At 43.8% G+C, this 72,089-nt stretch overlaps 3 protein-coding genes across 3 annotated transcripts in view; 2 read left to right on the forward strand and 1 right to left on the reverse strand.

Moving 5' to 3' along the window:
* The first annotated feature begins 15,525 nt into the window (after positions 1-15,525).
* On the forward strand, positions 15,526-49,728 carry sh3rf1 (SH3 domain containing ring finger 1). The gene is made up of 12 exons (XM_034531455.1): positions 15,526-15,819; positions 17,411-17,925; positions 36,025-36,300; positions 37,395-37,490; positions 38,705-39,010; positions 41,495-41,605; positions 43,241-43,368; positions 44,097-44,267; positions 44,911-45,170; positions 45,321-45,583; positions 46,005-46,330; positions 46,630-49,728. The coding sequence occupies exons 2-12, from the start codon at positions 17,539-17,541 to the stop codon at positions 46,796-46,798; spliced, it is 2,493 nt and encodes an 830-aa protein (XP_034387346.1). The 5' UTR covers positions 15,526-15,819; positions 17,411-17,538; the 3' UTR covers positions 46,799-49,728.
* A 3,529-nt stretch (positions 49,729-53,257) lies between these two features.
* cbr4 (carbonyl reductase 4) lies at positions 53,258-56,456 on the forward strand. Its single transcript, XM_034531101.1, is given in 8 exon segments — positions 53,258-53,293; positions 53,295-53,333; positions 53,335-53,370; positions 53,372-53,405; positions 54,587-54,707; positions 55,011-55,147; positions 55,784-55,918; positions 56,016-56,456. Coding segments are annotated over 8 exon segments (717 nt in total). The 3' UTR covers positions 56,195-56,456.
* Positions 56,457-60,439: 3,983 nt separating this feature from the next.
* LOC117729269 (palladin-like) overlaps positions 60,440-72,089 on the reverse strand; it is a 12,777-nt gene continuing 1,127 nt past the window's right edge. The window contains 11 exon segments of the mRNA XM_034530187.1: positions 60,440-61,149; positions 61,238-61,371; positions 61,611-61,776; positions 61,872-62,079; positions 64,881-65,013; positions 65,776-65,864; positions 66,133-66,282; positions 67,244-67,356; positions 67,359-67,470; positions 71,553-71,654; positions 71,785-71,929. Coding sequence (XP_034386078.1) covers positions 60,989-61,149; positions 61,238-61,371; positions 61,611-61,776; positions 61,872-62,079; positions 64,881-65,013; positions 65,776-65,864; positions 66,133-66,282; positions 67,244-67,356; positions 67,359-67,470; positions 71,553-71,654; positions 71,785-71,929 — 1,513 coding nt within the window. The 3' untranslated portion in view covers positions 60,440-60,988.

A 72,089-nucleotide genomic window follows, 5' to 3' on the forward strand; every position in this document is an offset into this window, starting at 1 on the left:
GAAGCACTTACTGCATTGAAAAACAAAGTTAGTGTTTTTTGTAAGGGTAGTTATAATGACCAAATCTGGACACAGAGGACAACTTTACTGCATTCAATCCGATCCGATTGTCACAACTAAGACAACCCCAAAGAGAAGCACTTATGAACTAAAGAATCATCAGTGTCTCCGTTTGAGGTTATCTGAATGTGGTATCTCACCAGAGTTTTCAAATAACATACAGCTTGCCTACTTGAAGATGCCTAGATCAGCAAAACTACCCCAACAAAAAGCACTTACTGCATTGCAAAACAAAGTCTGTGTTTTTGTAAGGGTAATCATAAAGACCAAATCTGGACAAAGCGAGAAAAACAATCCGAGCCGATTGTCACAACTAAGACAACCCCAAAGAGAAGCACTTATGAACCAAGGAATCATCGGTGTCTCCGTTTGAGGTTATCTGAATGTGATTTCATTGAGATCTAGCTTCCGTTGTCATCCGTAGTATTGGTCATGCTCAACCGCCCCAACAAGTAGCACTTACTTAATGTAAACACAAGCCAATGCTCAAGTTGAGGCAATATAAAAGACTTCCAGTGAGGAGTGACGGCTATCCCCGTAGTGCACATGGTTCTTCCTTGGATCCTTGCTGTGTCCCAGAAGCTGTGGAAGTGATGTTTCTTGCACAGATTTGCCCATCTTAAATACAAAATGCCGGCCAGTCAAACGACCTCCGCCTACTTTGAGATGAAGTTTCAATGGTCTTGACGATGCCGGGCAACAACAGCTTCTGGAAAAGACCATCATCCTAAATGTATGCAAAAATTAGCATTCGACGAGCGGTCAATTAGACAGTAATGAGTCATTTTGGTGCCACTCTTTGCCAGATGGTGGCCTGCAGTTGCAGCTCCATCAGCAGTACTTTGAAGCAATACTCCAAAAGTCATATTCCACGTGAGACCTAAAGACAGCTTCTAAAACAATAGACAACAAATCTGAATGTGAATCCAACGCAGAATGACATAGTAAAATAGCGTATCTCACTAGGGTATTCAAAGGACATACAGCTTACATACTTGAAGATGCATAGATCAGAAAAACTACCCCAACAAGAAGCACTTACTGCATTGAAAAACAAAGTTAGTGTTTTTTGTAAGGGTAGTTATAATGACCAAATCTGGACACAGAGAGGACAACTTTACTTCATTCAATCCGATCCGATTGTCACAACTAAGACAACCCCAAAGAGAAGCACTTATGAACAGGAGCATCACCAGTGGCTCTTTTTGAAGTGGTCTGAGAGCGTTTCCCATACAATGTCTTCTTCCGGCATCTTCTTAAATATGTCTTCCTCTGTCTTCTTCTTCTTCCATTCAGTTGCTTTATTCACCTAAAACTGCCCCAACATTTAGCACTTACTGAATTCAACAGTCAATGCTCAAGTTAGGGTAGTGTGAGGTCATAGAAAGCATGTGCTTGGTATGTGTCCTCCGATGTCTCTTGATGTGTCTGTCGAAGAACACACAACCAAGACAACTCCAAAGAGAAGCACTTATGAACTAAAGAATCATCAGTGTCTCCGTTTGAGGTTATCTGAATGTGGTATCTCACCAGACGATCATCCTAAATGTATGCATACATTAGCATTTGACGAGCGGTCAATTAGACAGCAATGAGTCCTTTTGGTGCCACTCTTTGCCAGATGGTGGCCTGCAGTTGCAGCTCCATCAGCAGTACTTTGAAGAAATACTCCAAAAGGCATATTCCACGTGAGACCTAAAGACAGCTTCTAAAACAATAGACAACATATCTGAATGTGAATCGAACGCAGAATGACATAGTGAAATAAAATAGCGTATCTCACTAGGGTATTCAAATGACATACAGCTTACATACTTGAAGATGCATAGATCGGAAAAACTACCCCAACAAGAAGCACTTACTGCATTGAAAAACAAAGTTAGTGTTTTTTGTAAGGGTAGTCATAATGACCAAATCTGGACACAGAGAGGACAACTTTACTGCATTCAATCCGATCCGATTGTCACAACTAAGACAACCCCAAAGAGAAGCACTTATGAACTAAAGAATCATCAGTGTCTCCGTTTGAGGTTATCTGAATGTGGTATCTCACCAGAGTTTTCAAATAACATACAGCTTGCCTACTTGAAGATGCCTAGATCAGCAAAACTACCCCAACAAAAAGCACTTACTGCATTGCAAAACAAAGTCTGTGTTTTTGTAAGGGTAATCATAAAGACCAAATCTGGAAAAAGAAAGAAAAACAATCCGAGCCGATTGTCACAACTAAGACAACCCCAAAGAGAAGCACTTATGAACCAAGGAATCATCGGTGTCTCCGTTTGAGGTTATCTGAGTGTGATTTCATTGAAATCTTTCTTCCGTTGTCATCCGTAGTATTTGTCATGCTCAACCGCCCCAACAAGTAGCACTTACTTAATGTAAACACAAGCCAATGCTCAAGTTGAGGCAATATAAAAGACTTCCAGTGAGGAGTTACGGGTATCCCCGTAGTGCACATGGTTCTTCCTTGGATCCTTGCTGCGTCCCAGAAGCCGTGGAAGTGATGTTACATGCACAGATTTGCCCATCTTGAATACAAAATGCCGGCTAGTCAAACGAACTCCACCTACTTTGAGATGAAGTTTCAATGGTCTTGACGATGCCGGTCAACAACAGCTTCAGGAAGAGACGATCATCCTATATGTATGCATACCATTAGCATTCGACGAGCGGTCAATTAGACAGCAATGAGTCATTTTGGTGCCACTCTTTGCCAGATGGTGGCCTGCAGTTGCAGCTCCGTCAGCAGTACTTTGAAGCAATACTCCAAAAGGCATATTCCACGTGAGACCTAAAGACAGCTTCTAAAACAATAGACAACATATCTGAATGTGAATCCAACGCAGAATGACATAGTGAAATAAAATAGCGTATCTCACTAGGGTATTCAAATGACATACAGCTTACATACTTGAAGATGCATAGATCGGAAAAACTACCCCAACAAGAAGCACTTACTGCATTGAAAAACAAAGTTAGTGTTTTTTGTAAGGGTAGTTATAATGACCAAATCTGGACACAGAGAGGACAACTTTACTGCATTCAATCCGATCCGATTGTCACAACTAAGACAACCCCAAAGAGAAGCACTTATGAACAGGAGCATCACCAGTGGCTCTTTTTGAAGTGGTGAGCGTTTCCCATACAATGTCTTCTTCCGGCATCTTCTTAAATATGTCTTCCTCTGTCTTCCTCTTCTTCAATTGAGTTGCTTTATTCACCTAAAACTGCCCCAACATTTAGCACTTACTGAATTCAACAGTCAATGCTCAAGTTAGGGTAGTGTGAGGTCATAGAAAGCATGCGCTTGGCATTTGTCCCCCGATGTCTCTTGATGTGTCTGTCGAAGAACACACAACCAAGACAACCCCAAAGAGAAGCACTTATGAACTAAAGAATCATCAGTGTCTCCGTTTGAGGTTATCTGAATGTGGTATCTCACCAGAGTTTTCAAATAACATACAGCTTGCCTACTTGAAGATGCCTAGATCAGCAAAACTACCCCAACAAAAAGCACTTACTGCATTGCAAAACAAAGTCTGTGTTTTTGTAAGGGTAATCATAAAGACCAAATCTGGAAAAAGAAAGAAAAACAATCCGAGCCGATTGTCACAACTAAGACAACCCCAAAGAGAAGCACTTATGAACCAAGGAATCATCGGTGTCTCCGTTTGAGGTTATCTGAGTGTGATTTCATTGAAATCTTTCTTCCGTTGTCATCCGTAGTATTTGTCATGCTCAACCGCCCCAACAAGTAGCACTTACTTAATGTAAACACAAGCCAATGCTCAAGTTGAGGCAATATAAAAGACTTCCAGTGAGGAGTGACGGCTATCCCCGTAGTGCACATGGTTCTTCCTTGGATCCTTGCTGTGTCCCAGAAGCTGTGGAAGTGATGTTTCTTGCACAGATTTGCCCATCTTAAATACTAAATGCCGGCCAGTCAAAAAAACTCTGCCTACTTTGAGATGAAAATTCAATGGTCTTGACGATGCCGGTCAACAGCTTCAGGAAGAGACGATCATCCTATATGTATGCATATCATTAGCATTCGACGAGCGGTCAATTAGAGAGCAATTGAAGCAATACTCCAAAAGTCATATTCCACGTGAGACCTAAAGACAGCTTCTAAAACAATAGACAACAAATCTGAATGTGAATCCAAGGCAGAATGACATAGTGAAATAAAATAGCGTATCTCACTAGGGTATTCAAATGACATACAGCTTACATACTTGAAGATGCATAGATCAGAAAAACTACCCCAACAAGAAGCACTTACTGCATTGAAAAACAAAGTTAGTGTTTTTTGTAAGGGTAGTTATAATGACCAAATCTGGACACAGAGGACAACTTTACTGCATTCAATCCGATCCGATTGTCACAACTAAGACAACCCCAAAGAGAAGCACTTATGAACAGGAGCATCACCAGTGGCTCTTTTTGAAGTGGTGAGCGTTTCCCATACAATGTCTTCTTCCGGCATCTTCTTAAATATGTCTTCCTCTGTCTTCTTCTTCTTCAATTGAGTTGCTTTATTCACCTAAAACTGCCCCAACATTTAGCACTTACTGAATTCAACAGTCAATGCTCAAGTTAGGGTAGTGTGAGGTCATAGAAAGCATGCGCTTGGCATTTGTCCCCCGATGTCTCTTGATGTGTCTGTCGAAGAACACACAACCAAGACAACTCCAAAGAGAAGCACTTATGAACTAAAGAATCATCAGTGTCTCCGTTTGAGGTTATCTGAATGTGGTATCTCACCAGAGATTTCAAATAACATACAGCTTGCCTACTTGAAGATGCCTAGATCAGCAAAACTACCCCAACAAAAAGCACTTACTGCATTGCAAAACAAAGTCTGTGTTTTTGTAAGGGTAATCATAAAGACCAAATCTGGAAAAAGAAAGAAAAACAATCCGAGCCGATTGTCACAACTAAGACAACCCCAAAGAGAAGCACTTATGAACCAAGGAATCATCGGTGTCTCCGTTTGAGGTTATCTGAATGTGATTTCATTGAGATCTAGCTTCCGTTGTCATCCGTAGTATTTGTCATGCTCAACCGCCCCAACAAGTAGCACTTACTTAATGTAAACACAAGCCAATGCTCAAGTTGAGGCAATATAAAAGACTTCCAGTGAGGAGTGACGGGTATCCCCGTAGTGCACATGGTTCTTCCTTGGATCCTTGCTGTGTCCCAGAAGCTGTGGAAGTGATGTTTCTTGCACAGATTTGCCCATCTTAAATACAAAATGCCGGCCAGTCAAAAAAACTCTGCCTACTTTGAGATGAAAATTCAATGGTCTTGACGATGCCGGTCAACAGCTTCAGGAAGAGACGATCATCCTATATGTATGCATATCATTAGCATTCGACGAGCGGTCAATTAGAGAGCAATTGAAGCAATACTCCAAAAGTCATATTCCACGTGAGACCTAAAGACAGCTTCTAAAACAATAGACAACAAATCTGAATGTGAATCCAAGGCAGAATGACATAGTGAAATAAAATAGCGTATCTCACTAGGGTATTCAAATGACATACAGCTTACATACTTGAAGATGCATAGATCAGAAAAACTACCCCAACAAGAAGCACTTACTGCATTGAAAAACAAAGTTAGTGTTTTTTGTAAGGGTAGTTATAATGACCAAATCTGGACACTGAGAGGCCAACTTTACTGCATTCAATCCGATCTGATTGTCACAACTAAGACAACCCCAAAGAGAAGCACTTATGAACAGGAGCATCACCAGTGGCTCTTTTTGAAGTGATCTGAGAGCGTTTCCCATACAATGTCTTCTTCCGGCATCTTCTTGAATATGTCTTCCTCTATCTTCTTCTTCTTCCATTCAGTTGCTTTATTCACCTAAAACTGCCCCAACATTTAGCACTTACTGAATTCAACAGTCAATGCTCAAGTTAGGGTAGTGTGAGGTCATAGAAAGCATGCGCTTGGTATGTGTCCCCCGATGTCTCTTGATGTGTCTGTCGAAGAACACACAACCAAGACAACTCCAAAGAGAAGCACTTATGAACTAAAGAGTCATCAGTGTCTCCGTTTGAGGTTATCTGAATGTGGTATCTCACCAGAGTTTTCAAATAACATACAGCTTGCCTACTTGAAGATGCCTAGATCAGCAAAACTACCCTAACAAAAAGCACTTACTGCATTGCAAAACAAAGTCTGTGTTTTTGTAAGGGTAATCATAAAGACCAAATCTGGAAAAAGAAAGAAAAACAATCCGAGCCGATTGTCACAACTAAGACAACCCCAAAGAGAAGCACTTATGAACCAAGGAATCATCGGTGTCTCCGTTTGAGGTTATCTGAGTGTGATTTCATTGAAATCTTTCTTCCGTTGTCATCCGTAGTATTTGTCATGCTCAACCGCCCCAACAAGTAGCACTTACTTAATGTAAACACAAGCCAATGCTCAAGTTGAGGCAATATAAAAGACTTCCAGTGAGGAGTTACGGGTATCCCCGTAGTGCACATGGTTCTTCCTTGGATCCTTGCTGCGTCCCAGAAGCCGTGGAAGTGATGTTTCTTGCACAGATTTGCCCATCTTAAATACAAAATGCCGGCTAGTCAAACGAACTCCGCCTACTTTGAGATGAAGTTTCAATGGTCTTGACGATGCCGGTCAACAACAGCTTCAGGAAGAGACGATCATCCTAAATGTATGCATACCATTAGCATTCGACGAGCGGTCAATTAGACAGCAATGAGTCATTTTGGTGCCACTCTTTGCCAGATGGGCCTGCAGTTGCAGCTCCATCAGCAGTACTTTGAAGCAATACTCCAAAAGTCATATTCCACGTGAGACCTAAAGACAGCTTCTAAAACAATAGACAACAAATCTGAATGTGAATCCAACGCAGAATGACATAGTAAAATAAAATAGCGTATCTCACTAGGGTATTCAAAGGACATACAGCTTACATACTTGAAGATGCATGGATCGGAAAAACTACCCCAACAAGAAGCACTTACTGCATTGAAAAACAAAGTTAGTGTTTTTTGTAAGGGTAGTCATAATGACCAAATCTGGACACAGAGGACAACTTTACTGCATTCAATCCGATCTGATTGTCACAACTAAGACAACCCCAAAGAGAAGCACTTATGAACAGGAGCATCACCAGTGGCTCTTTTTGAAGTGGTCTGAGAGCGTTTCCCATACAATGTCTTCTTCCGGCATCTTCTTAAATATGTCTTCCTCTAACTTCTTCTTCTTCCATTCAGTTGCTTTATTCACCTAAAACAGCCCCAACATTTAGCACTTACTGAATTCAACAGTCAATGCTCAAGTTAGGGTAGTGTGAGGTCATAGAAAGCATGCGCTTGGCATTTGTCCCCCGATGTCTCTTGATGTGTCTGTCGAAGAACACACAACCAAGACAACTCCAAAGAGAAGCACCTATGAACTAAAGAATCATCAGTGTTTCCGTTTTAACTTATCTGAATGTGGTATCTCACCAGAGTTTTCAAATAACATACAGCTTGCCTACTTGAAGATGCCTAGATCAGCAAAACTACCCCAACAAAAAGCACTTACTGCATTGCAAAACAAAGTCAGTGTTTTTGTAAGGGTAATCATAAAGACCAAATCTGGACAAAGAGAGAAAAACAATCCGAGCCGATTGTCACAACTAAGACAACCCCAAAGAGAAGCACTTATGAACCAAGGAATCATCGGTGTCTCCGTTTGAGGTTATCTGAATGTGATTTCATTGAGATCTAGCTTCCGTTGTCATCCGTAGTATTTGTCATGCTCAACCGCCCCAACAAGTAGCACTTACTTAATGTAAACACAAGCCAATGCTCAAGTTGAGGCAATATAAAAGACTTCCAGTGAGGAGTTACGGGTATCCCCGTAGTGCACATGGTTCTTCCTTGGATCCTTGCTGTGTCCCAGAAGCTGTGGAAGTGATGTTTCTTGCACAGATTTGCCCATCTTAAATACAAAATGCCGGCTAGTCAAACGAACTCCGCCTACTTTGAGATGAAGTTTCAATGGTCTTGACGATGCCGGTCAACAACAGCTTCAGGAAGAGACGATCATCCTAAATGTATGCATACCATTAGCATTCGACGAGCGGTCAATTAGACAGCAATGAGTCATTTTGGTGCCACTCTTTGCCAGATGGGCCTGCAGTTGCAGCTCCATCAGCAGTACTTTGAAGCAATACTCCAAAAGTCATATTCCACGTGAGACCTAAAGACAGCTTCTAAAACAATAGACAACAAATCTGAATGTGAATCCAACGCAGAATGACATAGTGAAATAAAATAGCGTATCTCACTAGAGTATTCAAAGGACATACAGCTTACAGCTTATATGTCTATCCTCTATCTACAATGTCTTCTTCCGGCATCTTCTTAAATGTCTTCCTCTATCTTCTTCTTCTTCTTCCATTCACTTGCTTTATTCACCTAAAACTGCCCCAACATTTAGCACTTACTGAATTCAACAGTCAATGCTCAAGTTAGGGTAGTGTGAGGTCATAGAAAGCATGTGCTTGGTATGTGTCCCCCGATGTCTCTTGATGTGTCTGTCGAAGAACACACAACCAAGACAACTCCAAAGAGAAGCACTTATGAGTTTTCCAGAGTTACCAGAGTTTTCAAATGACATACAGCTTGCCTACTTGAAGATGCCTAGATCAGCAAAAGTACCCCAACAAAAAGCACTCCATCAGCAGTACTTTGAAGCAATGCAGAAAAATATAGTTGGCACTGTATCTCTACTTCAAAAGGCATATTCCACGGTGATACAGCTTCTAAAACAATAGACAACAATCACCATCTAACTTCACCACTTCATCACTGACATTAAGAGTTATTGTATTATAGGGTCAAATATGACCTCATACATATCACCATGAAACTTCACCACTCCATTACTGAGGATTTGTTGTAGTACAGGTTTTATGAAATGTTTAAATATGCAAATGAGGCATTATCTATTGGTCACGTTTGGTGAATTTAGGATAAATCTACAGACGCAAACAGACAAAGTAATAAAATAAATGTTTTATTTCCTCCAGTCTGAAAGAAGATGAGTTATGGGAGAACTAGAACAAAATTGTTTTTTCTCATAAAACTATTATTAAACGTCCAGCATATTTTCCACCTGATGTTGCACAATGTGTGTCGTATTGAATATGCAAACACACTAGAGTTCACTTCATGAAACATGGTCATTGTGTGTTGGATGCTCTTCCAGCTGTTGAACACATGCAGCAGATTATTTAATATTTATGCTGCTCAGTGGCATCGCGCTTGTTTGTTGTTCCAGATTTGGTCATTCCGTTTTATGTGTCTTGTATTATGCATGAGGGGTTAGTCGTGATTTGCATTTCACATGTTAAAAGCGTCCGTGAATTGAGGTAACTGTCCCACCAAAATAAGAGCATGAGGCGCTCTGACCAAATGAGTCTTTATCACTCTAATTTGATTACGTGTTAAGCTCTTAACAAACCAGGGTTCAGTTACTTGTTGACATGTTTCACGTAAATAATAGATCTGTTCTTCTTCTTACCTTTAACTCTTAGTTTGGTGTGTCAGCTTTTCCACTGAATAGATATCAAACTATGGTTCTCTCCCCTGAGGCTCAGCTTTGCACCAGTTTCTTTTATTGCCGTCTGTAAGCAGAATTATTTTTCGTTCTCTGTTCCTTTATGTGCAGCACAGCACATCCCATAATGTCTTCAATAGTCACATTTACTTTATTTCAGTTACTAGTTAACTTTAGTTTAGTGTGTGTTTCGTTTAAATGAGAGATTTGTTTTTCTAAAATAGATTTGTTAAACACAAAAGAAAGACATTAATAGTGGTAAGCTTAATAATAATAATAATAATAATAATAATAATAATAACAAACTGTATTTGTGTTGCACCTTTCATACTAAAAAATGCATCACAAAGTCTTTTACTCAAGGTGAAAATATTAAATAAATAGACATAAAATGATCATTAAAAACAGGTCAAATAAGTCACGTTTGATAAAATAAATAATACAAAATAAATATTAAGATTACATAGAATACATGGAATACATAACAAGATACATTATTCATACAATGTAATAAATACAATAAAACACACTGAACAATCATAATAATATCTGCAGCGTGCAGAAATAAACTGCAGCAGCTTCGTTCTCTTCTGCTCTTTTCTTTTGGTGGAGATTTTACATTTTTGGGACGCAAAGCGTTTTGCCTCGAGTGCCGATCACAGTTCATGTGTAACGCGTTTCTTCAGCTTTATTTCTCTTCGATACGATGCCGCTCTTAAATTAGACTCCGAGGGAAACAAGAACCTGACTTACAGGAAACGCTCTCACGCGCTCCAACACATTTTCTCTGGAAGAAATTAATTAAATGTTTGGTTAGATTTCTCCATCAGGCCTGAGGTTCGGCTCCCAGAGCGGGAAAGACATTGAGAACCGTTGTCAAGCGGCGTTCGTTGACATTCAGCTCTGGTCCCCAATCTCATTTGAAAGCAGGTAGCCTTCCGGCTGAGTTAGCAAGTCTGAGAGCTTTATCAGAGTAAAACAATGTGATCAGTGGACGTGAGCGTCCCCGAATGGAAGAGCACACAAAGCCTGAGAGACCACTTTGTTTAATAATTCAAAATGAATTATGTTGCGTTGGGCCAAAAGTGTGAGGGTTCAAAGTGTGAGGGTCCAAAGTGTGAGGGTCCAAAGTGTGAGGGTCCAAATGTGAGGGTCCAAAGTATGAGGGTCTAAAGTATGAGGGCCCAAATGTGAGGGTCCAAAGTATGAGGGCCCAAAGTGTGAGGGTTCAAAGTGTGAGGGTCTAAAGTATGAGGGCCCAAAGTGTGAGGGTCCAAAGTGTGAGGGTCCAAAGTATGAGGGTTCAAAGTGTGAGGGTCTAAAGTATGAGGGCCCAAAGTGTGAGGGTCCAAAGTGTGAGGGTCCAAAGTATGAGGGCCCAAAGTGTGAGGGTCCAAAGTATGAGGGTCCAAAGTGTGAGGGTCCAAAGTGTGAGGGTCCAAAGTATGAGGGTCCAAAGTGTGAGGGTCCAAAGTGTGAGGGTCCAAAGTATGAGGGCCCAAAGTGTGAGGGTCCAAAGTATGAGGGCCCAAAGTATGAGGGTCCAAAGTGTGAGGGTCCAAAGTGTGAGGGTCCAAAGTATGAGGGCCCAAAGTGTGAGGGTCCAAAGTATGAGGGTCCAAAGTATGAGGGCCCAAAGTGTGAGGGTCCAAAGTATGAGGGTCCAAAGTGTGAGGGTCCAAAGTGTGAGGGTCCAAAGTATGAGGTTCCAAAGTGTGAGGGTCCAAAGTGTGAGGGTCCAAAGTGTGAGGGTCCAAAGTATGAGGGCCCAAAGTGTGAGGGTCCAAAGTATGAGGGTCCAAAGTGTGAGGGTCCAAAGTGTGAGGGTCCAAAGTATGAGGTTCCAAAGTGTGAGGGTCCAAAGTGTGAGGGTCCAAAGTGTGAGGGTCCAAAGTATAAGGGTCCAAAGTGTGAGGGCCCAAAGTGTGAGGGTCCAAAGTGTGAGGGTCCAAAGTGTGAGGGTCCAAAGTATGAGGGTCCAAAGTATAAGGGTCCAAAGTGTGAGGGCCCAAAGTGTGAGGGTCCAAAGTGTGAGGGTCCAAAGTATAAGGGCCCAAAGTGTGAGGGTCCAAAGTGTGAGGGCCCAACGTGTGAGGGTCCAAAGTATGAGGGCCCAAAGTGTGAGGGCCCAAAGTGTGAGGGTCCAAAGTATGAGGGCCCAAAGTGTGAGGGTCCAAAGTGTGAGGGCCCAAAGTGTGAGGGCCCAAAGTGTGAGGGCCCAAAGTGTGAGGGCCCAAAGTGTGAGGGTCCAAAGTGTGAGGGTCCAAAGTATGAGGGTCGAAATTGTGAGGGTCCAAAGTATGAGGGCCCAATGTGTGAGGGCCCAAAGTGTGAGGGTCCAAAGTGTGAGGGTCCAAAGTATGAGGGTCGAAATTGTGAGGGTCCAAAGTGTGAGGGTCCAAAGTATAAGGGCCCAAAGTGTGAGGGTCCAAAGTGTGAGGGCCCAAAGTGTGAGGGTCCAAAGTGTGAGGGTCCAAAGTATGAGGGTCGAAATTGTGAGGGTCCAAAGTGTGAGGGCCCAACGTGTGAGGGTCCAAAGTATGAGGGCCCAAAGTGTGAGGGCCCAAAGTGTGAGGGCCCAAAGTGTGAGGGCCCAAAGTATGAGGGCCCAAAGTATGAGGGTCCAAAGTATGAGGGCCTAAAGTGTGAGGGCCTAAAGTGTGAGGGTCCAAAGTAAGAAGGCCCAAAATGTGAGGGCCCAAAGGGTCGGACCCAGCCTCCTTGCCTTCACACGCAATATATCCCTCAAGGTGATGAATACCGACCAGGAAGAGACTCAAAATGACCACAAAAAAACGACTTCCAAGAGACACAACACGAACAAAAAAAGATACAAAAAGGCTGCAAAAAATGCAAAGTGACTATACAAAGACAACAAAGAGACAAAACGACAAACAAAACGACGACAAAAAGACACGACATTACCATAAAGAGACACAAAAACAACCAAAAAAGACCCAACGTGAAAACAAAAAGAGGACCAGACACCTCCCATGTCTGCGTGTCTCCCCTGTAGGGGACATTGGGAGGTCTTTTGTGTGTTTTACGGTAACAGACCGTACAAGTGAGGCCACATCGAGGCTCGTCCTCTCCCTGAAAGTGGAACGTATGTCTTGTTATGTCCTCTCCTGCTCTCCTCATCCTGCAACACACACTGTGTGTGTGTGTGTGTGTGCTTGTGTGTGTGTGTGTGTGTGTGGTAACATATGAGGTTAAGCAGAAAAAAGGGAGGGCGGGGGCCATTGCGGAGGAGGAGGAGGAGGAGATACGACCTGAGGGATGCTGTGTGACAGAAGAGTGCCACCTCCACATAAATCTCCTTCTTTATTGCTCTCTCTCTCTCCTTCAGCTCTCTCTCTCTCCCTATCCTTCATCTCTCTCCCTCTCCCCCTCTCCTTCATCTCTCTCCCACCCCCCATCTCTCCCTCCTGCTCAATATGCAGCGCCCTCTGAATGCGACGCAGATAAATCCCACGTTTATCGTCTCCCTCGAGGGGTTTTGTGCCTCGCAGGTTATCGGGAGTCGAAGGTCTGTTTCAGATGCATTTGGTTTTGTGTTGTAATAAAAGCGTTGCCTTCAGTAAAGTGCTCTCCATGAGTCGGCCTTTATATCGGTTTTCTTTTGCTTCAAGAGAAGATACAGGAGAGTATCATCATAAGCAGCATTTGCAACTCATATAAATGACAAAGAGACACAAAACAACCATAAAAGACACAAAGAGACAACAAAATGGCCACAAGGAGACATAAAACAACCAAAAATTACACAACATTACCACAAAGACAAAATAATACTAAAATGAGACGCAAACTCAACGCGAAGAGATACAAAAATTACAAAACATCCAAAAGAACACACAAAAAGACTACAGAAAAACACCGAAAAAATACAGACACAAAATGACGACATAGAGACGCAAACTACAAGGAGACAGAACAACCACACAAGATACAAAATTATCGCAAAAAAACCCACAAAATGGCCAAAAAAGACAAGAAACAATGGCCAAAAAAACACGACAAAGATGGACACAAATAACGTGCTACAAAGAGACACATAAATGCTACAAAGAGACACATAAATGCTACAAAGAGGCACAATACCATGTTTGCAATGCAAATATCGCACTGACATTTGAATGTTCATGCTTTAATAAAATAAAATAAAGCTACCACAATAACATGACATCCACATCTTGCATGGGTGACTATAAACTTTTTTGTTGCTGCTCGCTTTCACCCGAAACTTAAAAAACAATGTGACCACCAGGTGTCGCTGTTTACTCCTGCCTCTCATTTAGTGAAGGAACACTACATAAAATGTACATATTTTTTCTAGTATTTATTTCATATTTTTACTCTAATTTTCTATTCTAAATTTAGGTTTCTTAATTTTTGCAATATTTTCTTTTCTTTTTAATTACACTTTCTCTTTTCTATGTTTGATACAAGCAAATCTACCTGGCGATAAAACCGGATTCTGATTCTGAAATGCAACAGAAAAAAAGATCCAGATTTTGGAGATAAATTAAGTTGCTACGTTGAATTTCCATCCCATAATCGATAATGTGATCAGGTTTCAGTTCATAACACAACACGTGCAGAAGGGTGATCCAATAATGAAATGAATTACAGGTTATTTTCCACTCTGCCTGTGAAAAAGCTTTTTTTTTGACACCATTACAGACGATTCAGTTCACGCCCGTTTGACAACGCTGGACGCCGCCTTCAAGTGCGCCTCGGAAATCTTATTACTCAGGACTACTACAGTGGAAATCAGCTGTAGGGGTTGGCTTTAGAGTATTTTTGGAAGGGAATACTTATATATTGGTGATTATTTTACTGTTGTGGAAGCTGTTGGTTTCCTCCAGCTTATCAATAAACATTCATTATGAAAACAAAGGAGGTCAAAAGTTATACAAAATGTTGATGTTATCCAGGAAGAAAAATAAGACACACACATGCAAATGTAGTTGCAATGACGCTTCCCACACAAAAATACCAAATCTGGCTTGCTATTTTTAATGAAATAAACTGTTATTTATTATATGGAAATGACGTGTCATACAATTACCAACCAGTTGCATAAAAACGGCCTAACGCTGTGTTTTTGTTTTGTTTTCAGGGTGACATAATACGAAAAGGTGACAAATTAAACAGACAACGACGCATACAAACATTAACACAAGACGTATAAAACAGTTTAAAAAGGTTAAGATTGTGGTACAGATTAGTTTTTTTGTGTTTTTTTAGAAGGCACTTCTAACTTTTGTTGTGAATGTTTGAAAGTGTGTTTAAATAGTAATGTGCATAACAAGGATAAAGTGATATTAATAATAATATTGACAAGTGAGTTCAGTAGCTAAATATTAATAAGATCAAGAATAATAACAATAATAATAATAAAGTAAAAACATAAAAATATGTAGATTAATCAATTGATAGTAAGGGATTCAATGTGTCTTTGGTTGTTTTATTAATCCGTCAAACTTTTAAAATGAAATAAAAAATTAGAGTGAGTTCAATAACTACATAATAATAATAACAATAATTATTATTATTATTATAAAGTTAAAAAATACATTTGTAAATTAATCTGTTAATAGTACATTTTTGTAATAAAATACATGGTAATAATAATGAGTGAGTTAAAATACTACATACTACCACTAATAATAATAATAATAATTATTATTATTATTATAAACTAAAAACATAAATGTGTAAATTAATCTATTCTTCGGTTGTTTTATTAATCCGTACAACTATTGAATCAACTTGTTCATCCATTCGTTTCAACGTACTTCCCATCCCAGTATTCTCTTTTCCCGACCGCCCCTGAAGGCCCCGCCGGCCGCCCCGCCCCCCGTCTCCAGCGGCACACAAGCAGCGGACCAGCAGTCTGCCAACATGGCGCTGCTCGCTGCGGTCGGAGCCCCGTTGTCTCGTCCGTTTCCTCTTCGTGTTCGGTTCCCCCGGAGTACCTGAAGAAGTACCCTCGTACCACAGCGGTGTACGCACTTCCAGAGAGTACCTCGCAGTATTTATCCGGTGAATACTCCACATTAATTGGCTGCTGCAGCTTGTGAGCGAGAAAACAAATTTAAAAAAAAAAAAAAAAAAAAAAAGGGGGAGTCGTGTTTTCATATATATATATTTTTAAAAAAAAAGGTAAGATGTTTAATATTTTACTTTTTGTCTGAGAAAAAACTGGTTGTTTTTTTTTGAAGTACGAATGATGTAAAAAAAAAAAAAAACTTCTAATTTTCAGTGTTGGATGTCAAAGTATCGGCGTCGCGAGCGAGCGAACTTTAATTTGCTGTTTTTTTTTTTTTTTTTATATATATATATATATATATATCTCGCGATATTATAAAAAAAAAAAACGAGTTTTACCGTCATAAAAAATACAAAAAGTCACATAAGTAAAAGTACAAGTGTGTTTTTTGTATTATGCATGATTTTATGATGCGTTACAACAAGCTGATTTAATGTAGTACTTTTTATTAATAAATTCTATTATATCTTTTTTATATATTGTGCTTTTTTCTTTTTTTTTCTTGTATATTGTGCATTTTTTTTACATTATATTGTATTGCTTACCTGTATGTATACATACTGCTGTAACATATATATATCAGACAAAGAGAGTTGATTTATTGATACATTCCTCGTCATGTTTTCGCTCTTGAAAGAAAAATCTCAGTCTCTCACTCTTTCTCTTTTTTTGTTGTGTCATGATGATGATGATGGTGATGGTGATGAAGGCGTGTTGACCGTACAAGTTCCCGGACCCCAGTTTTCTATCTGTAATTATTCGCTGTCGAGTTAATCGGATTAGCGCGTCTTTAAACCTCTTAATGACACTGGTAGTTTGTGTTGTGTTTTTTTTTGCCAGCTCATCACTTCGCTGAGGTGGTAACTGTGGTAACCGTGGTGGGAACGTGTCGGTCCACCAGCTGGAGGTGTGATGTTTCCTGGGCTCAATAAAAAAAGCACAGATTTCAGCCATATGTGTTTTAAGATAGTAAATGTTACGCCGCAAGTAAACAACATTAAATTAATATTAAATTAACAAAACAAAAGTGCAAAGATCTAAACAAACAATCTGCATTCTCTCTCCTGACCACCAGGGGGCGACTCCTCTGGTTGTATAGAAGTCTATGCTTCATGTGTTAAAGCTGCATTCTCTCTACTGACCACCAGGGGGCGACTCCTCTGGTTGTATAGAAGTCTATGCTTCATGCGTTTAAGCTGCATTCTCTCTACTGACCACCAGGGGGCGACTCCTCTGGTTGTATAGAAGTCTATGCTTCATGCGTTAAAGCTGCATTCTCTCTACTGACCACCAGGGGGCGACTCCTCTGGTTGTATAGAAGTCTATGCTTCATGCGTTAAAGCTGCATTCTCTCTACTGACCACCAGGGGGCGACTCCTCTGGTTGTATAGAAGTCTATATAAAGGACTCTACTTCTCTCTTGATTTATACCCTCAGTAAACCTTGTAAACATGAGTTTATGGTCTGGTTGACTCTACATTTTAGAGACCATAAAGCAGGGTATGTTTAGGGCATGGCTACAAGGTGATTGACGGGTTAACACCAGAGCGTTGTTTAAACTTTAACCCTTTCAGGGTGTTTTCCCTTCATGAAAGTTGTTGTCGCCTAGTGTGGCTCCACCATGGCGACAGCCAAAATGCCCGAACTCGAGTTTTCAAAACGTCAGCCCGCAAACCAACAACCCTGTTTGTTTTGTTGTTGCAGCAGACGCCATGGCCACAGCGGAGGTATGGGAGTGACGTGACGGCCTACTGGTCCTGCTTCACTAACGCGAAACACCCCCATCCCCCCCGTCGGCGCCATGCCTCTCCTGCTGAAGTAACGGCGAGAGAATGGACGAGTCGGTGTTGCTGGATTTGCTGGAGTGCCCCGTTTGCCTGGAGCGCCTGGACGCCTCGGCGAAGGTGCTCCCCTGTCAGCACACCTTCTGCCGCCGGTGCCTCCAGGGCATCCTGGGCTCTCGCGGGGAGCTGCGCTGCCCGGAGTGCCGGACCTTGGTGGAGTGCGCCGTGGACGAGCTGCCCAGCAACATCCTCCTCGTGCGCCTGTTGGACGGCATCAAGCAGAGGCCCCGGAGGGCCGCCCCCGGGCCGGGGGTCTGCACCAACGGCACCTCGGGAGCCGTGGCCAGAGCCTGGCCGGAGCGCGGCGGTGCCAGGGACCAGGGACCCCCGGGTCCACAGCCCCAGCGAGCTCAGGCTAAGAGCACCCTTGTGCGGGTCAGTAAACTGCACACGGATCAGTGAGCACGAGTCTTGTGTTTTTACCATTGTTTGGGTTTTTTTTTTGGTTTTTTTTGGAGGAAAATCTGTGTGGATTAAAAGCAGCGTGTTGCATTACTGGCCTCTAATCTCTGCAGCGGATTAACCGTGTTATCACGGCGATCCCAAAGCCAGCCGGCCCGGCGTTACTAATGGCGAGTGATTGAGATTAGTTCACAGTTCAGAGCCAACTAATGACTCTAACGTCTCTGTGTGCCGACCGCAGCCGGAGAGCTTAGCTCATTCTCACCGCCGCCAGAAAGTGACGTAATCGCGGCCGCCGAGTGATCGTGCAATGTTAAACATCTCCATGTGAGTAAATATTTAGCAGCCAAATCAAATATATATATTTGTTTCTTTATAACATTTAATACTTACTACTTTTAACACTTTAGTAAAGTAGTTCATGAATATGAGTCTCCGGGTGATTATAACCCCTCCTCTCTATAGTGGAGGTTGTGTATGGAGTTTAGTGGTTACACCTTCAGTCTGGGTTCATATCTTGAGTTACACTCTCAGTTCATCTGTGTGATCGCCCCCTGCTGGTGAGGAGAATAATGCGGTGAAGTAAACGCTGCCGCATGCGTGACGTACGTGAGAGGTGTGACTGCAGGCTGTTTTTAATCTGCACTGAGAGGAGTTGTAAAGTGTAGTTATGGGAGCAGATGGAAATTGTGAAATGCAAATGTTATTTCCACGAGGGAGAGAGAGAGAGAGAGAGAGAGAGATTCCTCTTCCTCTTCATGTGCGCTTCTGTGAACCCAATGAAAAACGTGGGCTGATTTCTGTGGTTTGGTCTTCATGTTTATGTGGAAACACGATGAAGGCGGGCGGCTAACAGATGTCACGGTTGTTTTGGTGACGCTTTAATGTCGTTTACTCGCAAAAACAGCTTTTTTTTTTATTGTTTACCCTCCTCTCTGGGAAAGTCAATACTCTGTATATTAGTGCTGCTGTGCATTAGTCATAAAACCACCAGAATCACACTCGTGTGCCACCGTTCCTCCTCCGAGCCGGACTGCTTGGCGTGGACTCTTGTTATTGCTCCACGTGAAGGCTTCAAAGGTTATGAAGCTACAGTGGTGAACTTTATGTGAAGGCAAAGATGTGCACAGTGACCAGCAGGTCAAAGGTCACTCCAGAGGACAGACCTTGTTTTGTGGGGGGAAATTGAGACCGGGGGGGGGGGGTCCTATCCTATCCTATCCTATCCTATCCTATCCTATCCTATCCTATCCTAAGAGAAGCTCTTTTCAGTAAACATCCTCCATTTTAAATGTTGATTTCTGAGTCGTGCTTCAGGAACGTGGGGGGACGTTTTCTTGGAGCAATGGGAAGGAATAACCAGTATTTTTGTTGTTGTAATCAAATGAAATGTAGTGGCGTTGTTTTAGACATTGAAAATGTGCGGAGAAACCCACCTCTGAGAGCACCTCCACGGGGGGGGGGGGGTAGACGATGTCGCGGTTATGTGCAGGATCACTGGAATGTCAAAGCGCCGGTCGTGTGTCTGGCTTCGCCCACAGGTACGAAGATCAGAGGCCTCGCTGGGAATCGCTACGGGGCGACCCGCCTTCGCTCGCCACCCGATCACTTCAGAGGGTTTGTGCTCACGCTGGAATTCACCCTTGAGGGAGGGGGGAGGGGGAAGGGGGGGGGGCATGTTTGTAGGAGATAAAGAGGCGGACACTTGAAACTACCTCCATTATTTCATCTCTGTTATGTCTTTTCAGTGTGAAAGTGTTTTCCTTGCATCTCCAGCTACGTCTGTAGGAGGACATGTTACTGACTAATCTTTCAAGTCTACAGAGAGATTCTTCCAGTATTATTGAGAAACTAATCACATGACTTCATGTCTATAGAGGAACTCCACCACGGTCACATGACTTCATGTTAGTCTATAGAGGAACTCCATCACGGTCACATGACTTCATGTCTATAGAGGAACTCCACCACGGTCACATGACTTCATGTCTATAGAGGAACTCCATCACGGTCACATGACTTCATGTTAGTCTATAGAGGAACTCCATCACGGTCACATGACTTCATGTCTATAGAGGAACTCCACCACGGTCACATGACTTCATGTTAGTCTATAGAGGAACTCCACCACGGTCACATGACTTCATGTCTATAGAGGAACTCCACCACGGTCACATGACTTCATGTCTATAGAGGAACTCCACCACGGTCACATGACTTCATGTCTATAGAGGAACTCCACCACGGTCACATGACTTCATGTTAGTCTATAGAGGAACTCCATCACGGTCACATGACTTCATGTCTATAGAGGAACTCCACCACGGTCACATGACTTCATGTTAGTCTATAGAGGAACTCCACCACGGTCACATGACTTCATGTCTATAGAGGAACTCCACCACGGTCACATGACTTCATGTCTATAGAGGAACTCCACCACGGTCACATGACTTCATGTTAGTCTATAGAGGAACTCCACCACGGTCACATGACTTCATGTCTATAGAGGAACTCCATCACGGTCACATGACTTCATGTTAGTCTATAGAGGAACTCCACCACGGTCACATGACTTCATGTCTATAGAGGAACTCCACCACGGTCACATGACTTCATGTCTATAGAGGAACTCCATCACGGTCACATGACTTCATGTTAGTCTATAGAGGAACTCCACCACGGTCACATGACTTCATGTCTATAGAGGAACTCCACCACGGTCACATGACTTCATGTTAGTCTATAGAGGAACTCCACCACGGTCACATGACTTCATGTTATTCTATAGAGGAACTCCACCACGGTCACATGACTTCATGTCTATAGAGGAACTCCACCACGGTCACATTACTTCATGTCTATAGAGGAACTCCACCACGGTCACATTACTTCATGTTAGTCTATAGAGGAACTCCACCACCATTTGTTTACATACAAGAATAACAAAGCTTCTTAATTAATAGTCTTTTCTTTGGGAACAGGAAATGTAAAATGTGTTTTCGGACTCGCTGCCTCCGGCTCTGATGACGGGGGAACCGGAGAGGACGTGGCTGTGCAGGTGTAACGTTCTCCAGAACATGAAAGGCAGAGATCAAAGCTCCTGCTGATTATTGCCCTGATCTGATCTCAGGCCAGTTTGCTCCACGGGGACTGAGTGCTTTACTGCCCCACCCCCACCACCCCCGGGTCACACCCTCAGTCCCACTTTTATTGTTCGTTGCCAGACTCTGTTTTTTTTTTTTTTTTTGTGGTGCATCTCAAAGCTTTAAGCAGGTCCTCCGGTGCCGCCCCCCCCCCCCCATATCCCCTCTTGTGACTGGGAGGGCCTGCCAGATGCACAACAGGGTTTGGTTCCCCTCTGATCTCACTGACGTAGTGACGAAGAGAGGTGGTGTTCGTATGGAAGGCTCCAAGTAACTTTTTGGTTCTTATGCGAGTAAAAAAAGACAATTAGTTAAGAAAATAATCCACATTTCTTTATTCATTCTTTGTATTTCTTGAGCAGCAACACACAAAGTTCTCTAATCTTTAAACTACATTCTCCGAGTGATTGTCTGTCATTGATGATCCCTCATCTTGTGATCGGACCTGCTGCTCCACAAACAGGTGGAGGTTCTGCCTGTTGGGTCCCGTGTTGCGATGAACTGCTTATGAACGTATGAACTTTACTCAGAAAAGCAGAACCGTTAATTTTTCACCGGGTTTTCTTTTCTCTAGAAACCAGGTGTTTTCAGGGGGGTGCGTTCCCAACCAGTGAGTCGAAGGTGTCGCGACCAAAAGGGACAAATACTCTGGCGGGTGACCTTTGCCCCCTCCTCTTCCCCCGTCTCCTCCCGTTATTTCGACACTTTGCCTCTCGGGGGGGTCGATGACTCACCTCCGCGGCGCTCCGCTTACACGGATGTTTTGTCTTCCTTCTCTCGCGCCCTCCTTGACTCGTATAACAAAGTATTTTGTTCACGCAGATTGGGAACAGATAGCGATTGGCCTGAGAGTGAGTGGAGCCACCGGAGCTGTCTAGGGGGGGGTCAAAGGTCAGGGGTCACGGCAGTCAGGGGTCAGAGCCGACGAAGAATTAGAGGGAGAGCTTTCTGCGGATATCTTCAGTTATCCGTTGAACCAGAACTCTTCCACCCTCAAAATTGAGCTTTAAAAAAAATAACTAAAAATATATATGATGATTTCTGTCTTGTCATAAAAAAAGCTTTCCTGTTACTTTTTGTGCATTAGCCACAGGCAGAATTTATAGCTCTAAAATATCCGATAATGTTCGTGCTACAAGGCCTTAATTAACACTCAACTACTCAGCTGCTGTGTGTGTGTGTGTGTGTGTGTGTGTCTTTGTGTGTTCAGTTGATGGGAAATGAGACGCTATTCTTTCCTCAGCTCTCGGGGATGTAATTGGGTCATTGTCTCGTGTTTGGTAATGAGAGCTTTATACTAGGAACGTTTTTGTATTACATTTTTATAGGCCTCTTAATGTTTGATGCCCCCTCCTCACCTCTACCTGCCGTTATCTATTTAATCTTTTCTTAGCAACCTAGGAAGCAGAAACGCAGCCTTTGTAACTGACGTTACCCACAAGCCTCTTTTAGCTCCAACCGGTTACTTTCATAACGACGTCGTGGTGCATCTCTTTTTCGTATTCGCTTCCTCGGAGAAGAAAGAATGTTGTTTATGGGCTCCTTATGTCGAGGTATCTCATTAACATTCCTGTGCACCTCCCTTTTTTTTTTTCGGCTGAGGTCGATGAGTCACGCACGGCCCTCTTTGATGACATCATGTCGCTGAGGGCCGACCGGCTGACCTCCCTCTCTCTGAGCCCCGTCATTACACCCTCGCATGCTTGCCCACATTTTCACGGGGGAATCGTCATCACCTCAAGAGACTTCGGTTTCCTCCTTTGCGCTCTCGACGCGATCAAACTTTTCGACCTCCTCCTCCTGTGTTTTTCCCACGGAGGTCCACAAAAGCACCCGTCACCGGCTTCTGGACGATCGAGGAGCCACCTGTAATTTTCCTCTTATGAGACACATAATGACCCCCCCCCCCCCTCCCCCCCATATCTCTGCCATGTACCTCCTCCCTCCTTGCTGTCTAAATCCAGGCTGCAGCCTGTTGGAGGTCTAATGAGATTAGAGTTTATTATTCAGGGAGCCGGCTCCCCGTTCTCCTCACGGCTAAGTCTCATTCTGAGGTTTTCTCGTTATCTAATACACTTTGAGCCCAATTTTGTTTCTTGTTGACAAGTGCAACTTTTTTTTTCAGTGGCAGATTATAAATAATAGTTTTCGGTGAATGGTTTCTGACTGTGCACAGCTCCAGACTAAAGCTGCTGTTGATACTCTGAGCGTCAACGGAGGCGGTTTTAATGCTTCGACCGGTTTTTTTCCCCTCTTCGTGGATCCCGGGTGCAGCTGCATCCGCCATGCGTCACAAAGTGTACGGCCGCTCGCTCGCTCGAGAGACGCCACGCCGCGAATGTGTATCGGCCAGGGGTCATGTGATCGGCCTGGAGGTCACCGGCCTCGGCTCAGAGGGCAAACGGACGCGACATCTGGCATTACAGGAGTGGAGGAGGAGCTTGTTTGACACTCACAGGGATTCGAGGCAATTTAAAGGACGTTTAAAAACAGGATGAAAAAAAAAACATGGCATATGCAACCGGTTTGGTCGCTGCTCTGTTATTAACTTAAGTGTCCAGAAAGCAGGTAGATGACGACTTCCAACTTGTAAGTGGAACATAAATCTCTCCCATCTATTTATTTCTTCTGTCGCCCCCCCCTCCTGTACAAGTTCACAGTGGAGCGGAGCCCATCCCATCATGCACTGGGGCAAGAGGAAGGCGTGGGAGGGGGAGGGGCGGTGGGGGGAATCGGCAGCTTGAACATGTCTGCGGTCTGTCGCGCTGTCTGCATTCCTCGCTGCATGTTTTTGGGGAAACATGCAGCGAGAGGAGTGGCCGTCCTCCTCCGTGTGTCGGTTTACATAATACCGGAGTTCAAAAGACCCGATCATGTGACCGTGGTGCAGCCACGGACTCCTCGTTGCAGGGTGGCGTGCGTGCGTGATGTTTTAGAGTCGGCTGTGCACCGCATCCGTAACATTTGGTGTAATTACATTGAACACTTCTGTATCGTTTGGCACCGGGTCAGATTTGTGGGAGCTTTCAGAACAACATAGTTTGAGCAGCCTGCAAACAACGCTTTGCTTGTATCAGGAAAACACAGTTGAATGCTAACTTTTAACCAGCAGAACCTGGGCTACAAGAATATATATATATATATATATATATATATATATATATATATATATATATATCTATATCTATATATGCCAGTTCATCATGCTCCAAACACCAACTTTATGAATGACCAAATATTAATATCTCGCAAAAAATATCAAACACTCGCCACGTTTGTAGCTCTTGTGCTCGTTAGCATTATGCTACACGTTAGCGCTCCGGAAGCCTCTCAAACCACAGATTCACGAGATACCCATCAAAGTGCGATATAAATAAACTTTACTTTTACTTTTTGCATTGTCGGATACGAACCGCAGCTTCTGATTGGTGGCGCGGCCAGATGCTAACGATAGCTTCCAGCAAATGAACATGAATCTGCACAACTTGTTCCTCTAAACTTTGGGCTTGTCTGGTCTCGTCCCACCTGCCAGCTCATGTTCACGTCTTCTTCAGTAAAACCTCCTCAAAGCGTCGGCACACATTGACGTCTTACTTTCGGACTTTTTTTCCGCTGCTCGTCCGTGAGATTTTTACGGGACGGTCGAGGCCTCCTGCACCTGAACGCCCCGTGGGGGCGTCAACAGGTCATCCAAAGTGCTGTTGACCACGTTTACATGCTTAAAATATTCAGTTATCTTTTGTGGTCAGAAACCGCCCACAATGCAAATTTAATAATATTCCTGTTGACATGTTGGTAAACAGGAAAGAGGCTCATATAGTGAAGGAGTTGTATACTTGTTCAAAGAATGCTCATAAATTATGAATAATATCCACAACGCACGTGTTTTAATCGGAAAATGTTCCATTTAGAATAATTAAGAATATACAAACAGAATATGACGTCTACAGGAGTAATGATGCCCTCTGATGATCACGTTTGACCTCTTTGGAGGGTGTTTGTTAACGAAGGTGTGTGTGAAAGTCTGGGTGGTCCACCAAAACCCAAAAAAAAATAAAAAAAAAATATATATATATATATATATATATTTATATTTCAGTGAGATGTATTCCTTTGACTGTTGTCAGCTGTTTGACACCACGTGCCCCTCCTTTATTCCCGAGGTGCCCCTTTTATACCTGCCTGGCCTTAACGGAGCAGTTTGACCCCTGACCCCGTGTTGTGATTGGCTGGCTGGGAGTGGTCGTCCACGGCCCGTTTGACCGCTCGGCACGTTAAGTGTTCGGTTCCCATCCCCCGAGGCGGAGTCGTGATGTTTGCTGGGAGTTTGGTTTTTCAGTTGTTTGACCTCTGACCCGAGGGCTATTACTGCCGCTTAATACATCTTCGACCTTGCTGCTGCATGAGAGGTGTGTGTGTGTGTGTCTGTGTGTGTGTGTGTGTGTGTGTGGTCCCAGACGGTGTGTGGGCTATCAAACATATTTAAAAAAAGGTTTTCCCCTCAGATCTCTGGCCTTCTTGAGGGCCGTGGGGTGTTTGCCGATCTGCTCTGTGCTGAAACGTGTTTCCTGTTTGTCTTCTGAGGCCCAGAGGTGCAGTTAATCTGCGTTCGTCCCCCGAGTGACATCTTCGCCCCAGCTGTGAGAGGCCGTGGGTATCCGGAGTCCAGAGGAGGGAAGGGTTTCGTGCTTTTTAGTTCGAGGCGTTCGTGCAATAAGCATCACGACGAAGAAACTGAAGAGGGTTTTATAATTGTGGTAATTTAAACAAAATGCACCTTGACTTTCATCAAGATAATCCACAATAATCCCAATATCCTGTATAAATGTCTAATCGTTCCAGCACTACAGCAGATGTGGGGCTGCAACTCAAAAAATATTTTTAATATCGGTTATTCTGCCAATATTTCTTGATTTTTTTTTTTATCGATTTAGTAATTGAATCTATAAAATGTCCGGGAGGAGGAAAAAAAAGAAGGAAAATGGCCGTCGCAATTATCTAAAATGTATTTTTGGCAGAATAAAAAAAAAAAAAAAAACATTTAAATTCAAAATAGTTCAAAAATGATAAACCTGTCTTCTTATTTTGGATGAAAATGGCATGAATGTTGAACGCCTGTGTTCTCGGTTACGCCGCTTGCTGACAGTGTGATTAATTATTGAAGTGGACTTGAATAGAAGAGACGTGTGTGTGTGTGTGTGGGGTTCATCCATAATACACCGTCTGCACACACACTCCCCTCCACCAGAACCCTTCTCTCTCACTCGGAGTCCATCAAACCCCCCCTCCCTCTCCCCCGATTTAGAGTTTGAATGCACTTTGAGCCCAAGTTATTGTTACACAACCACAACCACCGGGGGGGTTAGTGTTTGTTCTAATGAGTCAGAGGCCGATTTTTAGATCCACTTTAAACAACGCACACCCACAAAAAAAACACAGGTGTGTTGGTCGGAAACACAAACGGACCCGTGAGTTGAAATGTCAGCCGTGTGTGTGTGTCCTGATTTAGTTTTAGAGGCACCGGCATCTGTCTCTCCCCCCCCCCCCCCAATGCTTTTAATGGTATGACCGTGGGCTCGGTAACCACAGCAACATGGCAAAAAAAGCGAGTTTTTTTGTAATGCGAGTCGTTGCCAGCAGAATTGTCCGCTTGTCAAAACGTTTGGCGTTTGTGTGCCCCGGCCCCCTAATGGTCCGTCAAAGCCGAGATTTGGGTATGAAATGCATGTATTCCGTCCTTTTTAATGCTTTCTAGGAGCTAAAACCTCCAACTGGTTCTCCAGAGGGAAGGCTTTGTAATGGTGCAGCGCCGTTACCCCTCACTACATCTAGCGAGGGCCCCGAACTCCGAGGCCACACAACGTTTACTACTTTTATGCCTCACGTGCAAAATACTTCAACGTTTTTCTTTTTAAACGGAGCAGTTTAGAAAGCCGGGTGAGTGGAAAAACGATGACGTAGGCGGCCGGCGTCATCGTTTCTCGCTACTCGATCGGTTTCTCGCCAGTCGAGTCACGTGACCCTTGAGCAACGATCTGGAGAATTTAACGTGGACAACGGATTACAGGGCGTTGCTTTATGTTGTCGTCTTTACCAGCACCCCGCTTGTGCGGTCAAAGTCTGTATTTTACGGACGTTTGACACAAAATGGAGGACTTTCCTTTTCTTATTCATTCTTATTTTTGTTCCGCACAACTATCGTGAAGTTCACAAGGAAACCGTAAAGGAACGGAAGCCTAAAATGCTCCTCTCCAGTACGACCAGCAGAGCGACGAGTGAGAGGAGAGGAACGGACGTGCACTGCCCTCGAGAAACATTTCCACCTTGCACCTTTTTCCACGTGTGAGCTCCTTGCAGGAAAGAACGTTCCCGAGCACCCCGGGGTCCGACACGTGCCACCGGGTCGGACGGTTTTTCCAGCGGCGAGGAAGATGTACACGTCAGAAGCATTAAAGCGGATCTGGGTCTTGATAATGCAGCATGGCTTCATGGGTACTTGTAGTTTGTTTGCGTTATATTTCCCTCGTTCCGTTAGCGAGGCTTTTTTTTTTCCGACCGACTCGTGAGAGGAAGGAGAGCTCGGAGGCCGAGTCGAGGGTGAAATGGACAAACGCACTTTCTTAAGGGAGGGGAGAAAATGGTCAGCGAGAGAGCTGTGCAGCCTCGCGAGTCGGAGAACAGATGCGGTGTTTGTGCCTCGGCCCTTTGCCAGCAGCCGTGTCAATATCCTGACTCCCGTTTGTCCACCGTGGAGGCAAATACCAGCCGGTGCAAGCGAATACTCCTCCAGTCTCGACGCGCCCCACTGGGCATCGGTGAGAGCGGCGGAGACGGCAGGTTTTTATATGCGAGATTCAGCCGCCGCCGCCGCCATCAAGCCGCCCGGTTACTCGCCGAGTTCTCCCCCCCCCCTTTCCCCCCGTCGACTCGAAGTCGAGCCCGAGCGGAGCAGGTGGCTCGGCCTGAATGACTAAGAGAAACAAAAAAAAGGCTGCAGACACTGCACGCTTTCACCGGCCCGGCGCAGAGTAATGTGAGGAAACGCTTAGTATTCAGCTCTTATTGACTGGCGCTCAATACACAGATACTGTGACATTTGTGAACTAATCCCTCTGTAGCTGGGATACGAGAGCACTGTCTGCTAATCCTGGTTATTAAATACCTCGCAAATCAAGGTTTTACAATGCTTCTAAAAAGGGGTGGGGGGGGTGGGGTGGGCGCTGGAACATATTTTACATAATTATTGCCATCTGCAGTGGTTATTTTAGAGTTTTATTTAAAAAAAATAAAAAAGGTATTTGGCATTAGTAGTTTTACTGATGTATTTATAAGCTGCTTAGATGCGAGTGTTAGGAAGTTAAACGTGCCATAAATCCTCTAATGTTTATTTTATGTTGCTGTGAAAACACCTCCCTTCAAACAACTCTATTTATTCGAGTTTCTCGCCAAAAAGAAAACCTCCCAGACACTTTGATCAGCTGATCGGCGCGTCTCTTATCTGTTTATACCTTCCACCTCTCGTACCTTTTTGATCTTACCGTGTCGTCGTTGCAGATTTTGAAATGCTTAATCCAAATATATATTGATTAACGAGGTGCACTTTGCAGCTCGACTACAGCGAGGGAGTTTTTTTTTCTTTAACTGAACGCACTCGTCTTGCAAACTCGTGCATTTCGTTTGATTTGATCTATGAAACATTTGATGAGATTTGGTATGTTTGTTGACGTTTTCAGGCTTTTTGATCTCGCACTTGTTTCTCTTCCCAGTTTCTCTCTCTCTCTGAAATGTGCGTGGGTTCCTGTGAGAACCGTTGTTGAGCCCAGTCAGTGTATGATCTGGCACGGAGTTAAAAGAGTTCTGTTCCTTTCAGTTTTTAGTTTTTCTTTATTTTTTTATTCAGTCAGACAGGCGGGCTGGAGATCCCAGGCCACCCAGAACCGCCCCCCACCCCCCCTCGTCTGAGGCCGGCCAGGTAAAAAGAAATGAGGCTGCACAAAGATGTGCCAGTTCGAGTGCGAAGGGTTTCATGCAGTCGCGTTTTCACAGCACAGTCTGCACACACACACACACACACACACACACACACACACACACACACACACATACACGCGTGCACACGCGAGAGCTTCATGGAAACCGCATGTGTGACGGCTCCTACGGTGTGCTCCAATAAATCCATACTCCCTTCCTGCTGAATGCTTTCTTTTCTGATGACTAATCTAGAGCTAAGTGCACTCAGCTCAGAAATGTCTTGATTGTATGTCCATGTGGTGAATGTTTTTATAGACCTCCACCACCACCACCGCTGTAACGCAATGGAGTTCCTGGTCGTGCACACGGCCGCCTTATGCATGTGCACCGCCTGTGTCCAAGAAGCACGGCTTTTGATCCCAGTCTAGCACCCGGATTACCCCGCGAGCCCCCCCGAGCTACAGCGACTGGCAGTAAAACTGTAGGTTGCCGGGGTCAGCGAGTGGTTAGCCCCTAAGCTGTGTTTTTAAACTGGCACCCGGCGGAGTAGACGCTATTGTCTCCTTCAGGGTGCTTTCACAGCCGACCCGTTTGGACGCTGTTAATTGAAAAGCCGACGCAAACCGAACCGCGAGCCGGGACGGGACCACAGGGTCCTAGCATGATTACACACTACGGAGGGGGGGGAACGGTACACACAGGTACACGGCGCGGTTCAGGTATGTAATGGGGAAAAAATAAAGAAAATGTTTATTAATCGGTTCTTCATTTGCCATAATTCATACTATTACCAGTCGATCCACTTTAATACTTCTGACGTGCACATCAGAAGCATTAAAGTGGTTCTGGTTTACCCCGCGCGGGTCTTGATATAATGCAGGATGTGCTTTCCTTTTTTGGTTCGTTTCTCAAGAGAGACTAGAAACTGGACCAGAACTAAAATGCATGCATTACATTTCCCATCGTTCCGGACTGAAATGTAAAAGCGCCCCGCAGACGGTTAGCGAGGCTTTCGGGCCGACTCGGAGGAGCCTTGGAGAGGAACAGTAGGAGAGCTTCTTGGAGGGCTTTTGAAAACTTCCTGTTCTCCTTCACATGTGATCCGAGCTCCCATCTGGGCTCCAGACAGCCAGCTCGGGGAGTGTTTTTTTTTTTTTCGTGCCTGCACACTAATGTGTGGGGCCTCATTTGCTCCGCAGTGAGAGAAACAAACACCAGCACAAGAGGGTTTGTCTGGTAAATAGGGTAAAGCCCTTGGAAAGCCTGAATGCTTTATTGCCTCTTTCCCTCCTGACACATGCAGTCAAGTAGATGAATGATTCCCACTCAAGCCGGCGGCTCTCAGATTTTATTGATTCAGATTTCTGCTGCTTGTTGAACCCGTTTTATTGAATTCTGGAGAATGCTCCAACAAACAAAAACGAAAAAACACATGGAAAGTTGTCCCTGGCTCACAGTTTACCAAATTGGAAATACACCATTTTTCTTTTCTTTTTTTTCCCAGTTAAATTGATACCTTTTTATCACATTGGTGCACAAATCCTGTAAATCCAATAATTTAATTAATGTACAGTATTTCCCACGATGGCTTTAGTACAACCAGGTGATTATAGGATTATAAACGTACTGTATTTAAGAACCATTACACTAAAGTATACTCTCTGTTTGACTCTAAATGACCATAATTTACCAAATTAACTTCATGCTGTATTGAAGAAGACTTGAAACTAGAGATTGAGACCAAAAACTCATGTTTACAATGTTTACTGAGGGAATAAATCAAGAGAAGTCATTTATATAGACTTCTATACAACCAGAGGAGTCGCCCCCTGGTGGTCAGGAGAGAGAATGCAGCTTTAACACATGAAGCATAGACTTCTATACAACCAGAGGAGTCACCCCCTGGTGGTCAGGAGAGATAATGCAGCTTTAACACATGAAGCATAGACTTCTATACAACCAGAGGAGTCACCCCCTGGTGGTCAGGAGAGAGAATGCAGCTTTAACACATGAAGCATAGACTTCTATACAACCAGAGGAGTCGCCCCCTGGTGGTCAGGAGAGAGAATGCAACTTTAACACATGAAGCATAGACTTCTATACAACCAGAGGAGTCGCCCCCCTGGTGGTCAGGAGAGAGAATGCAGCTTTAACAGATGAAGTTGAACGTTAGCTGCTCGACACTTTGTTCTTAGTTGAATTTAACAAAAGTACATTGGCTAATTCTTAAAGTATGTTTTCGCTTGGTGAAGTTTCGTAATGTGCAATTCCCAAAATGTCCAACTATTTTTAAAGGTGACGGCCCATTAACTTAATTACTGCCCCCCCCGGGGCTCCATCGTTGCACTCTTACCAGAACAGGACACCGACTGGATCCTCAAAAAAAAAAGAAAAAAAAAATTCCCTTTCATAAGATTCTTCACTGTCAAGAAGACCCATAAATAGCACCCCAAAAAAAAAACTCCCGTGTGGAGTTTCCATAGAAACCAGAGAATGGAAGTTTTTCCTTTTGTCTCAAAGAAAAAGAGACGACGGCTCCTGAAGAGGAAGCTGTGTCTTGAGGTTCTGCTGTGACGACGGCATCATTTATTTATTCGTAATTCTATCCCCTTATTGTGATTGAATAATGTTTTGGCGAGTTATGCTGAGTACATTCGGCTCAAATGGGACACTTTGTGAACCAGGAGGAAAGCAGATGTTTGGGATCGCCACCTAAATACACAGATGTTTCTCTGCAGAAAGTACGGGGGTGGTGGGGGGGGGGGGGGGGGGGGTGGGGGGGGGGGAGAAATGCCTAAATACAGAAAAATGTGTAATATACTTCCTGGAAAAACAAACACCGCAAAACATTTAAAAAAAGACAATGAATAAGTGCACGTATTGAACATTTTTTAAATGGTTAGAAGCACTCATTAAAAAAAGTTGAAAAAACACGACCATTAGGAATCCATTTATACCCACCGTGGCTCTAAATGGAGTCAAGATGTCCCTCCCAGAGCTCCCAGAGTTCCCAGAGTTCCCATCGCGTGTCGGCGCTTGTGCCGCAATGTCGGTGGCGCGATCCTCAGCTGACGGCGACGTGCTAATGGACAACAAATGTCCCGTAGGACCACCTGGCCAGTGCTCCTTCTGGGAGTCTTGACACGTCTCGGCCCTGGAAAATGTTTGTAGAAGGGCGAACCAGACACGCGCACACACACACACACACACACACACACACACACACACTCTTTTTTGGCAGTAGTACCCTTTGCTCACTCTCCATCCCCTGCAGAGTTCCTGGAGGTGTCCATATGTGAGTGGAGTGATGTCTGGCACTTCCACAGAGGGGGTAAAGGTTTACGTCTGCTGTGGTTAAAACACAACCCTTGAACCCCCCCCACCCCCCTCCCTCCTCCCCCCTCCCTGCACGACCTTGACACATTCTCAATGGCAGCTTCATGACTTATTGGGATCTCGTTGAGCCGGTTTGATTGTCCGAACCGTTATTTATTTTCCACTCAAGACCTGCACAGTCAGTGAGTTTAATGGACCTCAATGGAGGCCTCTTCAATGGCGTTTGATATTGTTATAACGGGTAAAATAGCCATACGATGTCTTTTTATTCTTGTTCTATAATTTCATAAATACACGCTACATATGGTTTCTTTCCGGTCAATGGGCACACGAGGGTTTAAATATTTCGACTTGCACGCACACTAACATTTTAATACGAGAACACACACACACACACACACAAAAAAAAAAAGGTCATTAAATAACAATCAGCGAAATAACAATTCAACAGCGTGTTGAATCTGCCTCCTGCAGACACCCCTGTGTGTGTGTGTGTGTGTGTGTGTGAGAGATTATCCCCCTTTGACCCGGTCTTACCTCGACGTGCACGCTTTGTGTTTTTCGTGCCCGTCTGCTCGCTGGTTGTTGTCGTTTGTCTGCGCTGCGGAGCGGAACACTGTGTGTGATTCAGTTATAATCCAGAGCTGTGGAAGAGAACGCTATAACGGCCAAATCCCTTTAGCGCACCGGGCTAATTGCATTAGCCGCAGTACGAGAGTAATTGCGGCGACCAGCTGATGCTCTCTCTCTCTCTCTCTCTCTCTCTCTCTCTGCACATTGGGGCCCAATCTCTCTCGCTCTCTCTCGCTCTCTTTTCCTCTTGGCTTTCTTCCGCCTTTTTGTTTCTCTCCTGCAGGTGAAAAAAATGTAATGGAAGAAGTGGAGGCTCTGATGTTAGAATACGGATTTTCACAATGGAGCGTATTGGCTGGAAACCAAACCGCATATGCAGCAGCCCAAACAAACAAACAAACCCAACAAACAAACAAACAAACACGCATTCAAATACAAAAATATGTATTTTTTTATATTTTATATATATTTAATATATCTTTGGTAGTGTAGGGATGAGGAAAAAGTAAAGGATTTATTTTTACATTTTATTCCTTACAGCAGCCCAAACAAACAAACAAACAAACAAACAAACACGCATTCAAATGTTTTTTGCTGCGACACCTGATTTGTTGTGAATGCAACCGGACACAAATATAATTAAAAAAAAACATATAATGATGATAAAAAATATTATATATATATATATATATATATATATATATATATATATATATATATATATATATTTGGTAGTATAGGGATGAGGAAAAAGTAAAGCATTTAATTTTACATTTATTCGTATTAATTAAAAAAAAACATGATAATGAACCGCAAGCCTGTTGTGGTTACCTGTGAGTCTGAGTCGAGTGTTGCTGCTGCGTCTGAATCTTTTTAAAGAGGTCGCATGATAACGCTGCAATTTCCCTTCGCCCGATGCTCGTTTTGACTCTTGAACGCATCGCAATGTAACTCAAGGGAACCTCCGTTCATCAGCACTCGTCACCGATTTGATCTGAGCAGCGTTTGCATTAATTTAGTGCAATCACTTTTATCATGTGAGAAAGTAATTACGTGACGATGTTGACTTTGGACACTGTGCTACTCCTAAAGGTTTTATTAAGCATTGGTCTCGGCGTGTAAACAAGTGCTTACAAACCTCTCAGTTCCAAAGGAGTGAGAGGGGGAGAAGCATTTCATATTTACCATGTAATCGGAGCCTAATGGCTTCGTGTAGCTTGAACCTGGCAGAGCTTCCACTTTCATTTGCATTTTCATCACGAAAAGCTCCCTGCCGGGCTCAAAAGCCCCGTTTCCCCCCTGAAAGGAGGCCCAGTTCCAGTGCAGTGCGCCCCCCCCCCCCCCCCCCCCCCCCCAGACTGGACCTGCAGAGCCGGAGACCGATTGGCTGTGTGCTTCTCTGCAGCAGGGTAATGTCACCCTGGCTCACCATCACGGCTCATTCCGTACTTTTATTCTCCTCTGAGCCTTTTAAACGGTTCATTAGCCTTTAACAAGACTGCAGAGCGGCTACAAGCTCGCTCGCTCTGTCTCTCTCTCGCTCTGTCTCTCTCTCTCTCGCTCTGTCTCTCGATCGCTCTTTAGCGTTCTCTCTCTCTAGCGTTCTCTCTCTCTAGCGTTCTCTCTCTCGCTCTGTCTTGCTCTCCCTCTCTCTCTGCATCCCTCTATCTCTCTCTCTATCCTCCTGTCTCTCTCTCTCTGGATCCCCCTATCCTGTCTCTTTCTCTCTCTCTCTCTCTCTCTCTCTCTCTCTCTCTCTCTCTCTCTCTCTCTCTCTGGATCCCCGTCTCTCTCTCTCTCTCTCTCTCTCTCTGGATCCCCCAGTCCCCCCCCCCACCTCTCTCTCTCTCTCTCTCTCTCTCTCTCTTTGCAGTCGGAGGCCTCGTTCTAGTTTTCACGTTGCTGGTCAGAGTTGAGATCCAGTCAGTTTGTGATTCTGATCACTGCAAAACATGTCCGACAGCAGAGGGGATAAATGGGGGGGGGGGGGGGGGGGGGGGGGGGGGGGGTTGGACTGAAGCCTTCCTCATGGACACCCACCCTGAATGGAGAACATTGATGCTCCTCTATCCTGCCCCCCCCCCCCCCTTACTCACTGTCCCTCTGTCCCTGAATGGGCCTTTCAGGGCTGGTGGATACAAAACCTTCCTCGAGGATAAAGGACGGTTCCCCTCTGAAGGCGTCCGTCAGCTCATCACACTTACAACTGTGAACGCACCACATGTCATTATGGGGGGTTTACTGTCCGTGTGAAAAACAGACGCTCTCGCATCAATGTCTACTGTGTCCAAAAACACAAGTTTAATTTTCCCTTGGAGCAGAGTTTCTAAAAAAAAAAAAAAAAAAAATGAATTTGATTCATTTTGTCTTTTTCCAAAGTTGTCCTACTTTTTTATTTATTTTTTATTCTTAATTCTTTATCCCTTTTTTATTTTAGTATTTTTGTTTAAACCCGGAGCTGTATTTCTCAAACATTATACTTAATAAAACTTTTAATTTAACTTTTTCATATTCATCTAAACTTTGGATATTTGCATAAAAACACAGAATTATGAAAGAGAACGTTATCATTTACCTTCAGCCAGTACTCATTTTCACTGAGCAGAGCCTGAACGCATCGTGAGAACGTTATCATTTACCTTCAGCCAGTACTCATTTTCACTGAGCAGAGCCTGAACGCATCGTGTAACTGAAGTTACCTCCGCTGGTTCTCCGTTAGCGGTGCTGCTAACGTTACTAGCTCTCCTCCTGTTGGTCTAAACAATGATTGGTTGTTTACAAAGTCACATGATCAGACAGTAGAGAAACATCATGATGTCCTGATCACATGATCTACTGATCACATGATCTACTCATCACATGATCTACTGGTTATCGATACGTTAAATAAACTCACCGCCGTGAAGCTTCATTTTTAACATCCAACTAAAGAACGCATTGACTTTGAGATGAGGGAACCAGAACTTCTGGGTTCTTCTCGGATCACAGAGCAACTCTTTTCTGTGTATTCTCTTCCTCAACGTCCTCTCCTCCTCTCGGTCCGCAGGGCGCCGCCCAGCTCCCGTGTGCCAAGGCGCTCTACAACTACGATGGCAAGGAACCCGGAGACCTCAAGTTCGCCAAGGGCGACGTCATCATCCTGCGCCGCCAGGTGGACGAGAACTGGTACCACGGCGAGATGGGCGGCGTCCACGGCTTCTTCCCCACCAACTTCGTCCAGGTCGTCAAGCCACTGCCGCAGCCGCCGCCTCAGTGCAAAGCGCTGTACGACTTCGAGCTCAAGGACAAGGAGGCGGACAAGGACTGCCTGCCCTTCTCCAAGGTGAGGGGGGGGGGGGCGTGCGTGTGTTGGGTGGGGGCGTCTTGTGCGTGTGCGTGTGCGTGTTTGGTGTTCGTCTTGGGTTTGTGCATATGCTTCTTGGGTGTGTGTGTGTTCAGTGAGCATCTTGGGTGTGTGTGTGTGTGTTTGGTGTGCGTCTTGGGTGTGTGTGCGTGTTGGGTGCGTGCGTCTTGTGCGTGTGCTTATGCGTGTTCGGGGTGTGTGTTCGGTGTGCGTCTTGGATGTGTGTGTTTGTGTGTGCCTATGCGTGTACGGTGTGTGCGTCTTGGGTGTGTGCGTCTTGGGTGTGTGCGTGTTCGGTGCGTGTGTTTTGTATGCGTGTGTGTTCGGTGTGTGCTTATGCATGTTTGTGCTCGGTGTGTGCGTCTTGGGTGTGTGTGTGTTCGGTGTGCGTCTTGGGTGTGTGTGCGTGTTGGGTGCGTGTGTCTTGTGCGTGTGCTTATGCGTGTTCGGGGTGTGCATGTGTGTTCGGTGTGCGTCTTGGATGTGTGTGTGTGTGTGTGTGTGTGCCTATGCGTGTACGGTGTGTGCGTGTTCGGTGCGTGTGTTTTGTATGCGTCGTGTGTGTGTGTGTGTGTGTGTGTTCGGTGTGTGCGTGTGCTTATGCATGTTTGTGCTCGGTGTGTGTGTGTTCGTCTTGCGTGCTTGTGCGTCTTGGGTGTGTGTGTGTGTGTGTTCGGTGTGCGTGTTTGGTGTGTGCATGTTCGTGCTCGGTGTGCGTGTTTGGTGTGTGCATGTTCGTGCTCGGTGTGCGTGTTTGGTGTGTGCATGTTCGTGCTCGGTGTGCGTGTTTGGTGTGTTTGTGTGTGTGTCTCAGAATCTGAGGGCTGCTTCTTAGTGAACAACTGTAATCAAGCCCAAAGCACATGAGAAAGACGGCCTTAGCGACCGTAACTAAGGGGTTGTATCTGTCCAGCTGTTTGGGGCTCTTTGATGTTTCACTTGTTGTTGTTGTTGCAGAAACGAGCTGACGGAGCAGAAAGCCTCTTTTTTTTTTTTATAAAACCTGTTACCTCGTTGTTTGTTCCTCGAGGAGCAGAACCTCTGGGTTACAGCTCTCTGTCCTCCATCTTTAGGACGACATCCTGACGGTGATCCGCCGAGTGGACGAGAACTGGACGGAGGGAATGCTGGGAGATAAAATTGGAATTTTCCCCATCTCGTACGTCGAGGTAAGAAATTGAACTATTATTTGTGGAATTCGCAGTGATGGAAATATGAAGATCTTTTACTCGAGTTAATAATACTAACAACGATTTTTTTTTTTAAAGAAGAAAAACATTGTTATAGTCCTGCTAAAGTTTTACTTCAGTAAATGTAATTCCATTCATTTTAATAATGTTTGCTAGTTTTCGTTTTTCCACAGGACTAGAATACGTGTTTCTCCTGACTAGACAAGACGCAGGGCTTCAATAACAAAAGTTTCCGTTGTGCACAACCAGTGAATATCGTGGTCGTCTTTCATCTTAAATGTAATGAGTTTTTTTTAATTTGTCAGAGACGATGGGACCATAAAGGATTTTTTTTATTGCGGATTGGGATAAAGAATAATGAATTTTAATTAAAAATATGATCACCTTATTTAATATTAGTTTCTTTAAAAAAACAAAATATTAAGCAATTCCAGTATGTTATGATGTCGTTTGACGAGTTTAAAGCATATTTTGATTGTCAAGATAACATTCAGGCGGTAACTTCCAGTTCTGAAACTGATGCTAAAGTATCTTTAAACCGGCATTCTCTCTCCTGACCACCAGGGGGCGACTCCTCTGGTTGTATAGAAGTCTATGCTTCATGTGTTAAAGCTGCATTCTCTCTACTGACCACCAGGGGGCGACTCCTTTGGTTGTATAGAAGTCTATGCTTCATGTATTAAAGCTGCATTCTCTCTCCTGACCACCAGGGGGCGACTCCTCTGGTTGTATAGAAGTCTATGCTTCATGTGTTAAAGCTGCATTCTCTCTCCTGACCACCAGGGGGCGACTCCTCTGGTTGTATAGAAGTACAAAATGTAAACCACACTTTTCGCGTTTCATTTTTTTTTACCTCCTTTTAACTAAGATTTTATTAAACTTCATGACTATTGATCTGTCGAGGGAACCATGAGGTGCATCTCTGGATGCACGGATGGGGGCAAAAGACTCTTCCAGCCCAAAAATAACAGTTACGGTTACCGATCGGTTCGAGTCGCACTCGAAACAAATTGACTTTGACTGTTTCAGGGAGTCTGAAGCGTAAATCCTGCTGCTCACCTTCTCCCCAGACCGGAGAAAGATGGAGGTCTTTATTATAGAGAGTGACAGTTTTCATGATCACTCTAATACTCATGTTATTTCCACCTTGCTACTCTTCTTCAACCCCCCCCACCCCCCATCCCCCCCCACAGTTCAACTCGGCAGCTCGGCAGCTGATAGACTTGGACAAGCCGTCGGACTCCAGCGGAGACTCCGGCGAGGGCGCCTCCTCGGGGCCCCAGAGCAACGGCGCCCAGCGCGCGGGGGAGAAGAAGAACAGCAAGAAGCGACATTCCTTCACCTCCCTCACCATGTCCCACAAGCCCGCGCTGGCTCCGCCCCCACAGCGCCACTCCATGGAGATCAGCGGGCCCGTGCTCATCAGCTCCAGCAACCCCACGGCGGCCGCGCGGATCGGGGAGATCAGCGGGGGGCTCTCCTGCAGCGCGCCGTCACAGGTACGATGCCCAACGACGAGGGGGGTGGAGGGGGGGGGGGGAGGGGGGGGGGGGAGAGCGGCAGGTACCTCACGTGTTCAAAAATGCAGTTTGACAAACAAGCGCCGTTCCAGATAAGGTTATTTATCCCCGAGAGGAAATTGTTGCGGTACGAAGTTCATCTTTTTTCTTCTTCTTTCGTGGAAGTGAGTACACGCCTTGTCAGGGTTTCCAAGTATTGCATTTGTATTCTGGACCAATCAGAGGAGCACCTGGCAGCAAAGGGCGTGGCTTAGGTGTGTGTGTGTGTGTGTGTGTGTGTGTGTGTGTGTGTGACTGTTTGTTCAAAACAATTATAGCTGCTTTCCAAACGGATCCAAAGCAACTCGAATGGCTTGACAATGTGTAGAAAAGTGCAGATTCCAGTCATTTTAAGACTTTTAAGATTATAAAACGATTTGTCCAATCACCACCCGGCAAGCATTTCTTTGAGAAAACAGTTTTCCAACGACTGCTTGCCGGATTGTTCTGTGCACACTTAACACAGCAGAGCAAATTAAGAACTGTGCAACACCATTATGTTATAATGCATTATTACGTTGGCATTCTGTAATTCAGTGTACCGGATGAACTGATTAATATCCTCCGGTGGTATTTAATTGCAAAACTATTAAAAAAGAAAAGAAAAGAGAGTCCGACGTCGGCTCTTTTCGTTTCCACGAGATGCTCGTCGCCGTTCAAAGGCTCCGCTCTCCTCCTGTCAGCAATTAGGCCGACTTTCCTTTTTTTTTTCCCCATCATGCCGAGCGAGCCGCTGCTCAATCCGAGTGGTTGCGTGACTCCGCTCGGCCGCTTAAAAACAAAACAATACAAGAAAACACCCGACTCCAGCTCGGCCCTGGGAGGTTTTCAACAAGAGATCGGCAGCTGATGGAGGTCGACTGTCAGAACACAACAAACCACAAACAACAAACACGCAGATTTATTGACGTCAACGGGGGGGGGGGGGGGTTGTTATGTGGTGAATAATTAATTAATTAATGGTTCACCATGTGTTCATGATTCAAGTCAAATGAGGTGAAGATCCATCTCAGGATTTCAAAATTGTTCTTATTATTATAATTGATCGTTTTATTTATAAATTCAACAATGAAATGATTCACAATCAAGAAAAAATAATAATGCTAAATAAAAAAATTAAATATAAAAATATGTTTATTTTATGTAAATTATTATATTTAGTTTTTGTATTTTTTATATATATATATATATATATAAATTAAAAAATTTATACAAAAATAGGTAAATGATTGCAATAACAATGATAACAAAATTGAGTCTGCTCACACAATAGCTGCCTTTTTTTTCTTTGTGTGTATGTGTATATATATATATATATATATATATATATATATATATATATATATATATATATATATATATATATATATATATACAAAGCCAGTTTTTAAGAGCCAATGATTTGACTGTTCATTGTTGTCCCACTTCGGTTTTTCACCTCATCGTCTGCCACGTTTTCTCATAAATCTCTTTTTTTTCCTGTCGTCTGAACGCCACGTTTCGAAAACTCCCTATTAAGCTCGATCATGAATCTTTCATTGTGTGTGTGTGTGTGTGTGTGTGTGTGTGTGTGTGTGTGTGTGTGAGAGAGAGAAAAGACGAGAGTGCTTGTCTCCGGTAAAGTGGATCTTCAGGATCTTCTTTGTTTTTCTTACAAACCCAAAACCTTTTCATGTTGACATGATTTAAGTGTCATCAAAGACTTTTACGTCTAATCAGGTTTTTTTTGTTGTAATTTTATTTATTTTTTTAAAGACTCCAGACTGTTCCCCACTCGTCATTATCAGGATACTTTTAGAATAAAAGAACTTAAGTGAGCGCCTGTGATCGGATCTCCCCGGAGACGAGCCACTCTTTTCTTCTCCGCTCTCACCTCTTCACTTCCACTCATCTTCTCTCTGTGTATTTATTTCAATTAGCGCAGCACACCTGCCGTCTTTGTCCTTGAGTTATTTATTTATTTATTTATTTGTTTCCAGGGAGACGGTTTCACAAGCGACGTCACCTCCTGTGCACATTTCTTTCTCCCTTTTGGCACACCCGGAGCACAATGGATAAGAAAGTAGTGGAAGATTGAATCTGAGGTTGGGCTGCTTTCTCAAAGGCTCACCTTTTTTTTAGAGAGAGAGACCTCTCTCTACATGCTCAATGAGGTCCTGCTGGGTAGTCACCTGGTTTCTCTTTGTGGTCGTGTGTTCTGTGAGAGTCGTTTGTATACGGTGTGTTGTGCTTTGAAAATACAGTAGGCCGTCTTCTCACACGATTGCTTCATGGTTCCCACATGTCCTTTGGCTTCCTCCCGGAAAAGCTGACTGATTACAAGCATGTGGCGTTTACTTAAAGCGACAGTACCGATGTTTTACTGCAGTAGATTTAATGGTCAACATCACTCTCTTCCCCCCCCCCCTCTTTTTCGTTTGACAGGTACACATTTGCACAACTGGACTAATCGTGACCCCGCCCCCTAGCAGCCCCGTCACCACGGCAACGGTCTTCACGTTTCCCTCGGAGACGAGCTACACCTCCATCTCCGTGGTAGGTGTTCTCCTCCGCGGCGCTCATGAATCTTGTAGTATCGGCTTTTGTGTGGCTATTTCTGCCACGCTCAACAGATTAAATATATATGTGTATATGTATATGTATGTATGTATACATATATACATATATATATATATATATATATATATATATATATATATGTATGTATACATATATACATACATATATACATATAATGTATATATGTATGTATGTATACATATATACATACATATATACATATAATGTATATATGTATGTATGTATGTGTATATATATATATATTTTTTTTTTTAAATATATATATATATATTTGTATATATTTCTAGATATATTTTTTTATTTATATATTTTTATATATATATATATATATTTTTTAATATATATATATATATATTTGTATATATTTATAGATATATTTTTTTATTTATATATTTTTATATATATAGATATATTTTTTAAAAATATATACATATATATATATATATATATTTGTATATATTTATATATATTTTTTTATTTATATATATATATATATAGATATATTTATTTATTTTTATTTATATATATATATATATATATATATATATATATATATATATATATATATATATATATATATATATATATATCCTCTTCCCACCGGCGGCACTGTTACTCCTGTCAATCTGGATCAGATGCAGTCGCTTCATTACTTCCCCATAAAGACGGCAACACGTAGGAACACTTTTAAAAACCAGAAGTGAACTTTCTAACGTGGTTGTTTTCCTCCTTAAGCGGAGGGGGAGGGGAGGGGGGGGGGAAGCAGCGCGCTCACTTCCTGTCCGCGTACTCTCCGGCATGTGGAGTTCCTGAATGAAGGAATGTTGTACACAAAAGGTCGAGCGCTCCGCTTCACTTGGGAACCTGACGTGAATGTTTCTGTACGGATGATTTCTCTCGCCTGCAGGCAGCCTAATTATCTCAGCTCGAGCGTCAGCGGCGAACCGGAATGCACATTGACACTGTGTGTGTGTGTGTGTGTGTGTGTGTGCGTGTGTGTGTGTGTGTGTGTACACGTAGGCCCGTGTGTACACACACACACACACACACATATGTACCGCGGGGCTGCCTCTCTCCTCCACCGTGTCATGGAAGCTATTACTCTGACCGCTTCAATGCTGGCGTCCTGAGCTCCTCGCCTTGTTGTTTTTGTTGTTGTTGTTGTTGTTGTTGTTGTTGTTGTTTCACATGCTTTATGTGTTTCAACCCTAGTTTGGTTCACGCCTGGCGAGCCTCGAGTTTTTTTCTTCTTTTTGACATCGTGCGCGCGTGCACTCAATGACATTTCACATGGTCCCGATTTTTAAGAGGAACATCGAGCCGCTTGGTCGCCAAGCAGCAAACAAACAAACAAACAAACAAACAAGCCGGGAATGGGAGGCGACGCCGTCTGCCGCCAAACCAGAACCGGGTCGACGGACGAGCCCTCGCTCTAGTTTTCCGTTTTCTTACTCAAGCAAACTGGTTCCTCCGACACGCTCTCTCTTGCTTCTTGTCAATAAACCGTGATGATGAAAATAAAAGAAAACTCTTCTCTTCTTCTATCAAATACGACATTTTAAATGTTGTCTTCCTGTTCTCCTCCTGCAGGACGCTCTGCCGCCGCCCCCGCCTCCTCCCCCGCTGTCCTCCGTCGACGGAGCGGCGTATTCATTGGCTGCCGGACAGAGACCCTCCCCCAGCATAAGTGACCAAAGTGGGAGACAAAGACCCACAGTGTGAGCTATAAAAACAGACACACACACACACACACACGCGCAAAAAAATATGCAGTCTTCTAAAATGTGCAGTGAAATGTCAGAAGCGGTTTGCGCAGCGACGGCTCGAGGCCTTAATGGAAGAAGGGGAAAAGGGTTCAATACCTGTGGCTGACAGTCTCCTGGGTCTCATTGGGGAATCCCCTCCTGACCTTTGACCCCCCCCATTGCTCTTCCAGGACACCACACACCTGATAAGAATTAGATCCACCCCGAGGCGTTCAGGGCCCCTTCCCCTCAGACTGAATACATCCCAGACAGACTCCTTATCGGCCGGGTTCGACCCCTCGGTCAGAGTGCACGAGAAGAAGATGTGTGTGTGTGTGTGTGTGTGCGCGTGTGTGTGCGTGTGTGTGTGTGTGTGTGTGTGGGATTTGCTTAAAAACATTTTAACAATTTAAATCATTGGAAAATAAAAGATTTGTATTATATTTTATGTCGCTGTGAAAAATAACCGGATTTATTCATTTCACATTTTGAAGTCTCGTTTTTTTTTTTTGTGACTGGAACTTGAACGCACCACGATGCAGCTCAACGGAACCTCTCGTACACTCGTACGTTATCTCCACAGCGGCCGGTTTACGACGCGTCGCGTATATATATATATATATATATATATATATATATATATATATTTATATTATATTTGTCAAGAAGTGTAAACGTTTTGTTGAATTCCTCGTCTCCAGCTACGTGGCCATGTTCCCCTACGGCCCCCGAAAGGAGGACGAGCTGGAGCTGAGGAAGGGCGAGATGTTCCTGGTGCTGGAGCGCTGCCAGGACGGCTGGTTCAAGGGCACCTCCATGCACACGGGCAAGATCGGGGTCTTCCCCGGCAACTACATGAGCCCCGTCAGCAGGTCGGTGGCTCAGTGACGCCCGATGTCGGTCTCCACGCGGCTTCTTCTTTTAGTTTGCATTTAAAGCTCTTATAATAATAATAATAATAATAATAATACTTTGCAAATGAGATTTTTTTTAAATCCTCTTTAAACTTGTGTTTTTAAAGAGCACTTCAAATGTGTTTTAGAGCTGTGAACTAAATGATGTGACGCTGAGCTTTAATAGGGACATTTCTTTTCAGATGTATAAACCTTATTATTTACAGAAACATATGTTAATGTAACACACACAACAATCTGTAATCTGACATCTTATTCACTTATTTACAGACATTAGATCCTCTTAATTCAATTAAAATCTCTGAAGACTCACTTATACGTCCTCACTTTGCTTTACAGTTTTAGTTTTTTTTAGATGTATTTTAACATTTTAATTTAAACAGAACTTTTATTGTGAAGCACATAATCTTTTTTTAATCCATCACTAATATTATCTTATTATCTTTACTTACTTTAATTTGTATAAGCTATTGTGAAATATTTCCTCTTCATCTACTGTTAAATATTTAAAATAATAATACAGATAATAAAGAACCTGTTCTAGTTCCATCTTGGTGGGCCTCACCCTCTTCGGGCCCCCCCCCCCCCCTCTCCCTCGCAGGACGGCATCGGGCAGCACTCAGCCCAAAGCTCCCATGAGCCTTTGCACCCAGGCCGGCCGGGGGGTCACCGTCGTCAGCCCCTCCGTCGCTCCGGGCCCCGACTTCAACAAGCCCCTCGCCGTGTGCTCCGGCGCCGCTCCGGCCAGCTCCCAGGCCGCGGCCACGGCGGCGCAGACGGCCACGGGCCAACAGCCCAAAGTCCCGCTGCACGCCGGCTCGCAGATGACCGTGAACCAGGCTCGCAACGCGGTCAGGACGGGTACGTTCACCGGGAGGGGCTCCATGGGCTCTGGGTGTCGGCTAATGGAAGGGGTTTTAAAGTATATATTTTTTGGGAGTAGTGAGTCGATAAGAAGTCGTAGAAGTGACCAGCGCTGTGTGATATCGTTTATTGCGTTTCGTTCTGCAGCCGCGTGTCACGGTCAGGACCGGCCCGCGGCGTCCGCGACCCCGTCCGCCGGTCCCGCGACGTACCTGCCGCACCTGGCCGTGTGCCCGCAGCCTTCCTCCGGTCCCGCCCAGTGCTGCTCCCGGGCGGGCGCGGCGATGGGCTGCGCCGCCGCCTCTCTGACGCCACCCAACGTCAGCGCCGCGTCCCTGGAGGGCGACGCCCTGAGAGCCGGGGCCGCCGGCCTCGTCGCTCGCCCGCCGACCTTGGACAAAGACGTCAAGGTCGGATACGTCTCGAGTATTTATTAATGTCACGTCTGTATCTCATGATTGGAGGGGATGATACGATAGAGTTGTGGGGATGTTATGCGTTTATGATACTGTATTTATCTTTAATGAGTAGTTTAAAGAGGTGTGGCTTAAGCACTGCTGCGCTGTTAATACAAATGTTCTGATTGTATAAATAAGTAAACATTTGTATTCATGTAGATGATGGCGTGTTTTATCGCAATGTATCCCCTCGCTAGTATATGTATTTATAAAGCACATTTTAATATAACAACGGTTGACCGAAGTGCTGTACAAATATAGCAAAACCAACAAAACAACACAATAATAATAACTTGAGAATCGTAACCCCTGTATCGTGATACGCGTCGTATAACTACACATCTTTATTAATTATTCATTGCTGTTGCTGCAGAGGGAAAAGAAAAGTCTCCTGAAGCTGCTGTCCTCCAACAAGAAGAAGCCTCGTCCGTCGCCGCCCTCCTCCCCGACCCTGGAGGCGGAGCAAGCTGCAGCCGGAGAGGCGCTCCACGGCGGCGCTGACGCCTCCCCTCACTCCGGCGGCGGCGGCCTCGAACCCGAACCCGCCGCGGCCGCCTTCTCGTCTTCCTCGGCCCCGGACTCCTCCCACCGGAAGAGCAGCCCCCTCGATGGATGCGCGCCCATCGCTCCTCCTCCTCGCCAGCCGTGCTCTTCCCTCTTATCTCAGCAGCACGACGCGCGACCCATCATCTGCGAGAGGTACGGCGCCCAGAGCGCAGCCGCGTTATACTCCAAACCACCAGGGGGCGATCACACGAGTGTAACTCAGAGATATGAACCCAGACTGAAGGTGTAACCACTAAACTCCATCGACAACCTCCCCTACAGAGAGGAGGGGTTATAATCACCCGGAGACTCATATTCATGAACTACTTTATTACCTTTAAACAAACACTGTTTCTAAAACATCTAAAAACGTCTTTATAAAATCCCTAAACGTGTAAATAGTGTTTTTACCAGTGAATATGTGTGCCTCCCTCACCCCCACCCCCCCCCAGGTACCGGGTGGTGGTGTCGTACCCCCCCCAGAGCGAGGCGGAGCTGGAGCTCAAGGAGGGCGACATCGTGTTCGTCCACAGGAAGCGAGAAGACGGCTGGTTCAAGGGAACGCTGCAGAGGAACGGCAGGACCGGACTGTTCCCCGGCAGCTTTGTAGACAGCATCTAGCACACACACACACACACACACGCACACACACACGCACACATACGCACACACTACGGGGAACCGACATGGTCACCGGCCTCGCAAGGTTTTGCCGGGACGAGATCAAAATATCGACACTTTAACTCCTTTTAGAGATCTTTTAGGGGAGGGGGAGGGGCATGTTGCCATTGAAAGCACCGTGGAGATAGTTATGTACGGAAGCCCTGAGCGGACATTATTCAAACGTTGTTGTGTAATTAAATATCACACGCGGGAAAAAAACAAAATAAAGGTTGAAAATGTTTTCGGTCAAATTAACCTCGACGGGGAAGACCGACTTATCGTGAAGTTAGTGGAGAGACGCATGCATGTGTCAACGTCCGGTTTTTCAAAATAAAGGTGTTCACAAGAGTACATAAAAAAAAAAAAAAAAAAGAAAAGATTAATAGATTAAAAAATAATGTTACCCGTGTTGTTTTTTAATTAAAAAGTAAATGACACTAAATCGTGAGGGGAAAACGTCCTTATTCTTAGATTTTGAATGATATAAAGGTTAATAATCTGACTATATACGGTCAATTATGACATTTTACAAAGTAAAAGTCCCACATTTGTAGCATGAATAGCTACTTTTATGAACACTTACTCCGTAATTCCTGACGATGACGAGTACATCTGACTACATACGAACTGAAATGACTTCAGATCTGAAAAGAAATGTAGTTATTTCACAGTAGAAATGTAAAATTCCACATTTCTTCAACTCAAATGCATCCGTCATTGTGAGGAATTATTATTTTTCCAGCCAGCTAAAGACCAAAGAATAAAAACGTTTCTCTCATAGTTTGGTGGTATTTTTAATTCATTAGAAACACAGGAAACACGCTTGTAAATATAATCCATTCCATCTCATTTCCACATGTGTAGTTTGTCATCTTATTTTGAAAACAGGATGTAGTCACAACAAGCAGGTTTTAAATCCCTCCCTCGCAGTCGGGTTTGATTTGATCCATTTAAGTTGTAACTTAAATGGATCAAAAGGAAACAACCTTTTTTTTTCTTCTTTTTCTAGAGATAATTAACTTTTTTATTTTATAAAACAACGTGTGAATTGTGTCCATTCAGGGCTTCCGTAGTCAGCAGAGACACACTACTTATAAACTTTTTTTCCTCCTTTTTTTGTTGGTTATTTATATCTTTCAGCTGTTTAAATGTGTGCCTTGTACTGTTCCTCACTTATTGTACATAAAGGACACAAAGATTAGTCCTAAAAAAAAAAAAAGAAGTTGAAATAGATACGTTACACATTTAACTTATTTCATAGAGCGGTACCTTTTTTATTTTTATTTCTTTTGTGCAACACATAAAGGGGCTTCAGCTTTTTACACTTCGCCTCCCTCAGTCTTCTGTTTTTTTTTTTTTTACCATCATCTCAAAGCGGAAGAAAGTCAGTGGGCTGCTGTGGGAGGAAGACGGGTAACTCAAACCCCCGTTAACTCAAACCCGCTAACTCAAACCTGAGGATTGGAAGTATTTCTGTGGGGCGTTCACGGGCCTCCAGGTGTTTTTTGTTACCTGCAGCGATCAAAATGTCTGCACACGTGATGAGCAAAGTGATGACTTCCTGCAGGGGGCGACAAAGTGGCGTTGGGATGTGTTGCAGGAATTTTTATTTTTATTTATTTTGAAACACACTCCAGGACGGCCGTTGCAGTCTAAAATATGTTTTACTTACTTTGAACCTTCTTTGTATTTCCTGACCAGGAGTCGCTCCTCTCAGACGCGGCTCTCCACCGAAAGAGTGACTCAACACTTTGGTAACGCCGACACACACACACACACACACACACACACACACACACACACACACACACACACAGTCCGCGGGAAGAGACGAGTAATTCTGTCTGATCTCAAAAGATGAGCTTTTTGTCAGAATCCATCATTTAGTTTTTTCCTTGATTTTCGCGGTTGTGTTTTTTTGTGTTTTTGTACATTACTTCTATAAAAAAGGTCTTAAGTATCGTATTGACTTGAATTACTGTAACATTTCTGTTGATTTTGTGGGTATTTTTTTTTTTGGGGTGCTCGTTTGAAAGACAAAAAATGAATGGGCAGTTTTTTTCGTCAAACGGATGAAATATCTCAACGTGTGACGAAGCCCTTCAAAATAAAGGTCTTGTTAGGTATTAGCCGCCTCCAGTGGACCCCACGACATTTCATGTAATGCGACTTATTGATCTTCCGAGTCCCGTGAGGTATTTAAACACTTTAAAATTGAGGCGATCGCAGCATCGTGCCAAAATTTGGCTTTTTGAGAATGAATTTACTGGCTGAATTTGACTTTTTTTTTTTTTGTATTTCTTTTATTTCTTTTATTTTGTAGTCTTTCGTTGTTAATCGAGGGGGACCACTGTGTAACTGACTGCTGGAATATGTTTGTTTGGGATATTTGGATCGTGTGTGTGGGGAGAAAAGGATGGTACAAATCACTGTTGGGGCCTTTTGTTTATTTAGTTCTTTTTATTCTGGATTTATGTAGAATTAATTAATCTGACGTCGTCTTGGCAACCACCGCACCGACCTCGCTAAAACCGTCTTTTTCATTTCACTGGTACGCCTTTTTTTTAATATTCATGCACTACGGACACGAATCTAACCGGCTCGTTTCCTAACAGCTCATAAACTATATTTCCTTTTATTGGAACACTCAACTTAACGGATTCTCCTCGTACGCCAAGGTGACTTACTTGATTTTTATTTTATTTAAATTTTATTTTGTCTGTAGTTATTCTGTTGTATGTCTGGAAAAATGGTGAAAACTGAAATTTGGCACAAATCTATTATGTGAAAAAATACATTCTGAAGTATTTGAGGAAATAGCACATTTTGTATTAAGAAAAAATCCAAAAAAAAAATCTCTAACAATAAAAAGCGAATGGTTTCCATAACTTGAGTCCATGTTTTATTACTGCGGAGGAAAAGATGGAAGAAACACTTTGAGGATGAAGACAAAATGTCGAGACTTTTTTTTTATAATTAAAGACGATTATTTTTTTGTATTGGAAGTTTTCTGAAAATGTTACTTTTAGAACATGCAAGTTGCGTTTTATTTCATCAAATATTTTCTAATTTGCAGAGATTTCCATAGTTTTTATTAATAAATGTGTATAAAAGAGTCTCTGAATGCTGTGTGAACAAACCCCTCTGCATAAAGCTTCATAATATATAGTTTTTATTAATAAATGTGTATAAATGAGTCTCTGAATGCTGTGTGAACTAACCCCTCTGCATAAAGCTTCATAATATATAGTTTTTATTAATAAATGTGTATAAATGAGTCTCTGAATGCTGTGTGAACAAATCCCTCTGCAGAAAGCTTCATAATATATAGTTTTTATTAATAAATGAGTCTCAATGCTGTGTGAACAAATCCCTCTGCATAAAGCTTCATAATATATAGTTTTTATTAATAAATGTAGTATAAATGAGTCTCTGAATGCTGTGTGAACAAATCCCTCTGCAGAAAGCTTCAGAATATATAGTTTTTATTAATAAATGTGTATAAATGAGTCTCTGAATGCTGTGTGAACAAACCCCTCTGCATAAAGCTTCATAATATATAGTTTTTATTAATAAATGTGTATAAATGAGTCTCTGAATGCTGTGTGAACAAACCCCTCTGCATAAAGCTTCATAATATATAGTTTTTATTAAGAAATGTGTATAAATGAGTCTCTGAATGCTGTGTGAACAAACCCCTCTGCAGAAAGCTTCATAATATTTTATAGTTTTTATTAATAAATGTGTATAAATGAGTCTCTGAAAGCTGTGTGAACAAACCCCTCTGCATAAAGCTTCATAATATATAGTTTTTATTAATAAATGTGTATAAATGAGTCTCTGAATGCTGTGTGAACAACCCCCTCTGCAGAAAGCTTCATAATATATAGTTTTTATTAATAAATGTGTATAAATGAGATCTCACCATGAAACTTCATCACTGACATTAAGAGGAGGAGCTATTGAATTACATATGCAAATGAGGCGTTATGGAACGGTGAGTTTTGGTGAATTTAGGAGAAATCTACAGACGCAAACAGACAAAGAAGTAAAATAAATGTTTTATTCCCTCTAGAATGAAAGAAGACGTGTTATGTTACCAAATGTAAAACAATGTTTCTGCCTTACTGCTGGTTCTGAACTGGTTCTGAACCGGTTCTGAACCGGTTCAGAACCAGCAGTAAGGCAGAAACATTGTTGCTCCTCGTCAGGTGTTACTGGGGGAAGTCTCAGGTGACTTGCAGCCTGAGAGGTGAGCGCTGCTGACGCTGACAGGAAGTGACACGCGCCCGGAGAGGTCGGCGTGCTGCACGCGGCTTCCGTGCGGAGGACCGGTTGCCATGGAGACGAGATATGAGGCTCGACGGCGCAAATGAGCACATTTATCCTGCAAATCATATTTACATCTTTCTGTCCTCTTTGGCGACTATGTATAAATATATCTGTGTGTCTGTATACAGTATGTGTGTATTTGTATATATAGTATAAATGTGTGTGTGTGTATATGAATGTGTATATATATATATATATGTATGTGTATATATGTATGTGTATATGTATGTGTGTAAAGTATTATATGCAACATTTGAACAATTTCAACAAATCATAATAGAGAGAAAACAAACGCAAAAAAAAATCAATAAACAAATCATAAATACCATATAAACAATATATAATACCATTTATTATAATGTAATGTTCCGTAAAACTTTTAGTATCATTAAGACGGACAAGAGAAAGGACAAACAGGACCAGGTAAATATGGACCAGACAGGTGAGTCTCATACAGACGGGTTCATCATCATCACCATCATCATCATCATCATCGAGATTACCTTTACAAAGAAAAGGTCCGCCCTTCATTACTAGAAATATTAAATATACATAAATATATATATTTATTTATTTATCTCAGGAAGAGTATACACATACATATCTCGAGTGTGCACGTGTGTGTGACGCGTGTGCGTGCGCTCGTGAAAGAGGTGAGCATGAATACATCAGTAAGGTGTGACAGATGGAAATACATGAATACAAATCAAGCTCCATTTATCTCTTTGACACACACACACACACAGTAAAAGTTCTGCATAATTCATATTATTTTAAATAAATAGGGTTATGAAAGTATTTTGTGTTTAAATAAAATATTCGTAGTTTACTGTTAGAGTTATGGCAGCGGTGGCCATTAAATATATTTTAACATGTGTAAATGATGAAATATGGTTCTGGTATCTATTTAAAGGTTCTCTCCTCTGATTGGCTGAACAAACAAACCGCTCAACCTACCAAAGTAAAAGAAGAAAACAGGAAAACTTCATTACAGTTTTACCCTTCTCGGCTTCCGTACATTAGGGTTCCCCGGTTTATTCTCTATTTTAGGAGTGTCTTAACTTATTTAAAACAAGGCGATGAAAGGCAGAACAAGTCCTGTAGTCAAGCTGTAGTGCTTTGTTCTTCTGTGGCTCCACTGCGCCCTCTAGCGACCATCGACGAGCATTGCAGCGGAGCTGAAAACAAACATGGCGCCGCCCGGCTGAACCAGTCACCCTGTCTACGGGAGGAGCTGCACGGTTCACGCCGGACGAACAGCAGCCAGGTGAGCTGCGCGTGGGGGAATAAACGTCCTCACCGACGCGGTAGGCTTAGCGAGCTGACCTTTCCGACGTCACTCACGTTAAAGAGACCCGGAAATACATCCGGAGACTCGGTGAGACGTTAATGTTGACACGAGCTCATATATACCGTGTGTATACAGTGTGTGTGTGATGTATGTATGCATGTATTTATTTATTTTCAGATTCGGAATCCAGTGTATTGCCACATACAATTAATGTCACTTTGGTTTATCGGTGCACAGACAAGAAAAATAAATATGGCATATAAACGTTTTTTATAACAACATATATACATAATAACAATATACTACTAGAAAAAAAGGAGAGAAATATGAACACGGTAAGTGTTTTAAAATAAAAGAGCTCTGCAGGAATGTGCAAGAGTATATTCAAAGGTTCACAGTGTAAAGAATAGAAAGAATATGCAATGAAAAGAGGTTCTTGTCATTAATGTATTATTTATCCTCTACTGGACGCTTTGAAATAAGAACATAACTATGGAGGACTATATTAAGAGTACATTATTCTCCAGGCACCATTAAAGTTACACATGCTGCCTTCAGTTTATTCTTCCAGAAAGCTCCTTGGTTTATTTGGTTAAATGTAATAAAAGATCATTGTTTTGAGCACCAATGTGACATAAATATCCTTAAAGGGCACATGAAGCTGCTTTAATTGTTGTTGTTTTAATGCACTACTTGTATTCATGTGTTCTGCTATTGCTCTGCATGTTTGAACCTTTCCTCCTCGTCCTGTTTTTAGTCTTAAAGTGTTCTTCTGCTCCGCGTAAAACGGCGTCATGTCCCGGCTGGCCGTGGTGTGCGGCGGCTCCAGGGGGCATCGGGGGGGCCGTGTCCCGTCTGCTGGCCGAGAGGGGGCTGCAGGGTGGCGGTCGTCTCCAGGAGCGAAGAGGGCGGCCCGGGCCGCCGTGGCGTCTCTACGAGGAGGTACGGAGGAGGGACGGCGAGCATCCCGTTACCACGGCGACCGGTTTCTTATTCATACTCGGACAAACAAAATGACACGTTGTTAAAGTTCATGGAAATACAATGAAATATATATTTTTAAGACATTTAAGAGCCGGGAGAATAAAACAGTGGGAGACGAAGTTTAATAAAAGGCGTAAAAAAAATGTCTTGAAGAAATGAGAGCTGCAGTTTGATTCGGATGATACGCAGCATCAACAACTAAAAACGAGGCTTCTGCAGGTTTAGTTTTGGACAGAAAGCAGACCTGAACCCCCCCAGACCCCCTGAGAGGTCTAGGGGGTTCATAATGATGAACAGGAGACCAGGACCACACCATGCAGTGCTTTAAAAACCACATGGAGACCTCCAGAAGGGGACTGAAGTACAAATATAAACCATTTAAAAACAATAGCATAAAAATATAAACACATAAAAACAATAGCATAAAAATACATGCGTATAAAAAACAATAGCATAAAAATACAAACATAAAAACAATAGCTTAAAAATATAAACGTATAAAACCAATAGCTTAAAAATATAAACATAAAAACAACAGCATAAAAATATAAACAAAAACAATAGCATAAAAATATAAACATTTAAAAACAATAGCATACAAATATAAACATAAAAACAGCATCAAAATATAAACGTATAAAACCAATAGCTTAAAAATATAAACATATAAAAACAATAACATCAAAATATAAACGTATAAAAACAACAGCATACAAATATAAACATAAAAAAACAATATAGTAATAAATATTAAGTGTATAAAAAGTACAAGTGACACCAGGGCAAAATAGATAAAGATATATTTAGTATAAAGTTACAATAAACAAAAGTAAAAATATTAGCTGCACAAGAGTATTAACACCAGAGCCTGATAGAAAATAAAATAGAAAAGAAATATTGTGCACGATATTGAAAAGTGAAAATGTATTTTATACAGAAGCTAGAATCAAAACACACGTTTACACACAAATGACCAGATGCACCGGCAGCTCTAATAAAAGAAGTAGAGGTAAAATAATAAGAGAAAAGACAATATATCCAAACTCAGGTGTGTTTTAATACCTCTATTAAAAACACAACTGTGTAATAACACGTGAATATCGTGCACGTGAAGTTCATAACCGCCTCGTGCTCCGCAGTCGGCCACGTGGCTCTGGGCTGCGACGTCTCCGAGCAGCAGGAGGTGCAGAGGAGCTTCGTGGAGATCCAGAAGACGTGCGGAGACGTCTCGTATCTCGTGAACGCGGCCGGCGTCAACAGGTGAGCGTCCGCTCGGCCACCGTACCGCACACCGAATCCTAAGAACCGGCTGACCAGGTTCCCAGTCGTTGATACACATTTTAATTTAAAACATTCAAATTATTTTCCTTTTAGCTGAGAATGAGCTCCAATGTTTTTTATTATTATATTACTATATGATCAATTTGTCGTAACTTGTTATTAAAATGTAAATCCACAGAGAAGAAGATATTATCAGTGTTTCTTCCTTTTGAATGTTTTAAACATTTGGGGTGTGTGTGTGTGTGTGTGTGTGTGTGTGTGTGTGTGTGTGTGTGTGTGTAGGGACGCTCTGCTGCTGAGGACCAAGCCGGAGGACATGGTGGCCGTGCTTCACACCAACCTGCTGGGCAGCATGCTGACCTGCAGGGCGGCGCTGCGCAGTATGCTGCGCACTCCGGGAGCCGCCATCGTTAACATCGGTACGACTGGAGCTCCGCGACCAGCGCCGTGCGCGGCCACCAGGGGGCGGTGTCGGTCCTCCCTAGTGAAGACCCAACCTGTCCCGTTCTACCTCGACATCCATTTTTATGTTTTACTACATTTGTTGTAAAACATGACAAAAGAAAAGTTGAATTTCTTTCATATTTTCTTTTACAAAATGTTTTCCACAATGGAGTCTACATTATTATCATTATTATTATTTAGAGACTGTGTGCTTTATATATTGAGCTATTTACATTTTTACTTTCTCTGCTCTGCGTTCACTTCCTGTAGTTCAGTCAAAGGTTCACACATTTGTTGTCACGTGACTGTTGGTCTCAGATGATTCAATCGTGGCTTCATAGTTGCGCTGACGAGCTCAGAATTTTATTTATTTTACAGAATCTTGATGAAACAAACGGTTCATTGAGGGCGGGATTATAAACAAGGCGTATAGAATAAATAGTTTTTTGATAAAATATCACAATTTTCCGCTCCGTTTTGGCATTCGTCACGCATGATGTGTTCATGGACAGTGGGAAAGATGACAATCTGACGATAATCAGGGTTTTTACAGCTTTGGTAACTGTAGTGGTTGTGTGTGCGTGTGTGTGTGTGTGTGTGCTGGTGTGCAGGCTCCGTCGTGGGCCTGAGAGGCAGCGCCGGCCAGTGTGTCTACAGCGCCAGTAAAGCCGGTCTGCAGGGCTTCACGCTCTCTCTGGCCAAAGAAGTCGCTTCACGCAACGTCAGAGTCAACCTGCTGGCTCCAGGTACCAAAACGGCTCTCATCTTCCATCTCAGCATCTTTTTATTTTATTTATTTGTATTTTATTTATGAACAGTCTTGCCCTCTCTTCGCCCTTCCAGGTTTCATCCGCACCGACATGACCGCCGGGCTGACGGAGGAGGACGCGGCGCGCTCCGTCCCGCTGGGGAGGTTCGGAGAGCCGGAGGAGGTGGCCCGGGCCGCCCTCTTCCTGCTGGAGTCGCCCTACGTCACCGGACAGGTGCTGGTGGTGGACGGAGGTCTGCAGCTGGCCATGTAGGGGGAAGAAGGGTCCTTTCTCTGTGATAGAAACATTCACACACTGACACCCTGTGGCCTCGTGTGAGGTTGTGAGACTTTTAGGACGCGATGCGAGTGGTCGCACTGCTTCATCATGATGTTGAGCGTCCTGGAAGGATTTCATGCTGCATTCAACGTGCTGTGGTATTAAGATCTTTTCCTGGTGTGCCAACGGAGACGCAACGTCAGCAGTTTTTTTTCCTTTACAACCAGCCAGAAGATCTGAAAAAAAAATAATAAAACTTTTCTAGCAGCTGTGTGTGTGTGTGTGTGTGACTTCATGTTAGTCTGTAGAGGAACTCCATCACGGTCACATGACTTCATGTTAGTCTGTAGAGGAACTCCACCACGGTCACATGACTTCATGTTAGTCTATAGAGGAACTCCACCACGGTCACATGACTTCATGTCTATAGAGGAACTCCACCACGGTCACATGACTTCATGTTAGTCTATAGAGGACAGACATCTAAACTAAAACACAATTATAAATGATCGACTATGAGACGAAGGAACAGGACGTGTTATTTACTACTTATTTCTGACTTTCAGGACTCGTTCCTGCAGTTTTTACATTGTATGCATACTAGGTGTGGCTGATGTTTGTGCAGGTCCTTGACAAAGTCGTAGCCTCGGGGTTCGTGGTACTATAATGCGCCCTTGGTGGTCGTATAGGTCCTTGAACGCAACGTAAATCTTTGCACAGGTTGTAAAAAGGCCGTAACTTGTTGTTGACACAGGAGGCACAGAACCACATGACTCAGAGGATCCCTGTCCAGCTGCTCTCTTGTCTTTCTGCTGAGTCACTCTGTCCAGCCGCAGTGGGCGTCGCCTAATGTGTGTGTGTGTGTGTGTGTGTGTGTGTGTGTGTGTGCGCGTGCGCGTGCGCGTGCTGACTCCAGAGAGTCTGGCCCGGTCCTGAGGTCCTACATTTGATCATTGGATTGAACTCTGTTAGTCTTTTTCGTAAAGCGGCCCGCCACTGATCCTGTTTAGTCCCCCCTCCACCCTTCCTCACCCCCACTTGGGGGGGGATACCTCCTCAAAGCCAGCGAATGTCCCCCCTGAGCCCACCTCTGGAGGGGCCCTGTCAAGGGTCTAGGCATGCCAGGCTGCAGCTGGAGGAAATTAAGTGGTAGTGGTGGAGGTGGGGTGGGTATTTTTAGCTCTGGGAATGTTTTGAGTGTCTGGTTACAGCTGTGGACCGGACCGAAAAGCTCAGTGATGAGATTTAAAATGTTGGATGTCACTTTCACCTAAATGTGCCATTTACCATCCCAAAAAATGTCCCATCGTCACCGTCACACTCACTGGATCACACTCACTCGATCACACTTACTGGATCACACTCACTGGATCACTCACTGGATCACACTATATTGATTACACTCACTAGATCACACTATATTGATTAGACTCACTAGATCACACTCACTGGATCACACTTATTGGAACACACTCACTAGATCACACATTCACTGGATCATTCACTGGATCACACTATATTGATTACACATTCACTGGATCACTCACTAGATCACACTCACTCACTGGAACACCCTCACTAGATCACCCTCACTAGATCACCCTCACTGGATCACTCACTGGATCACACTCACTAGATCACACATTCACTGGATCACTCACTGGATCACACTATATTGATTACACTCACTGGATCATACTCACTTAATCACACTTACTGGATCACACTCACTAGATCACACATTCACTGCATCACTCACTGGATCACACTATATTGATTACACTCACTGGATCACTCACTAGATCACCCTCACTCACTGGATCACCCTCACTAGATCACCCTCACTGGATCACTCACTGGATCACCCTCACTAGATCACCCTCACTGGATCACTCACTGGATCACCCTCACTGGATCACACTCACTATATCACACATTCACTGGATCACACTATATTGATCACACTCACTGGATCACTCACTAGATCACCCTCACTCACTGGATCACTCACTAGATCCCCCCTCACTCACTGGATCACTCACTGGATCACACTCACTCACTGGATCACCCTCACTGGATCACTCACTAGATCACACTCACTCACTGGATCACTCACTGGATCACACTCACTGGATCACACATTCACTGGATCACTTACTGGATCACACTCACTAGATCACACATTCACTGGATCACTTACTGGATCACACTCACTAGATCACACATTCACTAGATCACACACTCACTGGATCACTCACTAGATCCCCCTCACTCACTGGATCACTCACTGGATCACACTCACTCACTGGATCACACTCACTGGATCACTCACTAGATCACACTCACTCACTGGATCACTCACTGGATCACACTCACTAGATCACACATTCACTGGATCACTTACTGGATCACACTCACTAGATCACACACTCACTGGATCACTCACTAGATCACCCTCACTCACTGGATCACTCACTAGATCCCCCTCACTCACTGGATCACTCACTGGATCACACTCACTCACTGGATCACTCACTAGATCACACTCACTCACTGGATCACACTCACTAGATCACACATTCACTGGATCACTTACTGGATCACACTCACTAGATCACACATTCACTGGATCACTCACTGGATCACTCACTGGATCACCCTCACTGGATCACTCACTAGATCACACATTCACTGGATCACTTACTGGATCACACTCACTAGATCACACATTCACTGGATCACTTACTGGATCACACTCACTAGATCACACATTCACTGGATCACTCACTGGATCACTCACTGGATCACTTACTGGATCACACTCACTAGATCACACATTCACTGGATCACTCACTGGATCACTTACTGGATCACACTCACTAGATCACACATTCACTGGATCACTCACTAGATCACCCTCACTGGATCACATTCTCTCTCTTCCACCGTGGCTGGCGAGGCGCTTCCCGGCGTTCTCTTACAGTTTTCAGACGAGCCGTTCTGTGAAAACATCTCACGCCGTCTCTGAAGAGTTAAGATTTTTTTTTTTAGGTTTTTCTTTTTATTAACTTTCATAACCTAAAATAATATCAGGAGAACAATCCACATACAGGCATCGATTGGCATAAAAATGTGCAAACACAGTAACCGTCAGCTGAAGGAAGAGATGTGTCCACTTTGTGTAATATTACAGAGGCGACACAAATAGTAGATATAAATATATCTTGTTTACACTCTACCAGCTTAGAGTTGTTTTTAAGTGTCCAGAAATAACATGCAAAGAAAATGTGTTTGCATTAAGCCTGAAAAGTGATTTAAGGCAGTAAATACATTTATAAAACTTCATGATACAGATTGTTTTTTTTTGTTCGTTTTTTTATTATCAGTGAACAAAAAGGTTCACGTACATTTTATGTCAAGATTGTCGGAATTTTTTTGTGTTTTTCTTCATACAAAAATAAAATGGACAATCTTTGATGTGTGCGACTAACGCGCTGAAACCTTTCACGGCATCGTGTGTCTCTCTCTCTCTCTCTCTCTCTCTCAGCGGTTCAGTTCACCCTTTTAAAAATAAACCATCAAAGAAAAAAGAAAGAAATCCCCCCCAAAAATGTCCCTCCATCACTAAAGTTTTCCAAATGTTCACTCACGTCTCCTAATTCTGGAGGACTAAAGCTGCCACGATAGTAACTAAATCAATAAATGGCTTAATAAATAAATAAAGAATATAAAAGCCATCAGCCATAAGTCATCAAATAAATGTGCTGGTTAATACAAAATATGTAAATATGCCCAGAAAAAATAAATATATTGAATTACTTATTTTCTGTTAATTTATTTTCATATTTAATTATTTATTTTAGGTTTTTAATTCAATCCCTTTTCATTCAAATAAATACTTAGATTAATTATTTCTATTTCTGTGCATGTTTCTTTTATTTTCTAATTAACCCGCACATTTAATTTATTCTTTATTTAGTCAGTCATTTATTTATTTATTATAATGTCAACTTTAATCTTCCATGTCTATATCAAGCGTTAACTTTACACATCAAGGTCGATGTCCCTTCCTGTGTCTTTTACATCTAGTTTCCTTTTCATTAAACCTTTAAGTTCTTCTCCCCAATCAGACTACAACTCTTTCATCGTTCGTCTCTTCTTCCCCCACGAATGTCCACTTTTAACACACAGCTGTGCTACATGTACGTGTAGTCACAGTATATATATATATATAGTACATTAAATGTTTAATTGGTTTTATTCTGTCACGAGAGGCACTTAAACAACAGTTGGTGAAACATTGGAGAGCATATTTATGAAAACGTCCTCGCGGTTAAACACTTCAATCATTTTTTCCAGGTCCAGTTTATAAAATGAAGCATGGGGAGGGAAGGGGAGGAATTCTGTGCTATAACGGGTTGTGTTGTACTATAAAAAAAAAGAAAACATATGAAAACCATCTCAACCAGCTGAACTCTGCCCACCGACCCCTTTAGTTCTGTATCTGCAGTTCGATTTCGATTGTCCCTCGGGTGGTTATATTCTGCCCCTCGGCGCCGCCGTAAAGTATTTGTCCCTGGAGTGCTGGGAACAATGGAGTGCTGGGAACAATGGAGTGCTGGGAACAATGGAGTGCTGGGAACAATGGAGTGCTGGGAACAATGGAGTGCTGGGAACAATGGAGTGCCGGGAACAACGGAGTGCCGGGAACAACGGAGTGCCGGGAACAACGGAGTGCCGGGAACGACGGCGGCTTTCGGGGGTTCCTTTCCGGCGAGACGTCGGCCTCTACAGGTCGTCGCTCTCCACCAGGCCGCCGGGCTGCAGCGGGCTGCAGTCGGGGAAGAAGGCCGCCTTCACGTCCAGCCCTCTCTCCGTGAGGGCGGCGTAGCGGCTGGTGGACGGGCGCACCTTCTTGGGCTTGGGGAGGTTGGGCTGCTGCCACTGAGCTGTGGGCGGAGCCGAGAGGTTTGATTTAGTTATGATGCGAAACGCAAAGAAAACGCGTCTTTCTTTTTCTTTTTTTTTTCTACGTACTGTGGACGTCGAGGCGCGCGGTGCTGGACACGATGCCGGCCTCGTTCTTGGCGGACACGGTGTACCAGCCGGCGTCTTCTTTCATGGCCGGCTGGATGATCATACACAGGTAGCCGCAGTTGTCCTGGTGCATGCTGGGAAAGGACATTGACACACGTAAAACATTTTTTTCTTTCTTCAATACAGCGCGATGTTCATTTAGTAAATTGTGATCCATTTAGAGTCGGACCATAAAGCAGGGGATGCTTTAGGGGCGGGGCTACAAGGTGATTATACTGTGTCTATACCTCCTCAGTCCACATATGTTCACTTCCTGTTCACTGGTTGCAAGAAACCAACATGGCGATGGCGAAACAAAGTGGGTTATATTCACCTGATTCTGTCTGTGTTGTGAGTGAAGGACTCGTTCTCCCTTTTCCAGAAGATCTGCGGGTAGGGAACCCCCGTGACGCGGCACTCCATCCGCACCGGGTGGCCCTCGGCCACGCTCGTGTTCTGCAGCTTCTCCACGAATGACGGGGCCTTGTGCATCTCTTTGGCTGCGGAGAGAGAGGGAGTGGCTTCTTTATTTGTCCCGCCCGGCTGCTGCTGCTCGTGTGTTCCTGTTTTTATTCATTTGTTTATATTTGTTTACCGGCAACGATGAGCTCCAGGTTGAAGGAGTTCTGCCCGGCTCGGTTGCTGGCGATGCAGGTGTAGACGCCCGCGTCGCGGCTCGTCACGGGCTCCACGACCAGGGAGTGCACGCCGTTCTCCCGCACCAGCATCTTGTGGGCGGAGTCGGGGCGGATGGTCTGCCCGTTCAGCTGCCAGATGAGGTCCGGAGTGGGCAGGCCGCTCACCTGCAGGGGGACCCCGAAGGAGAAGAGGATTCACTCGGTGTGCGGATGCTTGTTCGTCGTGAGAAGATTATTTATTAGCTGCACAGAAGATTATTTATTAGCTGCACAGAAGATTATTTATTAGCTACAGAGAAAATTATTCATTAGCTGCACAGAAAATTATTTATTAGCTGCACAGAAGATTATTTATTAGCTGCAGAGAAAATGATTCATTAGCTACAGAGAAAATTATTCATTAGCTGCACAGAAAATTATTTATTAGCTGCACAGAAGATTATTTATTAGCTGCAGAGAAAATGATTCATTAGCTGCAGAGAAAATTATTCATTAGCTGCACAGAAGATTATTTATTAGCTGCAGATACAAATTATTTATTAGCTGCAGAGACAATGATCAAGAAGGGACTAGGCAGTCGGGAGGTTTTAAGCTCGTAAAGTCTTGAAAAGACACGAATGATCTGTAAATAAATATGTTCTATAAATATCCTTAACATGAAGCAATGGAGACCCTCAGTCTGGTTCTTTTTAATTTTTTTTTTATAGCGAGTTGCGGGTTGTTTTTTTAATTTTTATTACATGTCGCAGCTTTCAAAGAGTCGCTTGCGGTGCTGGAGGTGACGATGACGTCGACGATGAAGATGAAAGAGAGAACATGAGCTCGATCCTCAGTCGTAGAGAAACCTCGCCCCTCTCCCCGTCTGCTCGGAGGAATTTATTTTTTAATATTCCCAAAAAAAAAAAGGAAAACTGGAATGCACAGAAAAGGGAAGTGGAGCCTCAGACGCTGAATTAAAGGGCGGGTCTGAGAGTCTCTCTCTCTCTCTCTCTCTCTATTACTATGATTAACAGATTCTCTTTGGTCCGGGCTTCTTCTTTCCTTTTGCCGTCATGTCTCTGGTATTTTAAATCCTCTCTCTTTCTCAGAGAATAGAGCAGAGGTTGGATGCTGTCTTCACCTCCAGGTCAAAGCAGACGTCAGCTGAACTGCATGTTTTAGAACAGGCAGTCCAAAGACCCCAAACCACTTCCTGTGTAGCTGCAAACCAACACGTGTGTGTATTCAGTCGTGTTGTTGATGGGTAAAGATGGAAAAAGCTGCATTCTCTCTCCTGACCACCAGGGGGCGACTCCTCTGGTTGTATAGAACTATATGCTTCATGTGATAAAGCTGCATTCTCTCTACTGACCACCAGGGGGCGACTCCTCTGGTTGTATAGAACTATATGCTTCATGTGATAAAGCTGCATTCTCTCTACTGACCACCAGGGGGCGACTCCTCTGGTTGTATAGAAGTCTATGCTTCATGTGTTAAAGCTGCATTCTCTCTACTGACCACCAGGGGGCGACTCCTCTGGTTGTATAGAAGTCTATGCTTCATGTGTTAAAGCTGCATTCTCTCTACTGACCACCAGGGGGCGACTCCTCTGGTTGTATAGAAGTCTATTATTCATGTGATAAAGCTGCATTCTCTCTACTGACCACCAGGGGGCGACTCCTCTGGTTGTATAGAAGTCTATGCTTCATGTGTTAAAGCTGCATTTTCTCTACTGACCACCAGGGGGCGACTCCTCTGGTTGTATAGAAGTCTATGCTTCATGTGATAAAGCTGCATTCTCTCTCCTGACCACCAGGGGGCGACTCCTCTGGTTGTATAGAAGTCTATTCTTCATGTGATAAAGCTGCATTCTCTCTACTGACCACCAGGGGGCGACTCCTCTGGTTGTATAGAAGTCTATGCTTCATGTGATAAAGCTGCATTCTCTCTACTGACCACCAGGGGGCGACTCCTCTGGTTGTATAGAAGTCTATTCTTCATGTGATAAAGCTGCATTCTCTCTACTGACCACCAGGGGGCGACTCCTCTGGTTGTATAGAAGTCTATGCTTCATGTGTTAAAGCTGCATTCTCTCTACTGACCACCAGGGGGCGACTCCTCTGGTTGTATAGAAGTCTATGCTTCATGTGATAAAGCTGCATTCTCTCTACTGACCACCAGGGGGCGACTCCTCTGGTTGTATAGAAGTCTATTATTCATGTGATAAAGCTGCATTCTCTCTACTGACCACCAGGGGGCGACTCCTCTGGTTGTATAGAAGTCTATGCTTCATGTGTTAAAGCTGCATTCTCTCTACTGACCACCAGGGGGCGACTCCTCTGGTTGTATAGAAGTCTATGCTTCATGTGTTAAAGCTGCATTCTCTCTCCTGACCACCAGGGGGCGACTCCTCTGGTTGTATAGAAGTCTATGCTTCATGTGTTAAAGCTACATTCTCTCTCCTGACCACCAGGGGGCGACTCCTCTGGTTGTATAGAAGTCTATTCTTCATGTGATAAAGCTGCATTCTCTCTACTGACCACCAGGGGGCGACTCCTCTGGTTGTATAGAAGTCTATATAAATGACTCTACTTCTCTTGATGTATTCCCTCAGTAAACATTGTAAACATTAGTTTTTGGTCTCAATCTCTAGTTTCAAGTCTTCTTCAATACAGCGTGATGTTCATTTAGTAAATGATGGTCATTTAGAGTCAAACAGACCATGACACATAGCGCTAATTCACTAGCATGATAACTCAAATTCTAAAATGTTTATAAGTTATCCAATATTTGTGTCAGCGTGTAGGAAAGCACATACTGTAACTTTCTCCGGATAATTCATGAACGGTGATTCTCCGGATGTTATTATATAAATCTTTAACCAATTGAAGCGCCGTTGTGATTAATAAACAGTGAATCCCTCTCAGAAGTCTCTTCATCCCAGTCCACACGTGCAGCACAGGGTGCACGTGGGCGTGCGCGCTCACCTTGCAGTCCATCCGGCACAGTCGGCCCTCCTGGACGATGAGGTCACCGGGCGCCTGCAGGAAGTGGGGGCGGAAGTGGCGCTCTTGGATGTTGTCGTTCTCGTCCCCGCTGTCTCTGGACCTGGACCGGGGCCTGATGGAGACGGGGATCCAAGGGGACCACAAGGTATGAAGTCTCTTTTCGGAGCACGAATACCTTTTTTTAGGTTATTAAACGTTGTTTTGTTCAGATTTTGGTGTATTTAGCTGACATAACTCGTCTTCTTTCAGTCGAGGGGAACTAAAACATTTATTTTGTTTCTCCTAAATTCACCGAAAGTCACCATTACATAATGCCTCATTTGCATATTTAAAGATCACATTTCCCGGGCTTCATTTATGCTACATTTATTAATAAAAGCACGGATGTCTGTATGTATGTATTTTATGATTTATGGAGTGATACAGAGAGATATCATAAACTCCCTCTGTTAAAAACATTTGACTCTAATACGTCAACAACATGGATTTATCCAACGTTCTGGAAATCTATGCAAATGAGCCTTCATGCACACTTATGTATTATATATTTCCTTTTTCATAGACATGATATGATACATTAGAGGACCTTTTTTTTAAACAATGACGTCACCACTGATCGTGTACGTGCTGCATGTATAAATAAACAGGGTCACGAGAGCGCTGCAACACAAAACCGAGCCCACAGGTGTCATTAACACTCATTAACGCTCATTAACACAAAGAAAACAAACAAGAAACTGAGTCAGCTCACAGCACACACACACACACACACACACACACCAATAAATGTGCGCACAGAAGCCGTGCAGATGGCGAACCGCCTGCAGCTCTGAATGAAACGTGTTGTGTGCGTTTTATTTTGAAAAGGCCTCACCTGCGCATGTGTCCGGGGGCGGAGCGCGTGGTCCGGCCCCGCTGGTTCACGGCCTGGACCATCATCCTGCCGGTGCAGCTCACCCTGCCCTGTGGGTGGGGGGTGTGGGGGGGGGGGGGGGGGGGGGGGGGGGGGGGGGGGGGGGGGGGGGGGGGGGGGGGGGGGGGGGGGGTATGAGTATGAGGAGCCGACTCCAAACATATGAAGGTTTAAGCTGTAAATAAAAAAAAGCCTGAGGCACGTGTGAACTTTCGACCCTTGTGAGAGCTTTGGTGACTTCCTGTCTAATTCAAGGCCCACTTCCTCTGCAGACTCTCTCTCTCTCTCTCTCTCTCTCTCTCCCCCCCTCCCCCTCACCTCGGGGTTGCCGGCCATGACGGTGTAGTTGCCGTCGTCGTCCAGCGAGGCCGTGGCGGTGTGCAGAGAGCAGGTTCCATCGGCGTCGCGGCTGATCCGGTAGTGCTCGCTCCTCTTGGAGATCTGCTTTCCGTCCTTGAACCAGTACACCTGAGACACGGGAGAACTTATTCAAACATCTCAGAAAATCTCAGTTTGACGGTAATAATGTCCATCTAGTTTTATTTGTGACCTTGTAACCCGGAGCGTCTCTCCCGAAGGTTTCATCCCCCTCGTTCTAAAGCGCCGCTCTTATCGCCTCCTTCGCCTCCTTATCTCTCTCCTTTTCCTTCACTTCCTCCCTTCGTTCTGAAGCCTGTCATCACCACGCCGTGAGCGTGCCTCTCCTTATCACAACGTGGAGCACGTGCACAGCGTCGACACGGCAACGACGTCACACGTCAGCGACTCCCAAAGCCTTCAAAATACTATATATAATAGATCTTCATCTCCCTCATCATCATCGGGCTCTTTTAGAGGCGAGGGAGCGTCTCATATTGGTGAGGAAAAATCAACAAAATACATTTTTTTGCGACTTCTGTTCGAGAGTATCAACACATTCCAGCTTTTTACTTTTTGTGTGTTTTTCTTGCAAAACTCCCCTTTAAGAGGATTTAAGAGAAGACACATTGCTCTTTATGCATTTTTCAATTTAAGAGATTGTGGTCTATTTCTCTCTCCATAACTCGTTCTTCTTTCATTCTAGAGGAAATAAAACATTTATTTTACTTCTTTGTCTGTTTGCGTCTGTAGATTTCTCCGGAATTTACCAAAAGTTACCATTACATAACGGCTCATTTGCATATTTAAACACAACATTTCATAAAACTTGTAATACAATATAACTATGAGGTCATGTTTTGACCCTATAACACAATAACTCTTAATGTGAGTGATGAAGTGGTGAAGTTTCATGTGATATTCTATGAGGTCATGTTTTGACCCTATAACAAATAAATCTTAATGTTGAGTGATGAAGTGGTGAAGTTTCATGTGATATCTATGGAGGTCATGTTTTTGCAGTCTTCAACATGCTTTATCCAGTGTTCACGTTCAGGTTCTGGAAGCCCACCTTTGGTTTGGGGTCTCCGTGGACCTTGCAGGAGAAGGTGACCGGCATGCCCTCGAAGACCCTTGTATGTGTTTTGAGCTTCTGGTCGAAGGACGGCGCCGCGCCGCGCCGCCGGAGTCTTCGTCGTGCTGCACGTCGTCGTCTTCCGACTCCTCCACCGGGTAGCGCTCCAGGCGGAACTCGATCTCGCTGATCAGACGCTGCTCGAAGCTGGACACTTTGTATTCTGCAGGGAGGAGAACAGATCTGTGAAACGCCAGCAAGAGTAGGTTTTGGACATTTAAAAGGAAAGCGGGGTGGGAGGTTTAGTGGCATCTAGTGGCGAGGTTACAGAACGCAACCAACCTAAAACACCCCCCTGGCTAAGCCCCTCCCCCTTCCTACGGAGGCAAGACGGAGACAGATATCTTTAGGGCTTTAGTACAACTAGGAGATACTCTTATCAATACTCGGTTCTTCTACATGACGACATAATTGCTCTTAAAAACATATAGAAACAATTTTTTTAAACAGATTAGAATTTATATTTAAAATGTATCTAAATATTGTTTTAGGAACAGCAATAGTTATGTTTACAATCAACCACATTCACTGTATAAATGTCATTAGTATCCACTAGAAACATGTCAAATGTGAAGTTTATAAAGAATGAAGAACACAGCTATCTGTCAGTATCAGTCGGTCCCTATGTCCTCCCTGTCCTCTGTCCTCTTCCCTGTGTCCTCCTTGTCCTCTGTCCTCTTCCCCTATGTCCTCCTGCCTCTGTCCTCTTCCCTGTGTCCTCCTGTCCTCTGTCCTCTTCCCTGTGTCCTCCTGTCCTCTGTCCGCCTCCCTATGTCCTCCTGTCCTCCTCCCTATGTCCTCCTGTCCTCTTCCCTATGCCCTCTGTCCTCCTCCCTATGTCCTCCTGTCATCCTGTCCTCTTCCCTGTGTCCTCCTGTCCTCTGTCCTCTTCCCTGTGTCCTCCTGTCCTCTGTCCGCCTCCCTGTGTCCTCCTGTCCTCCTCCCTATGTCCTCCTGTCCTCTGTCCTCCTCCCTATGTCCTCCTGTCCTCCTGTCCTCTTCCCTATGTCCTTCTGTCCTCCTCCCTATGTCCTCCTGTCCTCTTCCCTATGTCCTCCTGTCCTCTGTCCTCTCACCTTTGTCCTCCTTCCATAAAGACTCCATGGAAGACGTTACATTACATTACATGTCATTTAGCTGACACGTTTATCCAAAGCAACTTTCAATAAGTGCATTAAACCATGAGTCCAAACTCAGAAACAACAAGAATCGAGAAAGTACAATTTCTTTAATAAAGTTAAACTACAAAGTGCTTATCAGTAAGAGACATTTAAGTGCTACTAAAGTGCTAATACCGGCGCTACCTTCCCAAGACTCCATGGATTACTCCATGGAAGACGCACTGTTCCCTTCTAAGAGCGTGCAGAGAGCTTTTTTGCCCTCCATTAACCCGTCTCTCTATCGTCACCCAACTACAACTTTCTCTGCTGAATTCTCCTCCTCCTCCTCCTCCCTCCTCCTCCTCCTCCTCTTTCCCCCCACCAAGCCTCCATTCAATCTGTCACCGCCGCCGAGGGAACTATCTGCAGAGCGGCGTGGTTGCGATGACACATCGCTCCGGATTAATGACAGGCCTTGCGGACGCAGCTGCAGAAACCGGATTTATCCTCAATAACCGAGGTGGGGGGGGGGGGGGGGGGGTGGGGGGGTATTGTCCCGCAGCACGTTCCTCCCCCACACAACCATCTTTCACAATTACCCCTCCTTTCTTTCTGAGAAGTCGAAACCCTTAATTGCTGCTCGGCTTCTCCGATGCAGATCGACATCACGATGACCGTGCGTGCTTGATGATGATGATGATGATGATGATGATGATGATGATGATGATGATGATGGGAAGCGCAGGCAGAACAAAGTGCACAAAACCAAAAAACAAAGCAACGTGCTGACGGGCGCCGCGATGGAGCATGAACATGCTGCGGCACCTGAATCGATTCAGGCTCGCCCACAATGCACCGGCTGCATCACACACAGGACCACTAAACCCCCCCCCCCCCACAATGCCTTTTGTGTGCCACTTGTTCCCTTATCAGCTTATTTCACAGGCTGGTCACACATCCAAGTGTTTATGTGCACACACACACACACACACACACACACACACACACACACACACACACACGCACACACAGTGAATACAAAAAACCCAGAAGGTGACGGAGAGAAAATAGAAGTTTCAAACACCTTTTGAGGGAAAGGTTCTCTATCAGATGACTTGTCTTCCTGTTGGGAGAAAGACATGTTTTTGTTGTGCCGTCACTGAGCATCACACACTTGTTCTGTGTGTGTGTGTGTGTGTGTGTGTGTGTGTACTGTGGCTTTTAATTGGTCACCGTCGGTCTTCGATTCACGCGAACATCAACAAATAGTTCCCACGCGTATAGAAATGAGCCCCATGAGGTGAAAGATTGAACTCATGGATATCACCATGAAACTTCACCACTTCATCACTGACATTAAGATGAATATTTGTTGTATTACAAGTTCTCTGAAGTGTTATGTTTAAATATGTAAACGAGGCATTATGTAACGGTGAGTTTTGGTGAATTTTTCGAGGAGAAATCTACAGACGCAAAATTAGTAAAATAAATGTTTTTCTTTCCTGTAGAATGAAAGAAGAACGAGTTATGGAGGAAAAATAGACCAACGTCTCTCAAATTTATGTTTTTCCTGTAGCATCTCCCCTTTATGTAAATGACCATTTAAAAGTAAAATAGAGAACATTTCTTTGCAGCCACAGCGGTTCCTTTAGAACAAACCGTGCATAACAAAACGTGTTTTGCCTGAAGTCTCGACGGTGTATTAATGAACACCGTGTCCGACCTCAACATGTGAATGGTGAATGAGGAGCTCTGTGGAGGTGCTAAGTGGCTCAGTGAGACAACACCAGCCTTCTACCAGTGTGCATAAACAGAGCTTTTTATGGAAGGCTCTGGCGGCCTTTACTGTGTTTATAACCTGGAAAACCAGTCGTCATGAGATCGGAATGACACAAGCAAAGTATCGGTGGACTAAACAGAAAGGTGCTCGTTTCATTTACAGTATTTGTGTTGATCGATCACCTCCATGCTCGTCTCCTTGAAACACGACGTTAGCCTCATACGATGATTCATATGATATCTTACGAAAAGGTTACTCCTCGTTCGCAATTACGAAAAGATCGTGAAGTACTTAGTTAGGTTTAGGAAAAGATCGTGAAATATTTAGTTAGGTTTAGGAAAAGATCGTGAAATGCTTAGTTAGGTTTAGGAAAAGATCGTGAAATACTTAGTTATGTTTAGGAAAAGATCGTGAAATACTTAGTTAGGTTTAGGAAAAGATCGTGAAATACTTAGTTAGGTTTAGGAAAAGATCGTGAAATGCTTAGTTAGGTTTAGGAAGATCGTGAAATGCTTAGTTATGTTTAGGAACAGATCGTGAAATACTTAGTTAGGTTTAGGAAAAGATCGTGAAATGCTTAGTTAGGTTTAGGAAAAGATCGTGAAATGCTTAGTTAGGTTTAGGAACAGATCGTGAAATGCTTAGTTAGGTTTAGGAACAGATCGTGAAATGCTTAGTTAGGTTTAGGAAAAGATCGTGAAATACTTAATTAGGTTTAGGAAAAGATCGTGAAATGCTGAGTTAGGTTTAGGAAAAGATCGTGAAATGCTGAGTTAGGTTTAGGAAAAGATCGTGAAATACTGAGTTAGGTTTAGGAAAAGATCGTGAAATACTGAGTTATGTTTAGGAACAGATCGTGAAATACTTAATTAGGTTTAGGAAAAGATCGTGAAATGCTTAGTTAGGTTTAGGAAGATCGTGAAATACTTAGTTATGTTTAGGAAAAGATCGTGAAATACTGAGTTATGTTCAGGAACAGATCGTGAAATACTTAGTTAGGTTTAGGAAAAGATGGTGAAATACTTAGTTAGGTTTAGGAAAAGATGGTGAAATACTTAGTTAGGTTTAGGAAAAGATCGTGAAATGCTTAGTTAGGTTTAGGAAAAGATGGTGAAATACTTAGTTAGGTTAAGGAAAAGATTGTGAAATACTAAGTTAGGTTTAGGAAAAGATCGTGAAATGCTTAGTTAGGTTTAGGAAAAGATCGTGAAATGCTTAGTTAGGTTTAGGAAAAGATCGTGAAATACTTAGTTAGGTTTAGGACGTAATTTAGAGTTGCCATGTCTGTATGATGCCATGTGAGTGTGTGTGTGACTCTATTGTTTTCCCCTGCAGGTGTTTGGATCCTCGTGAGCAGCCACCGTACCTGTGTGACAGGCTCCTCCTCCGCGTCCTGAGTGTTTAAGACTGTGGCGGCGTTGTCGGCTCCCAGCAGCCGGCGAGCCATCTTCTCCTCATAGGTTAACTTCTGGAAGCAGGGATTAATGGAGTCAGCGGGAGGGGGCGGGGTTAGTGTGTGAGTTGCAGAACGCACACACACACACACACACACACACACACTTATACACGCCCCCCCCCCCACACACACACACACACACCTGTTGACCGTTACTCATGCGCTCCTCTTTGAAGCGCAGTTTTCTCTCCAGGTCCTGGATGACGGCGTCCTTGGTCCCTTGGATGTCGGAGTCGGAGGCCAGGCGCGGCGTCCTGGTGACCGAGGACTTCCTCGCGAACGCTTTGCTGCGAGGGAGGGACGACGAAAACAGAAACATCCGTCAACGTTATATAAAACGTGGCGGCACGCCCCGCGACTCCTCTTTCCTCCCCGGCACACTCACGGCCGACCCTTATCTGGCTCTAAGCATTCCTTGGCGCGTCTTCTTATCTCTCAACGCGGCAG

Source organism: Cyclopterus lumpus, chromosome 4 (assembly GCF_009769545.1).
Source record: "Cyclopterus lumpus isolate fCycLum1 chromosome 4, fCycLum1.pri, whole genome shotgun sequence".
Taxonomy (NCBI): domain Eukaryota; kingdom Metazoa; phylum Chordata; class Actinopteri; order Perciformes; family Cyclopteridae; genus Cyclopterus; species Cyclopterus lumpus.

Excerpts from the sequence above, each read along its gene's own strand:
- sh3rf1 (XM_034531455.1), top strand. The coding sequence starts at position 17,539 with ATGGACGAGTCGGTGTTGCTGGATTTGCTGGAGTGCCCCGTTTGCCTG. Across the intron at positions 44,268-44,910 it reads TACATGAGCCCCGTCAGCAG|GACGGCATCGGGCAGCACTC; the intron begins GTCGGTGGCTCA and ends TCTCCCTCGCAG. Across the intron at positions 46,331-46,629 it reads CGACCCATCATCTGCGAGAG|GTACCGGGTGGTGGTGTCGT; the intron begins GTACGGCGCCCA and ends ACCCCCCCCCAG.